Consider the following 72089-nt stretch of genomic DNA (forward strand, 5'->3'; position numbering starts at 1 on the left):
TGTCTGCCAGTGCAAAAAATGTAGATTTAATCCCTGGTCCAGCAAGATACCCTGGAGAAGAGAATGGCAACCCCTCTCCAGTATTCTTGGCTAGGAGATCCCATGGACAGAGGGAGCCTGGCAAGCTATATAGTTCATGGGGTTACAAAAGAGTTGGATACAGATTAGTGACTAAACAACAACTATAGTTCCTTTAACAAGTAGGTTACATGAGAATCAATCTGTGGTTAATATGGTCAAAAGTTAAAACTAAATGCAGTTCAGTGAAAAATGATGAAAATTAATACTTCTAAACTATATTTCTGACCTTTTTATTATACTTTTCAATATTCATTCTTTATAAATGCTTGTAGTTAAAAAAAAAGATCATTCTCAAATTATGTTGACTAGAGTAATTCAAATAAATACAAACAAAAATTAGACTTTGATTCACTACCTCTTTTCAGGTGTGTGTTAGGAGACAGAAGAAATCATCTCTATTGTCAGTTCTCCATGAATGGGAAGTCAAACTAGAAAGAAAAACATTAATTAAGCATTGGTATTTCTAAGACCACAATTTTAGTTACTTCTCTCCTTTCTTAAATAAAAGAAAATATACATGGAAAAATTAATCCCTGTGTAACAGCCTTTTTCTCTATAAATATTAATATATATATATTATAAATATAGCCCAAAATCTTCCCAAATAAAATATTTTCCTGGAATTTTTTCTTCCTTGGTATCATTTCAGTATGTAATATTTTGGTTATTTATACATAAAGTATGAAAACATATTCAGTATACTAAAACCTACTTTCATTATTTCCATGATACTTTTATTTGAATAGCTCACCTTTATTTTTCTAGTCATTTTTAAAAACACTGAAATTAATCATTTTTTCCCAAAATAAAATAATATAGCCTGGCTTCTCAGAGCAGGAAATACTTTTCTTTTGTATATCTCTTGTTCTTCAATCATGAAAAAAGTTATGAATTTCAAAATAGCAATATTAATAATAGACCAATGAGTGATTTTCTTAGAAGTCTATCAACTTTATAAAATGATATGTGGGTATGCTTTTATAAGAACTCACTATTGGTTTTCTCCTGATTTGTTTATGATTATAGAAAAGCTATACCTAGGATCTAAAATTTAAAAGGTTAAAATTTTAAGCATTGTGTGTAGATTAATTTATAAACATTTTATTTTTATTTACATAGATACTTAATTTATAAAAAATACAAATTTCCCTAGTGTGTTTCATTTACAGTGTTTTTGCAAATGCAGAAATATATGTCTATATCCATAACCATGTCTTCAAGAAATCATTTCAGATAGATAAAAACAAAGTTTTACTTATAAGTGTTAAAGTAGAAAACAAATCTTTCAGTGTTACATTTTCTATATAAATCTAAAAGTGTCTAGAACTGAAATATACTCACTCTTATTGCAAAGATAGCAATATTCTCTCCCTAATTAATAGTATCCTCTTAAAAGGTAGAAATAAAAATGAAATATATATATGTGGTTATTCCTTGCTTAGAAAAGCTCCCTTTAAAATTTCTTGTTTGAACAATGGTTTAAGAAAACTATCCTGCTGTCTAATAAATTACTGAAATATAAATATTTGAAAAATAAAAAATTAAATTATTGAAAAATAGACACTTTAAATATAAAATAGAAATATATAATACTTGTTCATCAAAAAAATCAATATTCAGATGTTGACATTTCTGCCATTTCCTACTATTTTGATTTTATTTCTGAGCCTCCATGACTTAGAATGTCTCAGTTTAGATGGTGGTGGAAATGTATCAGTTTCTTCAATTAACTGTTGGACGTCTGGAAGGTGAGGAACATTACCATATATCCAGATACCCAGTGACTAAAAAAATCACTAGCTGCTCTTTCAAGAATTTCCTAAACTACATTAAAATAAAATAATTTAAAGATTTGTGATGACATAATCCTTTCTAAGTTTTGGTCTTTTCTTTGAGAAGAAAGCTTTGTCCTGTTGCTTAAATAATGATGAGGTTCAGAGCAGTCCACCCCCAAAATATGTCACTTTGGCATATTATTTTGAATAAAGTTACTTAAGAAACAACTGATTTAGAAAGGACATTCTGACCCTCATTTGTCCCCCTGAAAGCAGAAAATAAAACTCCCATATAAAAAGTACCCTTCCTGTACCAGGAGATAGAGAGACAGCTTTATCACCTGAGATAGGGAATTCAAGGCCAAGAACAGTCTATAAACAAACCTGTTACTCCTTTACTCATTCACTTCCCTGTACCCAGAAGCTTTCGTTTCTCAGTTCTGTAGGAATTTATTATTTGTTTATAAAAAGGTATACAAATAGCCTGCTTTGTTCCTTTCCTTAAATCTCCTCTTTCTATGCACTCCTGTATATAGAAATTAAATTTGGTTTTCTCCTGTTATTTTGTCTGATGTCAGTTAAATTATTAGATCAGCCAAGGAACCTAGAAGGGAAGAAAGGAAAAGTTTTCTTCTCTACAACAGCATGTCAGAGTTGACTCCATGTCAAGAATTGTAACTTGAGCATTAGGATTTATTTATCTACTTAAAATATTTTCTTTCTTAGGTCCAAGTTTTCCCACTGTAATGCCAATGTCAATGGTTTGTTGATTATGTTCCCCCAAATCAGTGGATTTAGAGTTAAGCAGTAACATCAATCGTAGCAGTGCATGATTTGAGATTATTTAATTTTATCAGGAAATAAACCAAGTTTTAGGAAATCCTGCTGGCTCATTTAGGTGACCTGACCTGAAGATTAAAATGAAGCCCTTTAGTAACAGACATATTTGTGAATATCTTCCTAAGAACATGTTTTTAGGAGGATTACTATTCAAGAATGAAGTTGGCTCTTCTCAGGTTTTATTGCAGTAAAATGTTTTTCCACAATTGAACAAGATTTTGAAGACTCAGTTTGCATAAAAACAAAGGATGTCTGAAGTCTCAATGTCATTAAGTGATGTCAACCAAGAAATTACATTTCCCATTCTATTTTCCTAATAATAGCTACATTTATTGAGAAGTTAACATGCTTCAGTTAGAAAAGAGAACATGAGAAAATTAATATCATTCATAAAAATTGAGAACAAATCAGAAAAGAGGAATTCATTAAATATGTCTATATTTATCAGCATTTCTATTTATATTAATTTCTATATATATTAAAGTTATTATTATATATTTAAAATATTTTTTTTAAGTACTGACTTGAGAATGAAAAGACCTGAAATTTCTTGATTAACCTAAAAACCATGTTTTTCACAAAGGACAATTAATTCTATGGATTTTTTATGTACTTTTTAAGGACAATAGATATATAGTGTGAACCCCAATAGAAGTATTCAAAGAGAACTTCTGTAAACACTTCTAAGAGCACATCTACTTACTTCTTTTTTTATTATGGACAAAATACTCATATTTCTATAGAATAAATTTCATTCTCTCTTTTCTATTCAATTTCTCCTCCCTCTGCTACATTATCATTTTTTATCTCTTATGGATTATTTCAATTAGGATAAAAACCTGACATAATATGTGCTGTATTAAAATATGTGTTTGTAGGGGACTTCTCTGGTGGCCCAGTGGTGAAGATTTTGCCTTCCAATGCAAGGAATGTGGGTTCAATTCTTGGTCAGGGAACTAAGATCCCACATGACTCACAGCCCCCCCCCCCAAAAAAAAAGAACATAAACAAAAGGCAGAAAATATTGTAACAAATTCAGTAAAGACACACAAAAAATAAAATAAGTGTTTGTACTCACATTCTGCTCCAATTCATGCCCTATTTCTTTGCAACATTATATAAAAGAACTCCTCTAAAATAGTGCTTTCATCTGTTATCCTTCATTTATTCTTCAAACCAGTATAATTAGACCTTCTTCCATACCAATTCCAACAGCTATTGTTAAGGTCAACAATTACTAGCTAACTGCTAAATCCAGTGATTTTAGTTCTCAAGACAGTTGATCATTTACTCTATCACCAACTCATTTTTTCACTTGGCTTTCAAGACATCAGTCTTACTTGATTTTCCTCCTGCTTTCATTGCTGCTACTTCTTTGGCTTGTTTTTCCTTTCCCTTTTAACCTGTTGAAAAGTCCAGGGGCTAAGGTCTCAGACTTCTCTTCTTTACCTACACTTACTCTGTGGGAGACCCCATTCAATCTTATAGGAGGAGTAAATATTATTTGTCTTCTTAGGAGTTCCCACTTTATATCTCTACATCTGACTATTCTTCTGAATTCTAAACTTTCATATCTACCATTAGATATCTAATACTCACTTCAGACTTAACACTTTGATTTCTTAGTACTCGCAAATCCTTTCCTCCTCATCCACCCTGTTTCACTTGTTGGAGTATTCTATATTTCCTCTATTTCTTTCATGTACCATACCTAATTTATCAGTAAACGCTTTTGGCTTAAGTTTAAAAATAGATGTCTTTTTTTAACCAATCTCAGATTTTCTACCTCTACAGCTAAATTCCAAGCCATTATTGTCTCATGTCTAGATTGTTGCAATAGTTTATAACTGGAATTTTCTTTGTGCTCTTGCTCTCTACTCCTATAATGAATCTTTCAGAATGTGAGTGAAATTATGTCACTCATATAAAAATCCTTTAATGAATTCTCACAGTAATTAGCAAAATTCAAGCGATGCCTTATAAGACTCTACATGTTCTGGGCTCCTCCAAGCTACCACCCTAATACTCATCTGCTTTCTCTCTCGCCTCTTGCAAACTTAACTCTGTCATATATTCCAGGTATACTTGGAAGGCTAAAACACTCTGAGCACATTTTTGGCTAACTTATGTACATTGACTCTTCCTTTTGCCTGAAATGCTGACTTTCAGATAAGCTTGTAGCTCACTTCTATCAGAGTTTTTATTATTTTCTTATCTGTTTGCCTATTGATTGTATTACTTTTTCTGAAATAAAAGGTCACCAAGGGCCAGGACTTCCTTCACCTGTTTGTAACCTCAGAGCCTGTAGGATTTCTGTCATGTCGTATTTCATAAATCTGAAAGACTTAGAAAAAGCCTCCATGTTTCCATGTCACCTCAAAATGTATTCTATAGTTTCTTAATATGTTTTACCACAAACCTTGACTTTTCGGTAAGTATATTCTACCTAACTTTTTCTAATTTTTTTAGCCAAGAAAATTACAGCCCATCTTTAGTCCAACTCCATTACTAGCTTATAGCCCATGCTCCTTCTGTATCCCATTCAGTTCAGTTCAGTCACTCAGTCATGTCCAACTCTTTGCAACCCCATGAATCGCAGCACGCCAGGCCTCCCTGTCCATCACCATCTCCTAGAGTTCACTCAGACTCACGTCCATCGAGTCCGTGATGCCATGCAGCCATCTCATCCTCGGTTGTCCCCTTCTCCTCCTGCCCCCAATCCCTCCCAGCATCAGAGTCTTTTCCAATGAGTCAACTCTTTACATCAGGTGGCCAAAGTACTGGAGTTTCAGCTTTAGCATCATTCCTTCCAAAGAAATCCCAGGGCTGATCTCCTTCAGAATGGACTGGTTGGATCTCCTTGCAGTCCAAGGGACTCTCAAGAGTCTCCTCCAACACCACAGTTCAAAAGCATCAATTCTTCGGGACTCAGCCTTCTTCACAATCCAACTCTCACATCCGTACATGAACACAGGAAAAACCATAGCCTTGACTAGACGGACCGTAGTTGGCCAAGTAATATCTCTGCTTTTGAATATGCTATCTAGGTTGGTCATAACTTTTCTTCCAAGGAGTAAGTGTCTTTTAATTTCATGGCTGCAGTCACCATCTGCAGTGATTTTGGAGCCCCCCCAAAATAAAGTCTGACACTGTTTCCACAGTTTCCCCATCTATTTCCCATGAAGTGATGGGACCAGATGCCATGATCTTTGTTTTCTGAATGTTGAGCTTTAAGCAAACTTTTTCACTCTCCTCTTTCACGTTCATCAAGAAGCTTTTTAGTTCCTCTTCACTTTCTGCCATAAAGGTGGTGTCATCTGCATATCTGAGGTTATTGATATTTTTCCCGGCAATCTTGATTCTAGTTTGTGCTTCTTCCAGTCCAGCTTTTCACATGATGTACTCTGCATATAAATTAAATAAGCAGGGTGACAATACACAGCCTTGACATCCTCCTTTTCCTATTTGGAACCAGTCTGTTGTTCCATGTCCAGTTCTAACTGTTGCTTCCTGACCTGCATACAGATTTCTCAAGAGGCAGGTCAGGTGGTCTGGTATTCCCATCTCTTTCAGAATTTTCCATAGTTTATTGTGATTCACACAAAGGCTTTGGCATAGTCAATAAAGCACAAATAGATGTTTTTCTGGAACTCTCTTGCTTTTTCCATGATCCAGCAGATGTTGGCAATTTGATGTCTGGTTCCTCTGTCTTTTCTAAAACCAGCTTGAACATCAGGGAGTTCACGGTTCACGTATTGCTGAAGCCTGGCTTGGAGAATTTTGAGCATTACTTTACTAGCGTGTGAGATGAGTGCAATTGTGTGGTAGTTTGAGCAATCTTTGGCATTGTTTTTCTTTGGAATTGGAATGAAAACTGACCTTTTCCAGTCCTGTGGCCACTGCTGACTTTTCCAAATGTGCTGGCATATTGAGTGCAGCACTTTCACAGCATCATCTTTCAGGATTTGAAATAGCTCCACTGGAATTCCATCACCTCCACTAGCTTTGTTCATAGTGATGCTTTCTAAGGCCCACTTGACTTCACATTCTAAGATGTCTGGCTCTAGATTAGTGATCACATCATCATGATTATCTGGGTCATGAAGATCTTTTTTGTACAGTTCTTCCATGTATTCTTGCCTCCTCTTCTTAATATCTTCTGCTTCTGTTAGGTCCATACCATTTCTGTCCTTTATCAAGCCCATCTTTGCATGAAATATTCCCTTGGTATCTCTAATTTTCTTGAAGAGATTTCTAGTCTTTCCCATTCTGTTGTTTTTTCTTTGCATTGATCGCTGAAGAAGGCTTTCTTATCTCTTCTTGCTATTCTTTGGAACTCTGCATTCAAATGCTTATATCTTTCCTTTTCTCCTTTGCTTTTTGCCTCTCTTCTTTTCACAGCTATTTGTAAGGCCTCCTCAGACAGCCATTTTGCTTTTTTGCATTTCTTTTCCATGGGGATGGTCTTGATCCCTGTCTCCTGTACAATGTCACGAACCTCATTCCATAGTTCATCAGGCACTCTATCAGATCTAGACTCTTAAATCTATTTCTCACTTCCACTGTATAATCACAAGGGATTTGATTTAAGTCATACCTAAATGGTCTAGCGATTTTCCCTACTTTCTTCAATTTAAGTCTGAATTTGGTAATAAGGGGTTCATGATCTGAGCCACACAGTCAGCTTCCGGTCTTGTTTTTGTTGACTGTATAGAACTTCTCCATCTTTGGCTGCAAAGAATGTAATCAATCTGATTTCGGTGTTGACCATCTTGTGATGTCCATGTGTAGAGTCTTCTCTTGTGTTGTTGGAAGAGGGTATTTGCTATGACCAGTGCATTTTCTTGGCAAAACTCTATTAGTCTTTGCCCTGCTTCATTCCACATTCCAAGGCCAAATTTACCTGTTACTCCAGGTGTTTCTTGACTTCCTACTTTTGCATTCCAGTCCCCTATAATGAAAAGGACATATTTTTTTGGGTGTTAGTTCTAAAAGGTCTTGTAGGTCTTCATAAAACTGTCAGCTTCAGTTTCTTCAGCGTTACTGGTTGGGGCATAGACTTGGATAACTGTGATATTGAATGGTTTGCCTTGGAAACGAACAGAGATCATTCTGTTGTTTTTGAGATTGCATCCAAGTACTGTATTTTGGACTCTTTTGTTGACCATGATGGCTACCCCATATCTTCTGAGGGATTCCTCCCCGCAGTAGTAGATGTAATGGTTATCTGAGTTAAATTCACCCATTCCAGTCCATTTTAGTTCGCTGATTCCTAGAATGTTGACGTTGACCCTTGCCATCTCTTGTTTGACCACTTCCAATTTGCCTTGATTCTTGGACCTGACATTCCAGGTTCCTATGCAATATTACTCTTTACAACACCAGATCTTACTTGCATCACCAGTCACATCCACAACTGGGTATTGTTTTTGCTTTGGCTCCATCCCTTCATTCTTTCTGGAGTTATTTCTCCACTGATCTCCAGTAGCATATTGGGCACCTAATGACCTGGGGAGTTCCTCTTTTGGTATCCTATCATTTTGCCTTTTCATACTGTTCATGGGGTTCTCAAGGCAAGAATACTGAAGTGGCTTGCCATTCCCTTCTCCAGTGGACCATATTCTGTCAGAATTCTCCACCATGACCCACCCATCTTGGGTTGCCCCATAGGCATGGCTTGGTTTCATTGAGTTAGAAAAGGCTGTGGTCCTAGTGTGATTAGATTGACTAGTTTTCTATGAGTATGATTTCAGTGTGTCTGCCTTCTGATGCCCTATTGCAACATCTACCATCTTACTTGGGTTTCTCTTACCTTGGGCGTGGGGTATCTCTTCATAGCTGCTCCAGCAAAGCACCCCCGCTGCTCCTTACCTTGAACGAGGGGTATCTCCTTACCGCTGCTGTTCCTGACCTTTAACGTGGGATATCCCATTACCCACACATATTTATAATACTTCACATTTCATTGTTGATTTGCTCATATGTTACTATCAGGTATAGGAATTTTTGGAGTCATGAATATAAGTTGGTATAATGGTAAGTTTCTCTAAATTTCCCAGGTAAACTTTCAGTTCAGTTCAGTCTTTCAGTCATATCTGACTCATTGCAACCCCATGGATCGCAGCACGCCAGGCCTCCCTGTCTATCACCAACTCCTGTAGTTCACTCAGATTCACGTCCATCAAGTCAGTGATGCCATCCAGCCATCTTATCCTCTGTCGTCCCCTTCTCCTTCTGCTCCCAATCCCTCCCAGCATCAGAGTCTTTTCCAGTGAGTCAACTCTTCGCATGAGGTGGCCAAAGTACTGGAGTTTCAACTTTAGCATCATTCCTTCCAAAGAAATCCCAGGGCTGATCTCCTTCCGAATGGACTGGTTGGACCTTCTTGCAGTCCAAGGGACTCTCAAGAGTCTTCTCCAACACCACAGTTCAAAAGCATCAATTCTTCGGGTCTCAGCCTTCTTCACAGTCCAACTCTCACATTCATACATGAACACTGGAAAAACCATAGCTTGACTATGTTTTGCCGACTATTACTATGTTGTCAAAGTAATGTCTCTGCTTTTGAATATACTATCTAGGTAAACTTTAAGTAAGTATTTTCTCCATATACTACAGGTAATAGGATCTAAAACTTATAACCTGTGTGGCTTTGGGCTAAGCAACATCACTTATCCACAGTTTGCTCAGTTGTAAAATGAATCATCTACTCTTATCATTTTATAAAAAATAGAAGATGCCTAATAAAGTACCTGAAACAAGTAGATACGGAGAAATGCATGCATATTCTCTTTCTCAAGCCTATTATCATTCAATCCTATCACCTGTGTATACCACAGCTCTATATTTATCACTCAACTTCTAGTTTCTCTGTTTTCATTGATTTAATTATTTTTCTTGACGTTTATTTTTCCCCCCATTACTTACTATATTATTATAGCTATAATCAAGACATATACTCTTTCTAGGCACCAATCTACTACTGTTTTCAATTTTAAACATGTGATTTGAAGCTTTAAAATGTGTACATTCATAATAAATTGAAGAGGATAAGATAGCTTCCTATGAACCTCATCCATCAAAAGATGCATTTATATGAAATCTTTTAAATATATGAGTTAGGGTGTCAGGAGGAAAAATTTTTCTTTTATCCTTTTAAGTTCTTATGGCTGATCAAAGAATTAACTTAACATGAGGTGGATTAAGAGGAGAGAAAACAAATGTTCAATAACTTGTATACATGGAAGAGACCCAGGAAAACAGAGTAAATCTCAGGGAAGGTGGGATATCTCATGCTGTCCCTCTTGACTTCTTGTGGCTGGACTAAAATTGATATAAGATAGATTAACCAAAAAGAAATAAATTTTAGTTCATCTGTATGAAGTTCTCATAAAAATGAGACCGAAGAAGTGATCAAAATAGATAGCTTCTATATATTTTGGATGAAGGAACAATAAAGTTGTGAGGTATTGACAGGATGAAGAAACTTAGACTTTGGGTGCTCAGTTAGTGAAGAATCTAAACAGAATTTGGTCTTGGGGTAGTAACTTACAGAAGTAACAAGTTTTGTTTATAAAAGACTTCTCATCGCAAACCCTGTCTCTAGTGATAAGGGGGTCTTTCTGCGTCCAGATGCAGGGAGCACACCTTTCACATGAGAAGCTTATTTCCTGTCTTCACAGAAACAGAAAGGAGAATCTGAGCATCCCTCTTGTGTTGGCCATTTCTTTAGTAAGTTTAATTCAAAATAATCAATATATTATCTAAACACATTTAGGGGTAGCCTACCATGGGACCTGACATTGAGGAAATGCACAAAGCCCTCACCTTAAGTACCATCTTCAGCAAGACAAAAGAGGTTGATTGGATTAGTGGTCTGGGCTTGAAAGAGGAGGAAGGCAATTGACAAGGAGATGGAAAAGCAAATATTTGTGGAGTCATGAAGAGAAGCATTAAATGGTTTGAGGAAAGATTCTTTTCTTTAATCAGTATGCTTTAAAATAATGTAATCCTACTTCAAAATTACTGTACCTTTTCTGTAAATCAGAGATGCTTGAACTTTTTCATTAAACTAGATAAATAATTTATAAGTGAAGATAAAGTGAGAGCTCTGTATTGAAATTAGAATATTTTCTCTGAGGAAGCAAAAAACAAACAATTGATTAGATAAAAAAGAAGTTCTTCCAAGTAATGCTATTTCTGTCACATTATCCAAAACAGCAGATTTTCTTCTGGCTTTTAGATTGTGTTTTTAGTCCCTGTTGGGTCATTTTGTCCATTAAGCACTTTCCTTTAAGGTACTGAGTAATTGTTCCTTTTAAGCATAGTATAAAAACTAATTTGTTGTCAAATGTCCTGATGGTTTTCTATTTTTTTCTAAGTACTAGATTTTTTTATATCAATTGAATTTGCAATCACAACCATTCATTTAGGAGAAAAAGCCTTCAGACTGTAAAATAGACCAATTTAAAGGAAAGTTCATTTTGACATTTAAACCTCATGTAAAGGTTTGCCTCATGTTAAGCTTTGCTGGTAGTGCTGAACAAGGAAAAAGAAATTTTGGAGGAAATAAAAAGTAATGTTGGTAGGCTACATTAATTGTAAATCAGATAAAACTTGTTATTTTAAAAATTTTATCCTTATTTTCTATAAGATTATTTTAAATATATATTCTTGCAATTTATGTGTGTTACGAGACAAACTAAATTATGTCTCAAGTTTGAAAGAAATGTTTTGAATACATTGAATATTCTGAAGAAATTATTACCCATTTTATTTCATTACAGTTATTATTGTGCCATAATTCTTTTCCATAGATTTCAATTCCCTTGAGAACTTCCCATACATTTGAAAATACTATCAAATCTATTCTAGTAATAAAGAAACCCTTGAGAAATCTTAGAAAAATGCTAAAATGATACATATACTGATATTCTCAGCATTAGTCTATAATGCTAAGTCTAGAAGTATATTTTAAGGCTAAAAATACCTTTACATGATAGATAGAGTTAAACATACAAATGTAGATACATCTACAAATTATCAATATACTTATCTTTTATCTATATGATCTATCATTTATCTCTTACAATGATTACAGATATCTAGTAGTAAATATCTTTACAATAAAAAGCAATATTTTAAAAAATAAAAATTAATCATATAGGAAGTTGCAAATTATTTTGATTTAACCACATCAGTTTGAGCATAAAGACTTCTTAATATTAGGTCTATAAACACTTTCCTTAAGCAAGAAATATTTTGTGGTAGGAAACATGCTTAAAAGTCTATTCTCCTTTCAATAAATTCTATTTTAGAAAACAATGTTGTCCTTTTTATGAAAGAAGTTGAGAAAGTCTCTTTTGAGGTATAAAACTGAGGGAAACATACTTCCTTCTGAAGATCCTGCCTCTGAACTTTTCTCTACTGCACAGTTATTTATTACCAGAAAATATTTAACAAAATGCTTTTCCTGTTTTACAACTGAGATTTATCTGTAAGATAAAATTCTAAATTAAGAGTATGTCCCAAGGCACTTGAGGGAACTTTTTATCCCATAATTCTATTTCATGTGACATTTCTTTGCCAGGGATCTCCATTTTTAAAGGAAGTTTATAGTAACTGAAAAGTCTGTATGCTATGGTTTTAAATTTAGAACTAAATTCTCTAGAAATAATGAATATAATCATTCCACAATATGTATAAATAAATTTTTTGTATTTTCCCATCAAATATTCAAATATGACTGGAAATTTTATATATACTTAAAACTGAGTTTTTAAAATATATTACTGATGCTGAAAACTCAGCCTCTGTACACTGGTGCTGAATAGAATCTGAGATAGATCTCTGGGTGAAGTAGAAAAGAATAGCTTTATTGCTTTACCAGTCAATCCTAAAGGAAATCAGTCCTGAATATTCATTGAAAGGAGTGATGCTGAAGCTGAAATTCCAAAACTTTGGCCACCTCATACAAAGAACTGACTCATTGGAAAAGACCCTGATGCTGGGAAAGATTGAAGGCAGGAGAAGGGGACGACAGAGGATGAGATGGCATCCCTGTCCATCACCACCTCCGAGAGCTTACTCAAACTCACATCCACAGGGTCAGTGAAGCTATCCAACCCTCTCATCCTCTGTCGTCCCCTTCTCCTCCTGCCTTCAATCTTTCCTAGCATCAGGGTCTTTTCCAATGAGTCAGTTCTTCACATGAGGTGGTCAGAGTATTGGAGTTTCAGCTTCAGCATCAGTCCTTCCAATGAATATTCAAAACTGATTTCCTTTAGAATGGACTGATTGGATCTCCTTGCAATCCAAGGGACTCTCAAGAGTCTTCTCCAACACCACAGTTCAAAAGCATCAATTCTTCTGTGCTCAGCTTTCTTTATAGTCCAACTCTCACATCCATACATGACTACTGAAAAAACCATAGCTTTCACCAGATGGACTTTGCTGGCAAAGTAATGTCTGCTTTTTAATATGCTGTCTAGGTTGGTCATAGCTTTTCTTCCAAGGAGCAAGTATCTTTTAATTTCATGGCTGCAGTCACCATCTGCAGTGATTTTGGAGCCCTCACAATAAAGTCTCTCACTGTTTCCACTGTTTCCTCCCATGAAGTGATGGGACCGGATGCCATGATCTTAGTTTTCTGAATGTTGAGCTTTAAGCCAACTTTTTCACTCTCCACTTTCACTTTCATCAAGAGGCTCTTTAGTTCCTCTTCACTTTCTGCCATAAGGGTGGTGTCATCTGCATATCTGAGGTTATTGATATTTCTCCCAGCAATCGTGATTCTAGCTCGTGCTTCTTCCAGCCCAGCATTTCTCATGATGCACTCTGCATAGAAGTTAAATAAGTAGGGTGACAATATACAGCCTTGACACACTCCTTTTCCTATTTGGAACCAGTCTGTTGTTCCATGTCCAGTTCTAACTGTTGCTTCCTGACCTGCATACAGATTTCTCAAGAAGCAGGTCAGGTGGTCTTGTATTCCCATCTCTTTCAGAATTTTCAATAGTTTATTGTGCTCCACACAATCAAAGGCTTTGGCAGTCAATAAAGCACAAATAGATGTTTTTCTGGAACTCTCTTGCCTTTTCCATGATCCAGCAGATGTTGGCAATTTGATCTCTGGTTCCCTTGCCTTTTCTAAAACCAGCTTAAATTTCTGGAAATTCACAGTTCATGTATTGCTGAAGCCTGGCTTGGAGAATTTTGAGCATTACTTTACTAACGTGTGAGATGAGTGCAATTGTGCGGTAGTTTGAGCATTCTTTGGCATTGCCTTTCTTAGGGACTGGAATGAAAACAGACCTTTTCTAGTCTGGTGACCACTGCTGAGTTTTCCAGATTTGCTGGCATACTGAGTACAGCACTTTCACAGCATCATCTTTTAGGATTTGAAATAGCTCAACTGGAATTCCATCACCTGAACTTGCTTTGTTCAATGTGATGCTTCCTAAGGCCCACTTGACTTCATGTTCCAGGATGTCTGGCTCTAGGTGAGAATGCACTGATCATAGCAAACACCTTCTTCCAACAACACAAGAGATGACTCTACACATGGACATCACCAGAGGGTCAAATCAGAAATCAGATTTTTTAGATTCTTTTTTGTAGTCCATTGGGTTGTAAATAGACTGAGCCACTGAACTGATTGCTTTACCAGGCAAAGAGATAGACAGCAGGTTTCTGCTGTCAAAAACTGTTCATGTTGATGTATGGCAAAACCAATACAGTTTTGTAAAGTAAAAAAAAAAAAAAAAAAGTTTTTAAAAAAAAAAAAAAAAAAAAACCTGTTGTCCCAACCTGGGAGGAATCACTGAGGAGTTTTGATAACAGTGGTTCAAGGTGGGTTTGCTTAGATCAGGGCACGTGCAAAGCTTGCAGCCCTTTAATCTGGTTTCAGGTAATCTTTTGATAGCTGCAGTCTGTGCAACATGACTGAGCAACTAAAAGGAAAGGAAAAAAAGGAAAGTGAAGTCTGACTCTGCTACACCATGGACTGTAGCCTACCAGGCTCCTCTGTCCATGGGATTTTTCAGGCAATAGTACTGGAGTGGATTGCCATTTCCTTCTCCAGCAGATCTTCCTGACCCAGGGATGGAACCCAGGTCTCCTGTATTGTAGACAGACGCTTTACTGTATGAGCCACCACGAAAGTCCAATCTTTTGATGAGCTTTATCTGGCCTCAGGTGGGCTTCTCTGGAATGGAGAATGCTGACATTTCCATTAATTGGCGAGTTTGGTTCTATAAAGAGCTCAAAAGATATTATGTGTATCCTTTGAGGCAGAATCAGGACTGTGCCCCAAGACTACACTATCGTTGGCTGCTCTTCCTTTTTCTCTGCATCCCCTCCCTTCCCTGATTAGCAATTGTTTTAATTTATCCTTTGGGACTCAAGGAAGGTCATGAAGGCTAGAGTCTATTCCCTACAAACAAGTAATTGGACACAAGGAATGGTTTCCATGATCTGGAACCTAACAGGGCTTGCTTTCATAACCACTACTGTGGAGAGTTTCTACTGCACCCTACTGTAGGGGCAAGATTGGAGAATCAGTAAAATAGTATATCTTCAACTTCCTAAAACCTTCTAGAAACTATGTATCCAAATAAAAATCCACTCTTGATTTCTTAAGACTTTTTGTCTTATGGGAAGGATTTCACTTCCTGACTCAGAACTTATCCAATGTTCTTTTTAACATAGTTCAATTTCTCATTTCTTTACCTATTAAGAGTCTTGCTTATTTGGGGATGAAAATCTTAATTGAAGAGTCTTTTTTTTTTTTTAACAAAAGGATGCCAATATGATTTAAAATAATTAGTTTTATTATTGATTCTTTTCTGTAATTAAGAAAATAGTTTATGCAGATGTCTATGCTAATCTATTTCAAAGAACTATATTCTCTTAAGAGATTGCTATTCATTGAGAGAACCTAATGTTCCTAAAAGAAAATATAGCTTGATAAAATAAAAAAGACTTAGCCTGAAACCCCCAGTCTTCTTTATATTTAATTTGTAACATAAATGAGAAATAAAAGAGTACCAAAAACTATGATGGCACATATTTTCCCTAGACTTATAGTTTATATGTATTAATTGATAAAACAGATTAGAATTTGGAAAATATATATAAATTCATTGGAGATTTATTAGAAAAGCAGAGAATCTGATGGTATTATAATCTATTGTTGAGTAACAAGTACCATAAATTTAGCAGCTTAAAGCAACACACACTTCTTATTTCAGTCTCTGTGGATAATGAATTGGAGCGTTTATCTGGGCGCCACTGGCTCAAAGTGTCAAATTATGCTGTATTCAAGGTGTTAGCCAGGGTATCACAAGGTTTAACTATGAGCCATTGATATGTTCTGAACCTCACTTACAAGTCTTTGACATGTCTTCACTGACAATTGGCTAGAAACATCGGTTCCTTGCCATGTGGATCTTTCCATAGGACTGCTCACAACATGCCACTTGGCTTCTCATAGAGCTGCTGCTGCTGCTAAGTTGCTTCAATCGTGTCTGACTCTGTGTGACCCCATAGACAACAGCCCACTAGGCTCCTCTGTCCCTGGGATTCTTCAGGCAAGAATACTGGAGTGGGATGCCATTTCCTTCTCCAATGCATGAAAGTGAAAAGTTAAAGTGAAGTCGCTCAGTCATGCTCAACTCTTAGCGACCCCATGGACTGCAGCCTACCAGGCTCCTTCTTCCATGGGATTTTCCAAGCAAGAGTATTAGAGTGGGGTGCCATTGCCTTCTCCAGTCTCATAAAGCAAGTGAGCCAAAGTGTGAGAGATGAAAGTCCAAAAGAAAAAAAAAAACCCAAACAACTACAACATACTAAGTTTGTAACCTAATTACAAAAATGTTTGTTCGAAGCCAGCCATTAGGTAAAGCCTCCCAGGTGGTGCTAGTGGTAAAGAACCTGCCTGCCAATGGAGGAGACATAAGAGATGCAGTTCGATCCCTGGGTCAGGAAGACCCCCTGGAGGAGGACAAGACAACCCACTCCAGTATTCGTGGCTGGAGAATCTCGTGGACAGAGGAACCTGGTGGGCCTCAGTCCATAGGGTCACAAAGAGTAGGACACAACTGAAGCGACTTAGCACAGCACACAGCACAGCACACTCAGGAGAAAGCATCAGTACCAAGAGGCAGAGTTCACTGGAGACCATCTTGGAGCTGTCTCCCACCCTGTCTGAGTAAATATAGAGGTAAATGTTGACTGGACACTAAAAGTGTTACAGAGGCTTAATTGTCCCAAAGTTAAAGTTGCTGTAAGGTAACATGAGTATTTCAACAGTGCTATCTTTACTTCTTTCCTATTCTCCAAGAAAGAAAATCTGATGAATGGATTAGGAAAAAAAAAAAAAAATATATATATATATATATATATATATATATAGCCAGCTGTTATTGATAAATTTAGTCAGAATAAAAGTTGAAAATTAAATAAATAACTGAATTGAATTCCTCAAAATTTGGTACCAATCTATACCAATTAGCACTTTTACAGAGAAAATATAAGATATTTTTTTTATGGTACTTGAAGTCCAGTTGGAGTCATTGAATCTTCTTTCAAAATAATTTTTAGTCATGATTAGTGATTAATAACTTACCTAGCTACTAAGAAAAAAAAAGAAAGAGAGAGACCCTTTGGTGCAGTTACCATCAGACATGAGCACTCTAATGTTAAATTCCATGAAGAGAATGTCTACGCATACACACACCCCACAGATACGCACTCATCTTGAGAGTGGATGATATTGATGGCTGAAATGATCTCCAACACAACCTGTTTCCAAAGCAAATAATAAAAAATAAAGGAAACAATAAAGGAGCTAGCTATGTGTTTCTAATATAAAAAGACTGAGAGTGCCATTCCTGATAACCTTTGTTCAGATGAGAAGGTTGGATGGAAATACTTGATGAATGGGAAGGAGATCTTAGCCATCTATATTTGGAAATTTAACAATTTAATTATTTTTAATATAAATTTATTTATTTTAATTGGAGGCTAATTACTTTACAATATTGTATTGGTTTTTGCCATACATCAACATGAATCTGCCACAGGTATACATGACTATAAAAATACTACAAACAAGAAATGAACACCAGAATCTAAAATTTAAACAGTTTATTCTGAAACATTAACAAATTGTATTTTAATAACAAATGTAATGGTCATTTTAAAGAAATATTGTTTTAATAACCAGTTCTTTTTTGTTTTTTCATAATTAAAATAAAATCAGTGATAAAGTGAAACTTTGAGCAGAGGAAAATAAAGCAATAATGTTTTAATATAAAAAAAATAAATAAATCCAGCTTGTAAAAAAATAAAAAAAAAAAATAAAAAGTTTATTCTGCATTAATAAGCTTTCTCTTGCCTTTACTTATTTTAAATTCAGCTATTGAAATGGGGGCTGCTGTGAAATTTCTGAACTTTTAGGACCCTGAGACATGCATATTAGAAGGAAGCTCAGTTTCTAACACCTCTGTATTCTCTTTGCCAAATCTCTTATGTTTCATTTTTAATATCATAAAACCACTACCTCTTTAATAGCGAAATCAGAAAATAGCCAGTTTCCTAAGAGTAGTAGTTGGTAATGGTAGCAAACTGGCTTGCTGCAGCTGCTGCTAAGTCACTTCAGTCGTGTCTGACTCTGTGTGACCCCATAGACGGCAGCCCACCAGGCTCCCCGGTCCCTGGGATTCTCCAGGCAAGAACACTGGAGTGGGTTGCCATTTCCTTCTCCAATGCATGAAAGTGAAAAGTGAAAGTAAAGTCGCTCAGTTGTGTCTGACTCTTCACGACCCCATGGACTGCAGCCCACCAGGCTCCTCCGTCCATGGGATTTTTCCAGGCAAGAGTACTGGCATGGGGTGCCATTGCCTTCTCTGAACTGGCTTGCTAATCACACACAAAAAGTAAGATATCTCAAGTTCATGATTCTACTGATTTTAAGCGTGTGTTTATGTTGACTAAAAAGACGCATAACTTGAGAGTTGCAAGTTAACTTTTATTGGGGGCAAAATAAGCCTGGAAGCACCTTAAGGAGTTCTGAGAGACTGCTCCAAAGAGGCAGTGGGGGAAAGTCAATACATAAGATTTTAGTGAAGGGGGAGTTCAATACTCAAGTGCTTACTTTACAAAAGGTTTTCTGCTAGTCACAAAGCAATATGAAGAGATAAAAGGATTGGGATGACCACTATATCTACTTCTGTGGGCAAGAATCCCTTAGAAGAAATGGAGTAGCCCTCATAGTCAACAAAGAGTCTGACATGCAGATTGCATGTGGTCTCAAAAACAAAATGATCTCTGTTTGTCTCTGAGGCAAACCGTTCAATATCACAGTAATCCAAGTTAAGCTCCAACTACTAATGCCAAAGAAGCTGAAGTTGAATGGTTCTATGAAGACTTACTAGTCCTTCTAGAACTAACATCGAAAAAAGATGTAATTTTCATCATAGGGGACTGAAATGCAAAAGTAGGAAGTCAAGAGATACCTGGATAACAGGTAAGTTTGGCCTTGGAGTACAAAGTGAAGCAGGGCAAAGGTTTACAGAGTTTTGCCAAGAGAACACACTGGTCATAACAAACACGCTCTTCCAACAACATAAGAGATGACTCTACACGTGGATATCACCAGATGGTCAATAACGAAATCAGATTGATTATCTTCTTTGCAGCTGAAGACGGAGAAGTTCTATACCGTCAACAAAAACAAGACAGGGAGCTGACTGTGGCTCAGACTCCTTACAATTATACAGTGGAAGTGACAAATAGATCCAAGGGATTAGATCTGATAGAGTGTCTGAAAAACTATGGACAGAGCTTTGTAACATTGTACATGACATAGTGATCAAAATCATCCCCAAGAAAAAGAAATGCAAAAGGGCAAAATGTTTGTCTGAGGAGGCCTTACAAATAGCTGAGAAAAAAAGAGAAGTGAAAGACAAAGGAGAAATGGAAAAATATACCATCTGAATGCAGAGTTCCAGAGAATAGCAAGAAAGCCTTCCTAAGCGAATAATGAAAGAGATAGAGGACAACAATAGAATGGGAAAGACTAGAGATCTCTTCAAGAAAATTAGAGATAACAAGGGAACATTTCATGCAAAGATGGACACAATAAAGGACAAAAATGGTATGGGTCTAACACAAGCAGAAGATATTAAGAAGATGTAGCAAGAATACTCAAAAGAACTATACAAAAAAAGATCTTAATGACCCAGATACCAGGACGGTGTGATTACTCACATAGAGCCAGACATCTTGGAGTGCAAAGTCAAGTGGGCCTTAGGAAACATCACTACAAACAAAGCTAATGGAGGTGATGGAATTCCAGGTGAGCTATTTCAAGTCCTAAAAGCTGATGCTGTTAAAGTGCTATACTCAATATGCCAGCAAATTTGGAAAACTCAGCAGGACTGGAAAAGGTCTGTTTTCATTCCATTCCCAAAGAAAGGCAGTGTAAAAGAATGTTCAAACTACCACACAATTGCACTCATCTCACACGCTAGCAAAGTAATGCTCAAAGTTCTTCAAGCCAGGCTTCAACAGTACTTGAACCAAGAACTTCCAGACATTCAAGCTGGATTTAGAAAAGGCAGAGGAACCAGAGATCAAATTGCCAACATCTGTTGAATCATAGAAAAAGCAAGAGAATTCAGAAGAACACCTACTTCTGCTTCATTGACTATGCCAAAGCCTTTGGTTCTGTGGATCATAACAAGCTATGGAAATTTCTTAAAGAGATGGGAATATCAGACCACCTGACCTGTCTCCTGCCATACCTGTATGCAGATCAAGAAGCAATATTAGAACCCGACATGGAACAATGGACTGTTTCAAAATTGAGAAAGGAGTACGTCAAGACTATATATATTGTCACTCTGCTTATTTAACTTATTTGCCAAGTACATCATGAGAAATGCCAGACTGGATGAAGCACAAGCTGGAATCAAGATGGCTGGGAGAAATAGCCACAACCTCAGACATGCAGATGATACCACCACCCTTATGGCAGAAAGTGAAGACTACCTAAAGAACCTCTTGATGAAGGTGAAAGAGGAGAGTGAAAAAGCTGGCTTAACTGATCCCGCCACTTCATGGCAAACAGATGGGGAGACAATGGAAACAGTGAGAGACTTTATTTTCTTGAGCTCCAAAATCACTGCAGATGGTGACTGTAGCCATGAAATTAAAAGATTCTTGCTCCTTGGAAGAAAAGTTATGACCAACCTAGACAGCACATTAAAAAGCAGACACATTTCTTTGCCAACAAAGATCCACCTAGTCAGAGCTATGGTTTTTCCAGTAGTCATGTATGAATGTGAGAGTTGGACCATAAAGAAGGCTGAGTGCCTAAGAATTGGAGCTTTTGAACTGTGGTGTTGAAGACTCTTGGGAGTCCCTCAGAGTGCAAGGAGATCAAACCAGTGAATCCTAAAGGAAATCAGTCTTGAATATTCTTTGGAAGGACAGATACTGAAGCTGAAGCTCCAATATTTTGGCTGCCTGATGTGAATAGCTGTCTCATTGGGAAAACCCCTAATGCTGGGAAAGATTGAAGGCAGGAGGAGAAGTGGATGACAAAGGATGAAATGGTTGGATGGCCATCACCGATTCAATGGACTTGACTTTCAGCAAGCTCTGGAAGATGGTGAAGGACAGGGAAGCCTGGCGTGCTGCAGTCCATGGTGTCACGAGACATGACTGAGCGACTGAACAACAATAAGGATTGGGATCATGAAATCAGTTCCTGAAAATATCGAACTATCTAAAGCCTTGTTCCACAAGAATCCCTGGAGCACAAAGTGCCTCTCTCTACATTTAAATCCCTCAGACTGTGCTGAAAGTCAACAGCCGCAGCATCACAGGGTTAAATCTCTGCAGAGACAGATGGAAAATGCCCTTGTTGTTGTTCAGGCTCTGGCAAGTGTTCTTGGCAAGTCCCAATTTGTAGTTGAGAAGAAGATGGAAGAATCTGGGTCATTGAAATTCTTTGCTAAATAAGCTTCTAAACAATCTAGGGGTCCATATATGTCAAAGTATGGAATGCTTTGTCCAATATTTTTTCCTTTTTTTTTTTTTTTTTGTGCCATCCTGAATTATCTCATATGTGTTGTCATTGAGCAACTGCAGTAGGTTGCAACTTAATCCTTGTAGAGCTGGAATGGTGAGTAGCATTCTCTGTTTAAACCCAAAGTGCAGCTGATAGCACTTCCCTCTATTTAGGTTTTCCAGTGAAGTGCTAGAGCCAGAATGTACTTGCCCTCTAGAACCATTCAGTTTCCACTGATTTTGTAAGGAAATTCTTAAACGCAAACATTATTTAAAATGAAATCATAAAAATTTACAGTTAAATTATAAATACTCAAAAATGTCACTTCCTAATTGTTTTTCCTACATTTTATCTGTATCTATGCTCTTGAGCTGAGAAAAGAAGAGAAGCGAAAAGCAAAGGAGAAAAGGAAAGATATAAGCATCTGAATGCAGAGTTCCAAAGAATAGCAAGGGGAGATAAGAAAGCCTTCCTCAGTGATCAATGCAAAGAAATAGAGGAAAACAAAAGTATGGGAAAGAATAGAGATCTCTTCAAGAAACGAGGGAACATTTCATGCAAAGATGGGCTCAATAAAGGACAGAAATGGTATGGACCTAACAGAAGGAGAAGATATTAAGAAGAGGGGGCAAGAATACACAGAAGAACTGTACACAAAAGATCTTCACAACCAAGATAATCACGATGGTGTAATCACCCACCTAGAGCCAGACATCCTGGAATGTGAAGCCAAGTCGGCCTTAGAAAGCATCACATGAACAAAGCTAGTGGAGGTGATGGAATTCCAGTGGAGCTATTTCAAATCCTGAAAGATGATGCTGTGAAAGTGCTGCCCTCAGTATGCCAGCACATTTGGAAAACTCAGCAGTGGCCACAGGACTGGAAAAGGTCAGTTTTCATTCAAATCCCAAAGAAAAACAATGCAAAAGATTGCTCAAACTACCACACAATTGCACTCATCTCACACGCTAGTAAAGTAATGCTCAAAATTCTCCAAGCCAGGCTTCAGCAATATGTGAACCATGAACTTCCAGATGTTCAAGCTGGTTTTAGAAAAGGCAGAGGAACCAGAGATCAAATTGCCAACATCTGCTGGATCATCAAAAAAGCAAGAGAGTTCCAGAAAAACATCTATTTGTGCTTTATTGACTATGCCAAAGCCTTTGACTGTGTGGGTCACAATAAACTGTGAAAAATTCTTCAAGAGATGGGAATACCAGACCACCTGACCTGCCTCTTGAGAAACCTATATGCAGGTCAGGAAGCAACAGTTAGAACTGGACATGGAACAACAGACTGGTTCCAAATAGGAAAAGGAGTACATCAAGGCTGTATATTGTCACCCTGTTTATTTAACTTCTATGCAGAGTACATCATGAGAAATGCTGGGCTGGAAGAAGCACAAGCTGGAATCAAGATTGCTGGGAGAAATATCAATAACCTCAGATATGCAGATGACACCACCCTTATGGCAGAAAGTGAAGAAGAACTAAAAAGCCTCTTGATGAAAGTGAAAGAGGAGAGTGAAAAAGTTGGCTTAAAGCTCAACATTCAGAAAACGAAGATCATGGCATCTGGTCCCATCACTTCATGGGAAATAGATGGGGAAACAGTGTCAGACTTTATTTTTCTGGGCTCCAAAATCACTGCAGAGGGTGACTCCAGCCATGAAATTAAAAGACGCTTACTCCTTGGAGGAAAAGTTATGACAAACCTAGATAGCATATTCAAAAGCAGAGACATTACTTTGCCGACTAAAGTCCATCTAGTCAAGGCTATGGTTTTTCCAGTAGTCATATATGGATGTGAGATTTGGACTGTGAAGAAAGCTGAGTGCCGAAGAATTGATGCTTTTGAATCGTGCTGTTGGAGAAGACTTTTGAGAGCCCCTTGGACAGCAAGGAGATCCAACCAGCCCATTCTGAAGGAGATCAGCCCTGGGTGTTCTTTGGAAGGAATGATGCTAAAGCTGAAGCTCCAGTACTTTGGCCACCTCATGCGAAGAGTTTACTCATTGGAAAAGACTCTGATGCGGGGAAGGATTGGGGGCAGGAGAAGAAGTGGACAACAGAGGATGAGATGGCTGGAAGGCATCAGTGACTTGATGGACGTGAGTTTGAGTGAACTGCAGGAGTTGCTGATGTACAGGGCGGCTTGGCGTGCTCCGGTTCATGGGATCACAAAGAGTCGGACACAACTGATCAACTGAACTGAATGCTATTGAAATGATTTACATTCTTGCGTCATGTAAGTGAATGGTGGAAATACAGTTGACCCAACATGGGTTTGAACTGAGTAGTTTTAGTTTTATGTGGATATTTCTCAATAAATACATACTGCTTTGTGACAGAGTCTACAGTTGTCTGAATTCTTGGATTCAGAGCCAAGGGTACAGAGGGCTGACTATAAAGTTCTATATGGATATTCTACTGTGCACTGCTAACCCCTGTTATTCAAAGATCCACTGTACTGAAATATGATGTGCTACCACGTATATCTTCCCATCTTCTCGTTCAGTGACATCACATTGATATATAGGAACTGACCAAGGCAGAATTATTCACACCATGGAAATCAGTGAAGGGAGCAAAATTTGCCACTCCAAAATGTGTATCTGGCATGAGGGTTAATTTAAGCTCATAATTTTTAAGAAATCGAACACTCGGGAATTCTTTATTTTTAATCTCCACCTTAGCTGCCTCAACTTCCCTCTTGTCTCAGATGATAAAGAATCTGCCTGTAATGCAGGAGACCCAGGTTTGATCCTTGGATCAGGAAATCTCCTGGAGAAGGAAATGGCAACCCATTCCAGTATTCTTGTCTGGGAAATCCCTATGGACAAAGGAGCCTGGTGTGCTGCAGACTATGGGGTTGCAAAGAGTTGGGCACAACTGAGCAACTAACACTTAACTGCCCGAAGAATGTAAATAAAGGGCCTGTCTCTGTAATAGAGCTATCACTGGAGATCTCTGCAAAGAACTTGAGCTAGGTTTGGTGGGGGTAACTAGACAGAACCTAGAGATCAGAGTCCACACTATGTCCCATTGTCTTTGCAGGGCCTGGCAAACATTTGTTTATCCAACATTTGTTTTTCCATCTCCATGTCAATTACCTTCCTCCCCTTTTGAGTTCAAAACTACTGTCTCCAACATCTTCTTTAGTCCTTAGCTGAAAATGGTATTTAAAGTAAGGATTTGGGATATTTTGGCAAGTTTCTCTGTTTTTATGGGTTTTTCTCATGTTATTAAACTTTTCTATGTTTTTTTATAATTTCCTTTTAATCTGTTTCATGTCAATTTGATTCTTAAACTATCCAGAAGAAACGCGGAGGGTAGAGAAAAAGACCTTCCTCCCCACATGAGCAGATAGTACAAATCAGTGATTTTTTTTTTTTTTTTTGCTTTGTTTTACTTTCAGCTTGTTAAACATTTGCCAGCACATCACAGACAGAAGTTCCTGAAGGTAAATGTCTATGCCTATATAAATATATGCATAAATGTATTTTTAAATAGACTTTAATTTGTAGAGGAGTTTTAGATTCACAGAAAAATTGAGATGAAAATACAGAGATTTTTCACACATTCACTGTCCCCCCCACACACATTATCTTCTCACATTATCAACATCCTGACCATAGTGGTACATTTATTACAGCTGTTTACCTATATTGACATATCATTATCACACAAAGTCCATACTTTACATTCATTGCATGATATGTTTTATAGATGTGGAAAAAAATTTATAAGAACATGTATTCCCCATTATTGTACCACACAATGATTTCACCATCATAAAAATCCTCTGTGTCCCACCTATTGATTTCTTCCTTCTCTGTAACTCCTGGCAACCATTGATCTTTTTAGTGTCTCCATAGCTTTGCCTTTTCTAGGATGTCATATAACTGGAATTAAACAGTATGTAGCCTTTTCAGACTGACTTCTTTTACTTAGTAATATGCACTTAAATTTCTCCCAGGTCTTTATGTAGCTTGTTGTGTATATTTCTTTTTGTTGCAAAATATTCCTTTGTCTGGATATGCTATACTTTAGCCATTCACATACTGGAGGATATCTTGGTTGCTTCCAAGTTTGGACAATTATAACTAAAGCTACTATAAATATCTATGTGCAGGTGTTTGTGTAGACATAAGTTTTCAAGTAATTTGCTTCTTTGGGTAAATGCCAAAGATTGAAATCACTTGATGGCATGGTAAGACTATATTTAGGTTTTCAAGAAACTGCCAAACTTTGTTCCAGTGTAGCTGTATCATTTTGCATTCCCACCAGCAATGAATGAGAGTTCCTGTTGCTCTACTTCCTCATCAGCATTTGATGTTGTCAGTGTTTTAAATTTGTTCGTTCTAAATGGTTCATAGTGGCCTCATTATTGTTTCAATTTTCATTTCCTTTATAACAAATGATGTGGAGCATCTTTCCATATACTTACTTGCCACCTATATATTCTCTTTGGTAGGGTATTTATTAAGGTTTTCAGCATATTTTTAATCAAGTTGTTTATATTCTTATTTTTGAGTTTTAAAAGTTCTTTCTGTATTTTAGATAGCAGTACTTTATTACAGATCTCTTTCATAAATGTTTCTCTCATATACATTTTATTCTTAATGAAAAAGTTCAGCAAAGATGTGCACTAATTTTAAATCATCTATTTTAAACTTAAAAGCAACCAACAAAGGAACTGTGAGGTATTGTTAGCAGCAGTCTGTGGGGAACTGGTCCAAACTCGTTATTATGTAGGGGCCGTGTTTCAGTGGAAGAGAGAGAAGAGAAATGGTGGGAAAATGCAGAGTATTTAGGTTTCATACATTGATTTGATTAGATGCTGCTTAAGGAAATGAAAAGTCATTGAATTCATACAGTCTAAATCTGTTTCCCTTCAGTTGAAATCCTTTAATCTTAAATGTAATGGCCCAAAATTAAATTGCACTTGTAAAACACATGACTTGGAAGAAGATTAAATTTTATATTTGTGTAATCAGTTCCAGCATGCCATCAGAGGAGGGTAGGAATTAAAACTCTGAAGACTAATCATTTCAGGAAAGTACCAATAACTATATAAAATAATCAACAATATACATTCTGCACGTGCAGCTTCAAGTAAGGTTGTTTTTTAAATGTTATAATAAGCTTTTTTTTAAGCCTCCAGGTGCATCTACTCAAATTAACATTCTCACAAATGTAACTTTTTCCATGGGAAATTATTTTGAATCAATGGCATATGATGTTTTCTAGGGAGGAAATCTTCAGACTATATGGAGTATAAACCATAATCTAAACATATAAGCATATGAAACTCTTTTATGGACACTAGAAACTGCACTGAGTATAAAAAGAGATATAGGTATTATTATACTAAATAGGAGATAAAGTAATTTTCCCTCTATTCACCAGAGTTCTTAGCTGAGACCCTTGTAATAAAAGACATATTAACAAGAGAAGAAATAAACAGTTCATTAACACGTTTACCTCATGTATACATGGGAGAAACCCAAGGAAAAATGAGTCACTTCTGAAGTGTCTTGGGGTTCAGATTTAAGTATTTTCATAATATGGAATGGGGAGAGAAAATGTAGGTCTCTAAGGATAGTAAATGATTTTTAGGGAGGATGAATGTGTCCGTAGAAGAACAGATGGGAGGTGCGATAGTATGGGAATGAAAAAATAATTTTCCCTCTACTCTTTTAGGTTCTTGACTGAGATACTCCTGTAATAAAACAACCACCATATTAATAGGAGAAAAACAAACAAAAGCTTAATAACGTGTATACCTTCTAATATGTGGAAGCTACCCAGGAAAATTGAGTAACTCTCCAAAATGGATCAGGCCATTACCTTGCTGCTGCTAAGTCGCTTCAGTCATGTCCGACTCTCTGCGACCCCATAGACGGCAGCCCACTAGGCTCCTCTATCTCTGGGATTCTCCAGGCAACAATACTGGAGTGGGGTGCCATTGCCTTCTCCAATGCATGAAAGTGAAAAGCGAAAGTGAAGTCACTCAGTCGTGCCGACTCTTAGCGACCTCATGGACTGCAGCCCACCAGGCTCCTCCGTCCATGGGACTTTCCAGGCAAGAGTACTGGAGTGGGGTGCCATTGCAGCTACCATCTTTAGCCCAAGACAAAAGAAAGATGTTGTAGGTTGGGGAGCCAGTTATGAGAGGTTACCAGGAAAACATAGTAAAGAAGGATATAGTTGTTATGTAGGTTTGTTAGTACTTTCTCCATGGATAGGTTTTAGAGAGTTGGTCATCCATCTCTTCCTCTTCCTGGGTTTCCCTGGTGGCTCAGCTAGTGAAAAATCCACCTGTGGCCACAAGTGCCGTCTGCAATGACCCACACTCAGTCTGTGGAGTGTACTTCTCTCTGTATCTGAATAAATCCACTTCTTACCTGAAAACCAACACCACCATCATCAACAAATCCACCTGCATTGCAGGAGTCCTGAGTTGGATCTCTGGGTTGGGAAGATTGCCTGGAGAAGGGAATGGCTACCCGCTCCAATATTCTGTCCTGGAGATTAGTCCATTGGGTCGCAAAGAGTCAGACACAACTGAGAGACTTTCATTTTCACTCTTCTCATTCAGGGAGGGGGATACTCTCATAAATAGAGATGTCCCTTACAAACATAAATACCTCTTTCAATGTGTTAACTTTTATTTGGTTTTCAGAACCTCTCCTGCGTCTCCTGTTTAAACAAAATAATGAGCCTAAAATAATCATTGTGCTAAAGAAGAATATTTTAGGGTGACAAAATCTGCTCCCCATCAACAGTTTGTGATAAGTTTATCTGAGTGGGGTATTTGTTTCTAACCTCCTCTGCTTTGAAAAGAGTCAAAATTCCCTGGTTGACGAATCTCTCAGGGAAAAGATCTATGACAACTGAGTTCCTTTGGAGAGTCTGTTTTTAAGGAAAGTTCAAAGAAAGCTTCTTTCTGTTTTCTAGCATCTATTGTTTTTCAAGTATCTACAGCTCAAATTAATCAATATACCAAAGTGGAATGTTTTGGGGCAACATAGTCTGAACTCCTACAGTCATACTTTGAGATGACATATTCTGCTGCTCTTCAGTATCATTATCATTTACCACCCCAAATCAATTGTCCGGTCACTGCTCTCTACTTGTTAATTCAAGAAGACCTCTAGGTATGCTTGTACCAGCTTTCTAAGAGGAAGAAAAAAAAAAACTTTAATTTTAATTTTACAGGTAATATATATTTTTTAAACCCAGAAAGATTAGGGGGGGAAAAAGTTCATTTGTGTTTCTGTATCCAATTATTGGTAAGTTAGACTTTAAATATTAAGGCTCCAATCTTACAGCTTTGTTTTTCCTTTTAATACATTCGGTCAGTACTGAGTGAAAAATAAAAAGCACACTTTCCTGGAAATGGTAACAGCAAGTGAATAAAATTAAGTGTCTAGAACAATCCTTTAGACAAAAAATATTCACAGCCTAAAAGTTGAGAATTATATTTTATTCAGCAGAAGTGTTTAGGACTTCAGACTAGGAGACAGCATCTCAAGTAACCCTGAAAGGAGGAGGTGAGAGAGAAGTTAGGATATATAGGAGTTTTGTAACAAAGGGCAGGGAGTAGGAACAAAAGATTACTGTGGAAAACTAGAAGTCTCAAGTTCAGGAACTTAGTGCTTTTCTGTGTATGGGAAGATGCAAGAGTCTGGGCTTGCTGAAATTATGCCTTTGATATGCATCTCAGGTATCTAGGTCCAGTACTCTGTGTTTTCACATCCTGAGTTTCTGCAGGGCTCACCATCAGGGTGGCTGCAGTCTGATGGCTGCTAGATGGCAAGTATTCTTTGTTTCCTTCCTGAATTTTCTAACACAGCTTACCATTGGATGTAGCTGCAATGATGACAATGACATGCTTTGTTAATTGATATGGTGGGCAATATTCCATTTCTCAATACAAAAAAATGTTTTCTTAAAATCTTACAAGATTATAGGCTTTGTACAGTTTAATATATCACCTCCTCTTCCCTTGTGGCTCAGATAGTAAAGAATCCACCTGCAATACGGGAGACGTGGGTTCAATCCCTGGGTTGGAAAGATCCCCTGAGGAGGACATGGCAACCCACTCTAGTATTCTTGCCTGGAGAATTTCCGTGGACAGAGGAGCCTGGTGGGCTACAGTCCATGGGGTCACAAAGAGTCAGACATGACTGAGCGACTAAGCATAACACAGCGTGTGTCACTTTTGGATAGGAAACCATTTAAAAGTTCTGTAAAGTAATAACCTACTCAAAAATATTTTGCATTGTAATCGGTCCCTAGAAAATATGCTGAATACAATCACTCATATAATATTCCTTAAAAGAGAACCCAAATCTTTCCTTCAGAAAGTGAAGTTTTCCAGGTTGTAATCCATAATGTATAAATTTAGCAAATCAACCTCTGAGCTCCCTCCTTCTCCCCAGTCCCCACCCATCCACACATATACACATTGGATCAAAAACAGACACCTAGTAGCTGAAGTCTCCCGTTATATAGTTAATCTTTTAAAGTCTGTAACTACTTGGCAGAGGTAATCAGATTAATGAGATAGTGTCATGTAAATAAATTATAAAATTTTCCTTAGAAGAGACATTAATCAAGAATGATGACAAGCACTAAGCCACCACACAAAAATAAAATGGTTCAAAAGAGGGAATTGGATGGTGACAAAAATAAACCCCTCATTTCTTAGTTTTGACAAAAGATGCTTTCAAGCCATATCTTCTAAAGATCCCAATTTGTTTTGGAATTAGTTCTTTGAAGAGTGATACTAATTTTGAGTACCTGCTGTATGCCTGTCTTGTTTTTTTATGTGTTTTGATCTAGTTTGCATAAATCTTTAAGATATAGGCAGTATACTTATACCAGTGACCAAAATGAAAGCTCCAAAATATTCAATAATTTTTGTTCAGTTTTTCTTTTAAAAAGTTGCAACAATATAACCAAAACTAGGTTTTCCTTGTCAAAAACAAAAAAACAAAACACCCCACAACTTAGCAATCCTCAAATAGTTAGATAAATGCGAATTATTTTGAGGAACAAAAGATGAGTTTCACTATCACTTTTGATGCTTTCTGGCAATAAACTTAAAGAACATACTATGGAATAGAGTTACAAGATCTCAGAAGTGTTGTGCTGAGTTTGTCTGTCTGAATTTCCTATAGTCTAAATAATCTTGAAACCATTATCATCACCATTCTTTTGGTTTAGGCTTTTATTTCTTCTCCCAGGAAGTGGTAGCACATAGATATGCTTTCCTATTCACTGGGCATGAAGCCAGCACTCTGTGGATCCCTCCTTCTCCAGGCCTGGGCAGTCATTTGCACCATAGAACTTATGACTATAATGATCTCCTATCCTGAAAAATCAACTACAGGATTCATGAATTATGTATGGATCAGGTGGGGTGTGGTAATGAATGAATAATTACCAAATATTCATGGGATTATTCATATACATATGACTTTTCAATCCAAGTACAATTAATCACATCATAAATAAATTGAATCATATATAAGTGTTAAAAACTTTTAAAAGTACTTCCATAGACCTGTTGTTTAAATGTCATTTGTTAGAATCGATTTGGTAGTTTTCATTCCATTTTATGAATTTCCAAGTTACATAAAATGTAGATTTTTAAGATCTGTGATAGGTTGGCGTTCCCATTACTGCCATAAGTGCTTTTCATTAATGATCTGTTAGAAATCTCACTTGGTCTTTATAAAATCTTAGCATTACAGAAAAGAAAAAAAAAAAGTGTGGTAAACCACAGGTGAGCAAAATGCAATTTAACAGTGTGTGTTAAGCTTTTATGTTCTTTGTGGGCCAGAACTGATTTTAGTAATTATCCCAACTTTCTAAGAGCCCTGGTCTGTGGACTATTTCTGCTTTCACAACTGCCTTTTCTTTTGGTGTTCTTAGAACCCCAGTTGTGAAATATCAATAATCTGCCCCCTTCTTCAAAGTGACATTGCCTGAATACAGCAGTTTATGTCCATAATCATCATATGTTCCTTAAGATATTCCCTTTAAAAAGAAAAACAAAAGTGTGAATTCCATTGTGCCTTTGAAAAAAAATGTCAGAAAGATATTTTGAGAGGGAGCATCATTCACACATTTTAATATATTACTCTATTAGTTCAGTTCAGTTTAGTCGCTCAGTCATGTCTGACTCTTTGTGACACCATGAATCACAGCATGCCAAGCCTCCCTGTCCATCACCAGGTACCTGCTGTTGCTGCTGCTGCTAAGTCGCTTTAGTCATGTCCGACTCTGTGTGACCCCATGGATGGCAGCCCACCAGGTTTCCCCGTCTTCAAGGTATCAAACATTATTTTAGGTATGCAGTATCTACCTGTTTTCTCAAAGTTTATATTTTACTGAAAATCCACAGAGAATAAACAAATATTCAAATATATATGTGGTAGGTGGCATTGCAGTGGAGCAGGGTATGTAGGAAACAAGGAGGGAAAAATGATTGGAGAAATGGCTATCTTCTGTGGTGTGGTCAGGGAAGGATAGGGTGGCCTTTGAGTAGGGAACTGAGTGAAGGAAGTACTAAATCTAAGTACTAAATCTCCAGGTTTAATGTTAAAACCTGAAGTCTTGAAAACCAAAATAAAACTTTGAGAGTTTCAGTGACTTGATGGTGGTCTAAAGACCTGAGATTAGAGTTGATCCAAAGGACCATATGAAGAGAGAGAGGAGTTCTAAGGCCCAAACTCTGCAAGCCAGCACGTTGCATTCAGGTATATAAGGAGGATCCAGTGCAGAGACAAAAATAAAAGGCTGGAAAATTCAGAGGAAAACTGAAGAGAATGTTCTTCCTAACAGAAGAATGTTAAGGGTGTGTTTGAAAAATGATGAACTGTTCAAGAGTTTGAAAATCTCCTGTTAGATCAGCCAATAGGAGGATTGAAAGATAATCATGGTATTGACAGCTGGAGGAGATTAGTGATTGTGAGAAGAGTTTTGGTAGAGTGGTGGATGAATGTCTGGTTGGTATGTGTTTAAAATAGAGCGAGAGTAGAAAACGGAAAGAAGAAAATGCAAATTAATTATTTGAGAAAAATTGTGGGAAAGGAAATTGGACAGATTGTGTATTATCTGGAGGGAAAAGTGAGGCTTGCTTTAAAATAGGAGATATGAAAGCTATAGCAGCTATGGAGGTCCCCCTTTTCAAGAAAGCAGAGGCTTTTGGAGGAAAATTTTCACTATGCCTCTTTAGTCAGACTGTTTCTGATATGGCCACTCATATCAGCAAGGGAGGCTGTAAAAATGACTGTTTATCTGAAAACATTGCTTCTTTGAATAGTACTAAAATTCTAAATATTAACAAGAAAGAAAAGGTGAATATCTATTGGGAGGCAGCTAATAGTACCTGTTATTGACTCCTATGAAGAGTCAATGCTCAGCTTTCTTTATGGTTCAACTCTTCATGACCCCAGAAACTGCAGTATTCCAGGCCTCCCTGTCCTTTACTATCTCCTGGAGTTTGCTTAAACTCATGTCCATTGTGTCAATGATGCTATCCAACCATCTCTCTTCTGCTGTCTTCTTCTTCTCCTGCCCTAATCTTTCCCAGCATCATGGTCTTTTCCAATGAGTCGGCTTTTTGCATCAGATGGTCAGAGTATTGGAGTTTCAGCTTTGGAATCAGTCCTCCCAATGTATATTCAGGTTTGATTTCTTTTAGGATTGACCAGTTTGATCTCCTTGATGTCCCAGGACCCTCAAGAGTCTTCTCCAGAACCACAATTCAAAAGCATCAATTCTTTGGTGCTCAGCCTTCTTTATGGTCCAACTCTCACATCCATACATGACTACTGGGAAGACCATAGTTTTGACTGTATGAACTTTTGTAGGCAAAGAATCTCTGCTTTGTGATATGCTGTCTAGGTTTGTCAGCTTTCCTTCCAAGGATCAAGCATCTTTTAATATCATGGCTGCAGTCACCATCTGCAGTGATTTTGGAGTCCAAGAAAATAAAATCTGTCACATTGTTTTATTAGTAAATAAACTATGTTTCCACTTTATCCCCATCTATTTGCCATGAAGTGATGGGACTTACTGACATGATCTTTGTTTTCTAAATGTTGAGTTTTAAGCCAGCTTTTTCACTCTCCTGTTTCACCTTCATCAAGAGGCTGTTTAGTTTCTCTTTGCTTTCTGCCATTAGGGTGGTGTCATCTGTATATCTGAGGTTGTTAATATTTCTCTCTCTCTCTCTTTTTTTTTTTTTCTGGTTTCTCCTGGCAGTCTTGATTCCAGCTTGTGATTCATCCAGCCGGGCATATCCCATGATGTAGTCTGCTTATAAATTAAATAAACAAGACAACAGACAGCTTTGACATACTCTTTTCTCAATTTTGAACCAGTCTGTTTTTCCATGTCTGGTTCTAACTGTTGCTTCTTGACCTGCATACACATTTCTCAGGAGACAGTGAAAGGCTGTTGCTGAGCCATGAAAGACACCAGAATTCTTGGCCTCCAGACGACAAGAATTCAATCTGGGGCCAGTGGCGAGGCTTGATCACTCAGAGCTTTTGTGTAGTAAAGTTTTATTAAAGTATAAAAGAGATAGAGAAAACTTTTGACATAGACTTCAGAAGGGGGCAGAAAGAGTGTCCTCCTGCTAGTCTTTGACAGGAAGTTATATACCTATTAGCAGGCTGCTACTTTGACTGTGTGGATCACAATAAACTGTGGAAAATTCTGAAAGAGATGGGAATACCAGACCACCTGACCTGCATCTTGAGAAACCTGTATGTGGGTCAGGAAGCAACTGTTAGAACTGGACATGGAACAACAGACTGGTTCCAAATAGGAAAAGGAGTACATCAAGGCTGTATATTATCACCCTGCTTATTTAATTTATATGCAGAGTACATCATGAGAAATGCTGGGCTGGAAGAAGCACAAGCTGGAATCAAGATTGTCGGGAGAAATATCAATAATCTCAGATATGCAGATGACACCACCCTTATGGCAGAAAGTGAAGAGGAACTAAAAAGCCTCTTGATGAAAGTGAAAGAGGAGAGTGAAAAAGTTGGCTTAAAGCTCAACATTTAGAAAACAAAGATCATGGCATCTGGTCCCATCACTTCATGGGAAATAGACGGGGAAACAGTGTCAGACTTTATCTTTTAGGGCTCCAAAATCACTGCAGATGGTGACTGTAGCCATGAAATTAAAAGACACTTACTCCTTGGAAGGAAAGTTATGACCATCCTAGATAGCATATTCAAAAGCAGAGACATTACTTTGTCAACAAAGGTCCATCTAGTCAAGGCTATGATCTTTCCAGTGGTCATGTATGGATGTGAGAGTTGGACTGTGAAGAAAGCTGAGCACTGAAGAATTGATGCTTTTGAACTATAGTGTTGCAGAAGACTCTTGAGAGACCCTTGGACCTCAGGGAGACCCAACCAGTCCATTCTAAAGAAGATCAGCCCTGATCAGGGTGTTATTTGGAAGGAATGACGCTAAAACTGAAACTCCAGTACTTTGGCCACCTCATGGGAAGAGTTGACTCATTGGAAAAGACTCTGATGCTGGGGGGGATTGGGGGCAGGAGGAAAAGGGGACGACAGAGGATAAGATGGCTGGATGGCATCACCGACTTGATGGATGTGAGTTTGAGTGAACTCTGGGAGTTGGTGATGGACAGGGAGGCGTGGTGTGCTGAGATTCATGGGGTTACAAAGAGTCGGACACGACTGAGTGACTGAACTGAACTGAACTGAACTGAATTAGAGAAAGAAAATGTCTCAAAACTCAGAGAGTGGCACCAGGCCTCTCACCTACAACATGCATTTTGAGATAACATTGGCAGAAGGTGAGTCATTCTGGCCATAAAATGATTGACATGAATCTTGAAGAAAGTCAGGTTTCTAAGCAAATACATAGTCTCATTAAATAGCTTAAGAGAACACTTGCATGAGTAAACTGTCAAGTCAGTTCTGAGTTTTAGATGGAACCAACTTGAAGAAAGATAGAGTCTAAGGTAAATACATAGTCCATTAACACAGCTTAAGAAAAACATCTCCATTTAAAAAGCATTGGTTAGCTCAAGGTTTGAGAAAAGTTAGGTTCAGGTGCAACCAGGTGTCCTCATGACAACACAGAATTTTAAAAGAAACCTCCTTTTAATTTTGTATAGAGAAGGGAAAAAATCTGACACTTGTAGTTTGTTTCTTCCTGCTAAAGAGAGGGATGAAAAATCGTCTGGCACTTGCAGCCTATTTCCTCCATTTGGAGACCCCTGGCATTCCTGCCTGTTACCCTCTCAACAGGTAAGGTGCTCTGGTATTCCCATTTCTTTAAGAATGTTCCACAGTTTGTTGTGAACCACACAGTCAAAGGCTTTAGCATTGTCAATGAAGCAGAAGTAGATGTTTTTCTGGAATTCCCTTGCTTTCTCTATTAACCAATGAATGTTAGAAATTTGATCTCTGATTTGTCTGCCTTTTCTAAATCTAGGTTGTACATCTAGAAGTTCTTGGTTCATGTATTGCTGAAGCCTAGCTTGAAGGATTTTGAGCATTATGTTGCTAGCATGTCAAATAAGTGCAATTGTAGTGTAGTTTGAGCATTCTTTGGCACTTCCCTTCTTTGGGATTGGAATGAAAACTGACATTTTCCAGTCCTGTGGACACTGCTGAGTTTTCCAAATTTGCTGACATATTGAATGCAGCACTTCTACACCATCGTCTTTTAGGATTTGAAATAGCTTCTCTAGAATTCCATCACCTCCACTAACTGACAAATGTGGTCCACTAGAGAAGGAACGGCAAACCACTTCTTGCCTCAAGAACCCCATGAACAGTATGAAAAGATTCTCTATAATGTTATTTAAGCATATGCTGAATTGTATTGGAGAAGGAAATGATAACACACTCTAGTATTCTTGCCTGGGGAATCCCATGGACAGAGGAGCCTGGCAGGCTACAAACCATGAGGATGCCAAGAGTGAAATTCAACTGAATGACTAATACTCTCACTTTCTTTTGATTGCATGGCTCTTCCTTGGTGGCTCAGATGGTAAAGAATCCACCTGCAATGAAGGTGACCCAGGTTTGACCCCTGGGTCAAGGAGATCCCCTAGAGAAGAGGTAGAGCTACACACCAGTATTCTTGCCTGGAGAATTCCATCGAAAGAACAACATGGTGGGCCACAGTCCATGGGCTCACAAAGAATTGGACATGACTAAGCTACTAACACTTTGACTTCCACTTTTCCTAGGGTGTCAGGACAGAGACATGCCCTGAAACTCTAGCTAACAGGGTGTGAGACAGATGACAACTCTGTAAACCTAGCTCCCTAACTACCTGTAAAGTTTCATCCAGGATAAGTGATTCTGTCCCTAATGTTATAGAAACCATGTGCTTAGGTTATGTTTCACAGGGGCAAAATAGAGGAAAAGGATTTTCCTAGTGAGATTCTACTTAAAGAGGAAATCATTTTACTAAACACTTGCTTATGTATAGTTCTCAAATCTGTAAACTTACTCTGAGCAAGCAATAAATAACATACTGCTAAAGAGGAATTTGCATTAATACTCATGTTTCTCAATTTACATACATCATTTCAGAGGATGTGTGGCATTTTTAGTGAGCAAGAGGGGCTATGTTCAAATGCTCTTCAAAAGACAGAAATATTTTCCTGAAAATTACTCACTGCTTCAGTGACTGTTTCTCTACTCAATCTCAGAATATTTCCACATATAATGTCCCCCTGAGGAGTAAAGGCAGTCTTCAGCCTCGTGCAGGGCTTGCTCTGGGATTTCATTTTCTCTATTTCAACCAATTTTTGTAGACTGCCTACATTGTTTTATGGTTATAATAACCTGGGAGTCCAAAAGTGAAGAAGACAGCTGCTCTGTCTAAAAGAGCTTAAATTTTGAAGGCGATGACAAAATAGGATATATGCTGAGGGTAAAGAACTGTGGAGACATCTATCGGTAACAATTTAGGTAGGCAGTGGATATGTTAGGGGAAGCACACTGATTGAAACCGCCCACCCTGACAAGGCACCATAGTAACTATTTGCATGAGTTGTTTTACAACAGGAGGTCCTGGTAAGGAACACAGAACTAATAAGCCTCCATCAACTGGAAGAGTTCGGGAAAGGTCAAAAGGAGATACCACATGTCCGACCACCTCCCAGAATCCTCCTCTCTGGCGTCCATCTTGGCTGAACAAGGCTTGCACCACCAGGAAGGACTCTGAGTCAGAATGATTGGCCAAAGACAACCAGGAAACTAATCTCATCACCATAAAACCTGAGACTGCGAGCCACGTGGCAGAGCTGTTCTCCTGGGTTCCCTTACCCTACTGCTCTCCACCCGGGTGCCCTTTCCCAATAAAATCTCTTGCTTTGTCAGCAGATATGTCTCCTCAGACAATTCATTTCTGAGTGTTAGACAAGAGCCCAGTTTGGGGCCTTGAAAGGGGTCCCCTTCCTGCCACAGATAGGTAATACAGGAAGTAGTGTATGAGTTAAAAAAAAAAAAAAGAAAGAAAGAAAAGCAATTAGGACCTTATCATAAACCACAAACACATAGTATGATTTTGCCCTCCTTATTCCAGTATCTACTCCAATATAAATTTATAGTTTTAAGGTTTAACTCAAGAGCTAAATAACACATTTATGAAACTATTCTCCAACTTAACTGTAAACATGAGTTATTTTGCTTTAAACTTTATTATTTTCTTGTGATCTAGTCTTCCGCTGGAGTTAGAACAATGTCTTATATATTTGTGTACCCCATGGTGTCTAAACATCGGTATCCAATATCAATTATCTTTCACAGACCCCTTGTGGTTTCATTTTCCACCTTCTAGTCTCCAGAATGATCGACAGTACCTCCCAGTTATTTACATGGGCTGCATATTGTCCTTTGCGAACTGTACTTCTCTGTAGCCCCTTCCAAGGCTACTACTGTTATTTCTATTGATTAGCATTTCAGAGATTTGCATATTTTGACTTGTTGACACCTTATGCAGTTATGAAATCAATTACTTCAACCTAAGAGTACCAGTACTAAAAAATATCTATGTTATAATAAGCAGGATTCTTTTCTTTAATTATATGGTTATTCTGCATCCAAGAGTTAACAATGCAATAGTAAAGTCTTGCTTGGAGACATTCCAAATTTGAAGCTGTGTTTGGATTTTAAATTCTCTTCATGACATGTTTTACATTTCTTATTTATGATGAGAATTGATAGCCCTAATGTCTCTGAAGCTTTCCATGAACAATTGATTTGGGTATGTTGATTTCCTCTTCTAGATGTGAGTTGTGGATTTTATTGTGGATGGCTTCAGAGTTATGTACCTCATGAAAAGTTTGATACTGCAAATTTGGAATTTGTTTCATGTGGGGAGAATTCTCAAAATGATTGCAAGGGCTTCAGATAAATCAATAAATCTTTGGGGAAAGAGTTGAGTCCACTTTGTGAACAATATGTTTAGAAAATAAATTATGTATGTGTTAGTAAATATGTGTGTATGTAATATATATTCTTATATATGTATCTCTTATATTCTTATATATGTATCTCATATATGTATATATATGTGTCTTAGTATGCGTGTAAATTTTGGTTCTGTATAAGTTGAAGTTAACTAATTTTCATTGATTTTATTGGCATTCTTATCCTGTAATAATTTTATTACCTTCAGAAAAATCGGTGAGAAGTCACATAATAATGGTGAAATATTGCAACATTTTTCCAACATTTCCCCTGGAGTGTAGGAACAGCAATATATATTTTCTACTTTCACATGTAGTTAAGTGGCCCATTCTGTTCCCGCTAGGATTCCTTCTTGAAATTGCAACTCATTGAAATCAAATGTCAGGTTCATGAATCAAGGCAAATTGGAAGTGGTCAAACAGGAGATAGCAAGAGTGAACATCGACATTTTAGGAATCAGTGAATTAAAATGGACTGTAATGGGTGAATTCAACTCAGATGACCATTATATCTACTACTGTGGGCAGGAATCTCTTAGAAGATATGGAGTAGCCATCATAGTCAACAAAAGAATCTGAAATGCAGTTCAGTTCAGTTCAGTTCAGTCGCTCAGTCGTGTCCAACCCTTTGTGACCCCATGAATCGCAGCACTCCAGGCCTCCCTGTCCATCACGAACTCCAGAGTTCACTCAGACTCACGTCCATCGAGTCAGTGATGCCATCCAGCCATCTCATCCCTCTGTCGTCCCCTTCTCCTCCTGCCCCCAATCCCTCCCAGCATCAGAGTCTTTTCCAATGAGTCAACTCTTCTCATGAGGTGGCCAAAGTACTGGAGTTTCAGCTTTAGCATCATTCCTTCCAAAGAAACCCCAGGGCTGATCTCCTTCAGAATGGACTGGTGGGATCTCCTTGCAGTCCAAGGGACTCTCAAGAGTCTTCTCCAACACCACAGTTCAAAAGCATCAGTTCTTCTTGATGCAATCTCAAAAATGACAGAATGATCTCTGTTCATTTCCAAGGCAAATCATTCAATGTCATGGTAATCCAAGTCTATGTCCCAACCAGTATTGCTGAAGAAGCTGAAGTTGAACTGTTCTATGAAGACCTGCAAGACCTTCTAGAACTAATACCCCAAAAATGTCCTTTTCATTATAGGGGACTGGAATGCAAAAGTAGGAAGTCAAGAAACACCTGGAGTAACTGGCAAATTTGGCCTTGGAGTACAGAATGAAGCAGGGCAAAGGCTAATAGAGTTTTGCCAAGAGAATGCACTGGTCATAGCAAACACCCTCTTCCAACAACACAAGAGAAGACTGTACACATGGACACCACCAGAGGGTTAACACTGAAATCAGATTGATTATATTCTTTGTAGCCAAAGATGGAGAAGCCCTATATAGTCAGCAAAAACAAGACTGAGAGCTGACTGTGGCTCAGATCATGAACTTCTTATTACCAAATTTAGACTTAAATTGAAGAAAGTATGGAAAACCACTAGACCATTCAGGTATGACCTAAATTAAATCCCTAACAGTTATACAGTGAAAGTGAGAAATAGATTTAAGGGACTAGATCTGATAGACAGATTGCCTGATGAACAATAGACGGAGGTTCGTGACTTTGTACAGGAGACAGGAAGCAAGACCATCCCAAGGAAAAGAAATGCAAAAAAGCAAAATGGTTGTCTGAAAAGGCCTTACAAATAGCTGTGAAAAGAAGAGAAGTGAAAAGCAAAGGAGAAAAGGAAAGATATACCCATTTGAATGCAGAGTTCCAAAGAATAGCAGGGAGAGATAAGAAAGCCTTTTTCAGTGATCAGAGCAAAAAAATAGGGGAAAACAATAGAATAGAAAAGACTAGAGATCACTTCAAGAAAATTAGAGATACCAAGGGAATATTTCATGCAAAGATAGGCACAATAAAGGACAGAAATTTTATGGCCCTAACAGAAGCAGAACATATTAAGAAGAGGTGGCAAGAATTCACAGAAGAACTATACCAAAAAGATCTTCATGACCCAGATTATCATGATGGTGTGATCACTCAGCTAGAGGCAGACATCCTGGAATGCTTCGGAAGCATCACTACAAACAAAGCTAGTGGAGGTGATGGAATTCCAGTTGAGCAATTTCAAATCCTAAAAGATGATGCTGTGAAAGTGCTGCACTCAATATGCCAGCAAATCTGGAAAACTCAGCAGTAGCCAAAGGACTGGAAATGTGTTTCTTTCCAATCTCAACGAAGGGCAATGCCAGAGAGTGCTCAAACTATTGCACAGTTGCACTTATCTCACATGCTAGTAAAGTAATGCTCAATATTCTCCAAGACAGTCTTCAACAGTATGTGAACTGTGAATTTCCAGATGTTCAAGCTGGTTTTAGAAAAGGCAGAGGAACCAGAGATCAAATTGCTAACATCTGCTGGATCATCAAAAAAGCAAAAGAGTTCCAGAAAAACATCTACTTTTGCTTTATTGACTGTGCCAAAGGCTTGGCTGTGTAGATCACGATAAACTGTGGAAAATTCTGAAAAAGATGGGAATACCAGACCACCTGACCTGCCTCTTGACAAACCTGTATGCAGGTCAGGAAGCAACAGTTAGAACTGGATGTGGAACAGACTGGTTCCAAACAGGAAAATTAGTACGGCAAGGCTGCATATTGGCACTGTGCTTATCTAACTTACATGCAGAGTATATCTTGAGAAATGCTGGGCTGGATGAAGCCCAAGCTGGAATCAAGATTGCTGGGAGAAATATCAATAACTTCAGATATGCAGATGACACCACCCTTATGGCAGAAAGTGAAGAACTGAAGAGTCTCTTGATGAAAGTGAAAGAGGAGAGTGAAAAAGTTGGCTTAAAGCTCAACATTCAGAAAACAAGGATCATGGCATCCAGTCCCATACTTCATGGCAGACAGATAGAGAAACAGTGGAAACAGTGGCAGACTTTGTTCTTTGCGGGCTCCACAATCACTGCAGATGGTAACTGCTGCCATGAAATTAAAATATGCTTACTCCTTGGAAGAAAATTTATGACCAACCTAGACAGCATTTTAAAAAACTGAGACGTTACTTTGCCAGCAAAGGTCCGTCTAGTCAAGACTATGGTTTTTCTAGTAGTCACAACTGAGCGACTTCATTTTCACTTTTCACTTTCATGAATTGGAGAAGGAAATGGCAACCCACTCCAGTATTCTTGCCTGGAGAATCCCAGGAACGTGGGAACCTGGTGGTCTGCCGTCTGTGCAGTCGCACAGAGTCAGACACAACTGAGGCGACTTAGCAGCTGCAGCAGCAGCATGTATAAACATGAGAGTTGGACTATAAAGAAAGCTGAGCACCGAAGAATTGATGCTTTTGAACTGTGGTGTTCGGGAAGACTCTTGAGAGTCCCTTGGACTGCAAGGAGATCCAACCAATCCATCCTAAAGGAAATCAGTCCTGAATATTCATTGGAAGGACTGATGTTGAAGTTGAAACTCCAATACTTTGGCCATCTGATGTGAAGAGCTGACTCATTTGAAATACCCTGATGCTGGGAAAGATTGAAGGTGGGAGGAGAAGGGGACAACAGAGGATGAGATGATTGTATGGCATCACCGACTTAATGGACATGAGTTTGTGTAAACTCTGGGGGTTGGTGATGATAGGGAGGCCTGGTATCCTGCAGTCCATGGGGTTGCAAAGAGTCAGACATGACTAAGTAACTGAATGGATTGACTGACTGAGATCAACTAATTGATCTAATTACCTACAATTTTTTTTTCCTGTTTTTCACTGTACTACACAGCATGCAGGATCTTAGTTCTCAAACCAAGGATCAATCCTATGCCCTCTGCTGTGAAGGTGTGATGTCTTAACCAGTGGGCAACCAGGGAAGCTCCCCTACAAATTTTGATCTAGATTGACATAGCCTAAATCCAAAGTCCTAGCATTTTGACATTTGGGGCTGGATAAATTTTGTTGTGCACATTAGTGTGGTGTGGGATTTTTCTGTGCATTTAAGGATGTTTAACAGCATCCCTGGTTCCAACTGGATGTTGGTAGTACTACATTCTGTCTGAGACAATCCAAAATATCTCCAGACATTGGCACACATCCCCAAGGGGGCAAAAATCACCTTGGTTCTATTTCTTGCTGTGAACGATCAGATTTTTGCTTGGTCAGGTCTATACTGTTAAAGATAAAAAAGACCCTCAGCAAGTCATTAAAACTCTTAATTGTTTATTTTCTTATCTTTAAAAATAAGCATAGTATCCTATTGCCTACATCTTAATGTGGAATTGAGAAGTAAAAATAAATGCCACAATAGAGTTGGAGGTAGCTATAATAAGTTTTACTCATTTTTTTCTTTTTTCCCTTCCCCTAGTTTAAATATTAAAACAGACATTAAATACTATTCAAATCATATCCCAAGGGGCTAATTTTGCTTAAAGTATATATGTATTTGGAATATTGTTTCCTTGAGTCTTCCAGCCCCATAATGTTAAGTAAGCTACCCTAACATTGCTAGTGTCCTGCCGTTCCATAATGAATGGATGCCCCAGCACAGGATCCAACTGCTGCAGGGACCCTCATTTCACTGAAGGGAAAGGCCATGCAATGCATGTCCTGAGGTTGTTCAGACAACACGTGCAAAGAGCCACACCCATTGCAGCAGGGAGAATTCCAATTTGCCAGCCTATCATGTAGGATGCTGAGATTCCCCACACCCTTGCCTTTACCTCCTACTCCATCTTGCTTAGCAGTCACTGAATTAAGGTAACAAATCAATTCTAAGCTACAAATTTTCTTGGTAAACAGATCAAACTGCTGCCAGCTGACTGGCTCAGTGACGCATCACAACATGACAGGCATGGAAATATCCCCATCGGTGAGACAGGACAGAGTTCATCCTATTGAAATGCTGGGCAGATTGACCCTCAACTGTGGAAGATTTCTGTATTAATTGTTCTCGTAGCTATGCTGACTAGCATACCCTAGTCCCCAACGTAAACAAACCAACAAAATAAAACTTTCAAATCTTTCCAGAAAACTTTTGAAGTTTCTTCAAGTTCTTTTTGAAGAAAATGATTAAATTAAATTATCCCAAGTTTAAATGAATAATCTTCATTATTAAGTCCCACTGTCACCTTATAAGTTCCTTATGATGTCAGCATCATCACCATCATCCTGGTTGCTCCAATAAGACATCCAAACATGTTCTTCAATCTATCAGTTTCTCTCAGTCTTGTCATCAATCAGCCCAATAGCCATCAGGAACTTCTTATTCGAGTATTTAAATATCTACTGAATTCACCCCCCTTCTCTGCATCTCACTGCCATTTCATTCCCCATTACTCAATCACAGGAGACTAACCAAACTGATCACGTGGAGCACAACCTTGCCTAGCTGAATGAAACTATGAGCCATGCCGTGTAAGGCCACCCAAGACGGACGGGTCATGGTGGAGAGTTCTGACAAAACATGGTCCATGGAGAAGGAAATGGCAAACCACTTCAGCATTCTTGCCTTGAGAACCCCATGAAGAGTATAAAAAAGTAAAAAGATACAACACTGAAAGATGAACCCCCACTCGCCACCCCCAGGTTAATAGGTATTCAATATGTCACTAGAGAAGAGTAGAGAAATAGCTGCAGAAGGAATGAAGAGGCTGAGCCAAAGTGGGAAGAACTCCCAGTTGTGTCTGGTGGTAAAAGTAAAGTCTGATGCTGTAAAGAACAATAGTACATAGGAACCTGGAATGTTAGGTCCATGAGTCAAGGTAAATTGGAAGTGGTCAAACAGGAGATGGCAAGAGTGAACTTGCCATTTTATGAGTCAGTGAACTAAAGTGGAAATCAGTGAACTAAAATGGACAGGAATGGGCAAATTTAATTCAGATGGTCATATCTACTACTGTGGGCAAGAATGCCTTAGAAGAAATGGAGTAGCCCTCATAGTCAACAAGAAAGTCTGAAATGCAGTACTTGGGTGCAATCTCAAAAATGACAGAATGATCTCTGTTCATTTCCAAGGCAAACCATTTAATATCACAGTAATCAAAGTCTATCACAGTAATCAAAGTCTATGCCCCAACCACTTGCTACTTGGATTATTACACTATTATCCTAATTGATTACTCAGTCTACATTGAGAACCAATCTATTTTCTAAATACAGGTGTGAATAATTTTCTGTAATGCAAATATGGTAATATATTCACATGCTCAAGACCCTTCTCAAGTGAGACAGCTGAAAGAGTTCAGTTTCTCTTTTCCCCTGTACTTAATACAATGCCACGTATAAGGTGCAAGCTCAAAAAATAGCTACTGAATGAATGTCTTCTTGAAACATTCTCCACATAGGATTACATTCCAGTAGAGGGCAGATTTTCATCCAGAAACTTCTTCCAAATGAGTGCAGGCTACTTGAATTTGAATGCTTCCTCTGCTTACTTGGCCTGTTATTCAAATGAGACATGAGAAAAGAAGGGGATGATGACAAAGAACATTAAAATCCATATATGAATACATTGTAGAGAACTGAGGATTTCTCTGTTGCTTTGAAATTTCACAAAACATAGATTCAAATCTACTTTCTGTTCCATGGTTTTGTCCTGTACAGTGAAGTGACAAGAGTGTTGGTATCAAGGAAACTGTGTCCTGAATCCCAGAGTCCTGTTCAAATAAATTTATTGTCTGCTCTTAGTATCTTTATCTATAAACTTTGAAAGATGAAGTTCTTTTACTAAGAGAGGCACTGAGGCACAAAAAAGAACTGCTCAAATGTGACACATTACAAGTGCACATCCATCAGCTTCTCACATAATTCTAGTTATTCTCAATTTCTTGAAATTTATCAATGGACCCTGACAGCTTTGATAATTGACAATATGTCCTTAGGTAGCAAGTTAAGAACATTTTTGTTATAATTCACACTTTATAATTTCTCACTCAGTATATTAATTCTCTGAAAAATCCTGCAGTGTCATATATTTTTATTCTCTGTAATTGAAAAGAAGGATTTAAACTTAAAAATTATTATATTTGTTTTACTCATCTTCTATTCTTTAAAAAGGAAAGATGGTTAAGAACAAACTATATGTGGAAAACATTTTTATCCCCACAAACACATTTGAAAAATAGGATTGAAACGCAGCTTACCATGAACAGAAGAAAAAAAAATTTTCCTGATTTTTACAGATGCAGTTACCTCAAATTACCAATGCATTGCAGAAAGTCTTTGTGGAATCAGTGAGCATATTTAAACAGAACAGAGAAGTCCCAGTCCAGAGTTAAATGCAAAATGTGCAGTATCTATAACTGGGTGTGCAAGTCATGCCAGCAAAAATGTTTAATCTATAGAGTAGAAAAATCTCTCAAGTCAGTTCTCTAAAGCTCAATACAGTTTTACATTTCAATTGATTGTTCTGACATTAGATCTCTTGTATCCTACATTGCAGGGCATGTAATGAGGGACTATCAGAATAATCATTACCTTTCCTTGAAAACATGGTTAGTATTCTAAGATCATGCTTTCTTTTAGGAATCATGAACCTAAACCAACTGGGGTCAGTAATTCCATTACGCAAGTTATTAAAAGAGCAGGACAATGCCTACCCAGGAGCATTATGTTAAAGTTATCTCAGTACTTTCAGCATATATTCCAGCTTGTTTCTGAATATCTTTGTTGCTCTATATTTGCAAATACTATGTATATGATATATTTATGTACATGCTTCTTGGTTGGGGATGAGTATTAAAGAGTTGAAAGTCAGGGAGCTGAAATCTAGAATCATTCTGAACTTAATGACTTGTAGTTTTTTCTGTCTTTATTTTTTCTTATTAAGAAATGTGAATAACATTAAGCTACCCTCTAAAACTGTTTAAAGCATTAGATACCAGGAAAGAATTTAAAGTGTTTCGTAAATTGTAAAATACCATAGTTATTTAAGGTATTTTTATTATTGTCACAAAGAAAGTGCAGGCATATTTGTTTTTTATGATTTGACTTGTTGCACTTCACAGGTTTTATAGATTGAAGGTTTGTGGCAAAGCTGCAGGGAGCAAGTCTATGGGTACCATTCTTCCAACAGCTTTTGCTCACATTTCAATTTGCTCTGTCAGATTTTGTTAATTCTTGCAATATTTCAAATGTTTTAATTATTATTACATTAGTAATGGTAATCTATAATCAATGAATGATCTTTGATGTTACTATCATAATGGTTCTGGTAAGCCATGAACCACACCCATATATAGCAGCAAACAGTTGATAAATATATGTGTTCTGACTACTTTGCCAACTGGCAAGTTCCCCTTCTTGCTCACTTTCCTAGGGCCTCCTTACTCTCTGGGACATAGCAATATTAAAATTAGACCAATTAATAATCCTGCAATGGCCTCTAAGTTTTCAAGTGAAAGGAAGACTTGTATGTATCTCTTTTGAAATAAAAAGCTAGAAATGATTAAACTTAGTGAGGAAGGCATATCAAAATCCTAGAAAGGTCAAAAGTTAGGCCTCATGTACCAGTTAGCCAAGTTATGAATGCAAAGGAAAAGTCATTGAAGGAAATTAAAAAGTGCTACTCCAGTGAACACATGAATCATAAAAAAAGCAAAATAGTCTCATGGCTGATACAGAGAAAGTTTTAGTCATCTGGGCAGAAGATCAAACAACCAGCCACAACATTCCCTTAAAACAAAACCTAATCCAGAGGAATGGGGTGAATGCTAAGTTGCTCAGTCATGTCCAACTCTTTGCAACCCCACGGACAGCTATGTAACCCACGAGGCTCCTCTGTCTATGGGAGTCTCCAGGCAAGAATACTGGCTGGGTTGCCATGCCCTCCTCCAGGGGATCTTTCCAACCAAGAAATCAAACCACCATCTCCTGCATTGCCGATGGATTCTTTACTGCTGAGCCACCAGGAAAGCCCTAATCCAAAGAAAGGCCCTATTCAATTCTATGAAGGGTGAGAGAGGTAAAAAAAAAAAAAAAAAGGCTGCAGAAGAAGTCTGAAACTAGCAAAAACTGGTTCATGAGTTTTATGGAAAGAAACCATCTCTATAACATAGAAGTGCAAGGTGAATCAGCAAGTGCTGGTGTAGAGGCTACCGCAAGCTACCCAGAAGATCTAGCTAAGATCATTAATGAAGGTGGCTACACTATTCAACAGATTTTCATTGCAATGCAACAGTCTTCTATTGAAAGAAGATGCCACCTAGGACGTCGATAGCTAGAAAGGCAAAGTCAATGCCTCACTTCAAAGCTTCAGGTGTTCTTGGCTCAGTCGTGTCCAACTCTTTGTGACCTCATAGACTGTAGCCTGCCAGGCTCCTCCGTCCATGGGATTCTCCAGGCAAGAATACTGGAGTGGATTGCCATTCCTTTCTTCAGGGGATCTTCCCAACTTGGGGATCAAACATGGGTCTCTTGCATTGCAGGCAGATTTTTTTACCATCTGAACCACCAGGGAAGCCATCAAAGCTTTAAAGGACAGGCTCACTCTTTTGTTAGGGTCTCATGCAGCTGGTGACTTTGTGTTGAAGCCAAAGTTTATTTACCATTCCAAAAAATCCTAGGACACTTAAGAATTATATTCAATTTACTCTTTCTCTACAGAGTATATTCTATCAATGGAGCAACAAAGCCTGAATGACAACACATCTGTTCACAACATGGTTTACTGAATATTTTAAGCCCACTGCTAAGACATACTGCTCAGAAAAAATATATATATTCCTTTCAGAATGCTCATTGATCATGCATCTGGTCATCCAAGCACTCTGATAGAGATGCATGACAAGATTAATGTTGTTTCCGTGCCTGCTAATGCAACATCCATTCTGCAGCCCATGGATCAAGAAGTAATTTCAACTATGAAGTCTTATTATTTAAGAAAGACATTATGTGAGGCTATGGCTGCCATAGATAATGATTCCTCTTATGGATCTGGGCAAAGTAAACTGAAAACCTTCTGGAAAGAATTCACCATTCTAAATGCCCTTAAGAACATATGTGATTCATGGGGAGGGGTCAAAATATCAACATTAGCAGGAATTTGGAAGAAATAGATTCCAACTCTCCCAGATGACTTTGAGAGGTTCAAGACTTCAGGGGTGTAAGTAATTGCAGGTGGAATTACTTATGGTATCGTGGAAATAACAAGACAACTAGAATTAGAAGTGGAGCCTGAACTGTGACAGAATTGCTGCAATCTAATGATAAAAGCTTAACTGATAAGGAGTAGTTATGGATGAGCAAAGAAACTGGTTTCTGGAGATGAAATCTATTCCTGGTAAAGATGCTATGAAGACCATTGAAATTACAACAAGAGTTTAAAATATTACATAAATTTAGTTGATCAAGCAATAACAGGGCTTAAGAGGATTGAATCTAATTTTGAAAAAAGAAAGATTCTGTTGTCAGTAAAATGTTATGAAACAGCATTGCAAGTAGAGAGAAATAGTGAGAGGAAGATTTAATCAACGTGGAAAACTTTTTTGTTGTCTTATTTTAAGAAATTATCCAGTCCTCAGCAAGCATCACCTTGATCAGTCAGGAGCCATCAACATTGATACAAGTTCCTCTACAACAAAAATATAAAAGCCTTATTGAAGGCTCAGATGGTTAGCATTTTTCAGCAGTATTTTCCGATTAAGATATGTACATTGTTTTTAGACATGATACTATTATACACTTAATAGACTACTAAAGTATAAATATAACTTTTAATGCACTGGGAAAGCACAAAATCCATATGACTCACTTTATTTCTATATTAGCTTTATTGCAGTGGTCTGGAATAATATCTCCAAAGTATGTCTGTAGAGCTAAGATAGAACTAAAGAAAGCTTCTTGGATGAGAAGATAGAGGGGTTCAGGGGAATGAATAAGCTATTTGCTTATAAAAGATACCTCTGAGTGATGCAGCTATTATAACAAGAGAATTCCAGGGAGATCTTAACCCCAACCGGACAAGGCTTGACACTACATCTTGGTACTACCTAGCATCTATCAGAGTATACCTATGTATATTGTCTATCCTGAAATCCTCTCTTGTTTTTTACATTTAAAATGCTTAATCTACAATTGTTTGGCTCTTATATATGGGCTTCCCTGGTGGCTCAGATGGTAAAGCATCTGCCTGCAAAGCGGGAGACCTGGGTTCAATCCCTGGGTCAGGAAGATCCCCTGGAGAAGGAAATGGCAAACCCACTCCAGTACTCTTGCCTGGAAAATTCCATGGATGGAGGAGCCTGGTGGGCTACAGTCCATGGGGTCACAAAAAGTTGGACACGACTGAGCGACTTCACTTTAGTGGTATATATAGCTAGGGGCAAGCCCAGAAAAAAATCAAGAAAAGGGGAGGGCTCTTTTCCTAAAGCTGTCTTCACAGAGTGGAATTTTTCTTGCTTCCCTGGTGGTTAGCTGGTAAAGAGTCTGCCTGCAATGCGGGAGAACTGGGTTTGATCCCTGGGTTGGGAAGATCCCCTGGAAAAGGGAATGGCTACCCACTTTAGCATTCTGGCCTGGAGAATTCCATGGACTGTATAGTTCAAGGGATGGCAAAGAGGGACATGACTGAGCAACTTTCACTTCACAGTCAAGGAATGTTACAAAAGTGTTTTTTGGTTTTTTTGGGGGGTACCACTTTCCCATCCTAAGCTCATTTAATGACACTTTCATGAAGCCCAGTCAAAGATTATGACTCCTTCTCATCATTGTAATTCAGGCAGCCACCTTGAGCATTTGGGAGTTGGCATGTAAACAGAAATCCATTTGTCACTCTTGTCTTAGGCTGAAGGTGAAAGCTTTCCATTAGATAAGAAATACTATCATCATCTCTACCTTTTGAATTATATATATTATAAAACATTTAAGTTCAACTTCTGATTGCTAACTTTGCAATGAGAATTTCTTGTAATGCTTATTCACTGTACATCACTGATTTGAGAATTCAAATGACATAGATTGCAGCTATCATTCTTATATATTAGTCTTTAGACTGTTTTTTGTTTTAGTTCTTCATACGTATGCATGCACTTCAGATCCCTCCCCTGGGTGGAAGCTGTTGTACAATTTCATTTTTTGTTTACAATATAACATTCTCATTGTCTTAACATTTTGTTCCTCTTTGAAAATAGGCAGATAAGGATGACTGAGAGATGGGCAAGACAGACTAGAGACAAGTCTGCTGTAGAAGCACAATTGCATATAGTTTAGTAGTGGAATAAATTCAGGATATGGTCTGTGGTAGCCATAGTTATAAATAACAGGTATATAAAACATAACATATTAGCAGAGTTTTAGAGTTAGAAGCTAAGTACTCAAGTTCTGTTCTGCCAGTTAATAATTTTTTGGTCTTGGAGAAATTTTTCAACTTTTTAAGAATAAAATAAACACATTGATACTTCAGAGAGATATTAATGATTAGATGAGAAAATAACTATAAATGATTTGTAAAGCACAAAGTATAATAAACATACCCATAAGTTTCTGTTCCATCACCCAAATGTAAATGACACAAAAGAACATTTAAGGATGTAAAATATGTAGATTAATGTCAGAGTTAGCAAGTGACTGGTTTTAAACTCTGATAACATACACAGTACAGTGATTGCCTAAGTCAAATGTGTGTGGGGCAATTTATGTGATTAGTTTTTGTTAACATTTTCTTTTCTGTTTTACTTTAAAAAAGAGATTTATGATTTACATGTCATGAAATCATTTTTTAGTTTCAATTTGATGAGTTTTGATAACTGTATACACATCTGTACTATCACTCAAAGTGAGTTAGAATGTTGTCACTACTTGTGAATGTCCCTTTCTCTACCATATACTTAGCAGAGGCAATCATTTTTCATTTCTATCACCACCGATTTTGTTTTTGTCCTATAATTTGGATTTTATAATATTCCTTTGTCTCTAAATGTTCACCTATGTTGAGTATATCAGTAACTTGTATATTCCTTTAAATTACTAAGTAGTAAACCATTGAATATGTCTAAAATGAACATGTCAAAATGTTATTGCCTTTATTTTTTTTTTGGTGAATGATACTTGGCCTGTTTCCAGCTATTGCCTACATTAATGAGTTTGCTGTACCCATTATTGAACAAGTCTTTTTGTGAACATGTTTTTTTTCTCTTTAGACTGGGTGATCTCTCTTAGGAATGTGGTTCCCCTGAGGGTCTTATTTCTTTTTATTTTTCTTATTTCTTTTGTTTTGTTTTGCCATATATCAATGGCAAAACCAATACAGTATTGTAAAGTAAAATAAAGTACAATTTAAAAATAAAAATAAATAAATAAAGGGGAATGAAATTGCTAAGTCATAGAATAGTTGCTGGCATGAGTGTAAAGTGGGACATCTTCTTTGGAAAATTAACAGTATTTTATAAAAGTCAATGTATAGCTTATTTAACATCTACACTATTTATCTAGACTCTAGATAAAATTGCCAAATTGTCTTTTAAAATGTTTGTACAAATTTTATACTCTCACTGGGAATGCATTACAATTGCAGTCATTTTGTTTATCCTAACTCGCTGTGCTTATGTTGGTAACATATTCATCTTCATTTGGCATTGTCACTGGGTTTGTGTGTGTTATTTCCTCCATGCTAATTGCACATACTAGTGTTTCATTCGGAGAAGGCAGTGGCACCCCACTCCAGTACTTTTGCCTGGAAAATCCCATGGATGGAGGAGCCTGGTGGGCTGCAGTCCATGGGGTCGCTAAGAGTCGGACACGACTGAGCGACTTCACTTTCACTTTTCACTTTCATGCATTGGAGAAGGAAATGGCAACCCACTCCAGTGTTCTTGCCTGGAGAATCCCAGGGACAGGGGAACCTGGTGGGCTGCCGTCTATGGGGTCACACAGAGTCGGACACGACTGAAGCGACTTAGCAGCAGCAGCAGCAGTGTTTCATTCTTTTTAATTGCTGAATGATATTTTGTTATACATATAACTGAATTTATTTATTCATTTCTCTTGTTAATAGACATTTGGGTTGTTCCCAGATTTTGTCTGTGGTAGATAAAGCTGTTATAGACACTAGAACACAAATCTTTTAACAGGCTAATATTTTCATTTTTTATGAGTATTGGATTTCAGTTAATAATTTAGATTAGCAATTAACAAATTGCTACTTTCTGTGGGACAAATCTGGCCCACCACCTGTCTTTGTAAAGATAATTTTATTAACACAAGGTCATGTTCACCTGTTTACATATTTCCTATGACTGCATTTGTCTTGCAGTGGACAAATTGAGTATTTGTAGTAGAAACCATCTAACATACAAAGCTTAAACTATTTACTATTTGACCAGTTACAAAATAATTTTGCCAAAACTTTTAGTTTAAATATACACTTATCTTTATAAGAACCAGCTACAATTCACCAAAGCAATTATACAATTTTAAATTCGTACCGACATTATATAACAATTTCAGTTGCTCCATATCTCTACCATCCTTTGATATTATTGTTCTTTGTTATTTTACACATTCTAAATTGTGGAAATGATCTTACATTGTGGGCTTTAATTTACATTTTTCTGAAAATCAAAAATTCTGATCACCTTTTCATGGAAGATTATTGATCATCTGTGTATCTTCTTTTGTGAAATATCTGTTGAAATCTTTTGTGAGTTTTATAATTATGTTGTCTATCTTTTTCTTGTTCATTTGTAGTAGTTTCTTATATACTCAAGATATAAGTTCTTTTTATATGTGTTTCAATTTTATCCCAGTTTTTCGCTTTCCTTTTCATTCTCTTCAGGGAATCTTTTGATAAATAGGAAATGTACATTCTTATGAGTTCTAATTTGTCACTTTTCATTTGTGATTAGTGGTCGTCATGTCTTGTCTGGAAAAAGATCTTTGCCTATTTCAAGGTAACAAAAATACTGTACTAAATTTTCTTACAAGTTTAGGAGTATGGTTCTCTCTATATTACTTGTGTTTGGAGTTGGGTATAAGACAAAGTTCACTTCTTTCCATGTGGATATCGAAATGTCAAAAATATTTGTTAAAAATATTTTTAAAGCATTTGTTAAAAATATTTTCTTTCCCCAATGAATTGATTTAGAACCTTGGCCAAGAATCAATCATACATGTTTGAGTTTACTCCTGGATTCTATATTCCTCTTATCTATTTCTCTATCCTTATGTCAATACTGTCTTTATTGCTACAGATTTATATGACTTTGAAATCAGTTAATATAAATCCTCCAGCTTTTATTAATTTTTTTTATTTTAGTTCAAATTTTAGAAAAAGAGATGTCAATATCTTTCAAAAAAAATATGGGATTTTAACTAAGATTATATTGAATCCATGTCAGACTTGAGGATAGTGGAAATCTCAACAATATTGAGTCTTAATAATCCATATACAATCCATATAGCTAAGTCTTCTTTATCTCATCATATTTTCCTATTTTTTGTATTATATTTCCATTAGGGATATTTTGCATATATTTCATATTTTGTGTTAGGTATTTGATGTTTTAGATTATTTCTAATTGTTTACTTCTGGTATATAGAAATATGATTAGTTTTATACCCTGTGACCTGTGTTGAACTGGTAAATATAATAGTCAGTTCTTTGAGTAAAAAAAAGAGCTCAAGTTTGCAGTTTGCTAACTTCATGGAATAAAAGTTTTGGCATAAGATACCAAGCTACCAATGTATATGATTGAAAATGAATTAGCTGATGTGTGCAGTAGCATGTTAATCTATGATATTACCATTATACAGATGCAATAGATGTAAAATCCTCAAACCATAGATATTAAAAGGTATTAAAATATATTAGGAGGTGGTCATTTCTGAGTATACTTTAGATTTTAATATAACTTATTTCATAAGTTTAATTTAAATTTATTTCTGTTGCTTTAAAACCTGTACATAAAATACCTGAAAATTGGGGAAAAAAAAAATCAGCTCTTGTGAACCAGTATCACTCAGGTTCAGCAAGTTATTGCCTTTGACTTTTATAATTCTATTACTAGTTCTGTCATTAGTTATTGTTTATTAGTTGTTTTTAGTTTTCATAGTGTTCAATCAGGTTCCTTGCAAATAAGAACATGTTTACTTCTTTCTTTTTAGATTTCATGCCTTTTATTGCTTCTTAGTTAGGATTTCCAGTAACATTTTAATAGAAGTGGGAGCAAGCACACTTTTCAGTCCCTTATCCTCAAGACTCCACTGATCTTTTTATAAAAGCTTAGTTATCAGCTTATAAGAATCAGACCCACTTTATTGTCTGCTGTCCAGCTGAAGAGTACATGGGTGATCTCTGTGCTCTCCGATTGCAATGGCAGTTTCCTGTGCCTTTCTCTTCCCTGGTGCCCTAACCCCAGCCTTTGGGTTGCAGTGCACTTGAACTAGGTCTGGGGTACCCTGGGAGCTTTTTGCCAGTGCCCGATATTCATACCCAGTGTTTGGCATGTCAGCTTTCTACTTGGTGAATCCTTAGAGTTCCTCAGAGAGAATTATGTCAGTTACATCTGTCCTTCTCAAAGCCACCAGAGGGAAATTATCCATTCTTCTGTCATAATTTCATCTTAAGCAGCGTGTCTTGCGATGAATGACAGGTTCATGAACCTCAGTGGGATTATCTCTCTGCTGTCTTGATCTATTCCATCTTTAGGCACTCTACCTCGCGCTCTTGGACGGCCCAGGGGAAAGAATTGGCAAGTGGATGCAAACTTGCTCTGTGTTTAAGACTCCTCAGGATTCTAATCCATCATATGTGTCCACACATAGCCACCAAAAATTTTACTGATTCTTCTTTACAGCCATCTGTGGTAGATTTTTCATTTTCTCACTATTTACATAGAGAAAAGCAGATCTAGACCTCTTCTTTCTCAAGAAATGCTCATTACTTTCTGTAATTTAGTTCATTTAGTTTTCTTTGTTTCTGCTCAGTTTAAAAATACCACGAGCTTTTGGCTTATCTGTCTTATTCTCATTGTTATGGTGGGTTCTGTGACTTTTTAATTTGTTCATTCAGATCTTGAGCACACTCAAAACATCTTTATAAAGTCTTACCATTACTTATGAAGTTTTTAAGAAATCAGAAGCAAGAAAATTGGAAATTAATTAAAATCACACCATTTGTTACTCTCTGTATGCTATATTGAGCTATATTCAGTTAATAAGTTATCTTTCTCTCTATCTAGACCTAAAATTTACTGAGTTCCAGTGGCTTGCAAGCAATATTAAGTTCAATGTTTAAACACAGCCATGAGTTTTGTACTTTGTTGTAACTGAGGAGATTGAGACTCAGTGAAGTTGTCTGTCTAAGATCACACAATCAAGTACAGAGACAGAATTCAACTTTAATTTGTCTAATTTGAGACCTTCTATTTAATCATCATACCCCTCTAATTCTATATCTGTCCAGATTTCTGAAAGGTGGCTACTTTGTAAGTTATCAGTCTCATGAATCACTGCATCATGGTTGCCTCAATGGATTGGCATAGTCTATATACAAATATATGTGTCAGACTTGCCAAAATTTGCTTTTAGGAAGAAAGGAATTCTCTACTTGTGAGGCAGGCCTATCACTAAAAATCAAAAGAAAAAATTGCATGGTTGTAATTATTAATACAGTTAATTAATTTTCCTTTTCAGATGTATGTTTCTGAGCTGGATAGGTGTTAATCTCAGAAAGCCTCCTCTGAGAGCCTGTACCCTTGATCGTCAATCCCCATTTAACCTTAAAGCTATTGTTAAAGGAGGTCTGCAGTGCTCAATATCTGCTTCATTTTGGAAGAATGGCTGGAATCAACAACTTGAAGCTATTTTTTTTTTCTTCCTGAATTACTTCTGTAATTATTGCTATATACTGTGGGCTGCACAGGAGAATTTGTACAAGGTCGCCATGAACCTAATTGAAGAAGTAATTACCTAACTTCATTTTCTCCTTTTGTCCATATACCTTAAGAAAATATGTCAAATGAATAACACGATTGGTTTTTTTTTTTTAACCAGAATCAATCCTGTTTCTAAGCCATATTTTATGTTCAGATTTTTTTACACTGTGAATTATTTTAAATTTCATGCATAGGCAATGATTAGAGGAAAAGGAGATGTGAAGTATTTAAGCAATCCAGTCCCATCCTAATACTCACAAACAACTAAGATATTTTAACTGCAAAAAAGTCCTTTCTGCAATAGGTCCATGTATTCAAGTATGAGAAAAACTGGCTCGTGTGAAAATATTTGGCTACTGTGTCATCACTTTAACTTTCTCACTGAGCAGAAACAGACATTATTAAATAATGCTCCTCAAATTTACTGTTATACTTTGGAGTATGAACAATCCCTCGAACCCTAGTCATTTTCCCTGACTTAGTCCTGGGATATATAGTTCAGAAAAACTAAACATTCCTGCTCTGGTGCACTATATGTGTTTCTGAAAAGCCTCAGTTCAGAAAATCAGAAGTTGTGGGGAAAAATAGGATTGAGGGAGACCGTTCAAAACCTATGGCACTTTGTAACCAGAAAACTGAAAAAAAAAATTATAATAAGTGTATTAAAAGTGCTAACATGATAATATGCCAATTTTTTAATATTTGAGTTTAGATTTTTCTTAAGATAACACACAGCAAAATAGCTTTATTTTTTTATTTTTATTTTTTTATTTTTTTATTTTACTAGGAAACAGGTGGAACAGTCTCCTTCTAGCTTAGCCATGTCAGGCCTGAGTGACAGAGATGCTCCTTGCAATAGTCACATTTATATCACCATCCTTTTAGGGATAATATTTTTAAAAGAACAGAGTTTGTTTGGAGAAATGTCCATTTAGTTCTTTGGCCCATTTTTTGATTAGGTCATTTATTTTTTTGGAATTGAGCTGCATAAGTTGCTTGTATATTTTTGAGATTAGTTGTTTGTCACTTGCTTCATTTGCTATTATTTTCTCCCATTTTGAAGGCTGTCTTTCCACCTTGCTTATAGTTTCCTTTGTTGTGCAGATGCTTTTAATTTTAATTAGATCCCATTTGTTTATTTTTGCTTTTATTTCTAGGGAACCCTCTTACACTGTTGGTGGGAATGCAAACTAGTACAGCCACTATGGAAAACAGTGTGGAGATTCCTTAAAAAGTTGCAAATAGAACTGCTTTATGACCCAGCAATCCCACTGCTGGGCATACACACCGAGGAAACCAGAATTGAAAGAGACACATGTACCCCAACGTTCATCGCAGCACTGTTTATAACAGCCAGGACATGGAAGCAACCTAGATGTCCATCAGCAGATGAATGGATAAGAAAGCCATGGTACATATACACAATGGAGTATTACTCAGCCATTAAAAAGAATACATTTGAATCAGTTCTAATGAGGTGGATGAAACTGGAGCCGATTATACAGAGTGAAGTAAGCCAGAAAGAAAAACACCAATACAGTATGCTGCTACTGCTACTGCTAAGTCACTTCAGTCGCATCTGACTCTGTGCGACCCCATAGACGGCAGCCCACCAGGCTCCCCCATCCCTGGGATTCTCCAGGCAAGAACACTGGAGTGGGTTGCCATTTCCTTCTCCAATGCAGAAAAGTGAAAGTGAAGTCGCTCAGTCATGTCCGACGTCGCGACCCCATGGACTGCAGCCTACCAGGCTCCTCCATCCATGGGATTTTCCAGGCAAGAGTACTGGAGTGGTCTGCTGTTGCCTTCTCCGCCAATACAGTATACCAACACATATATATAGAATTTAGAAAGATGGTAAGGATAACCCTGTATGCGAGACAGCAAAAGAGACACAGATATATAGAACGGACTTTTGGACTCTTGAGGGAGAGGGAGAGGGTGGGATGATTTGGGAGAATGGCACTGAAACATGTATAATATCATGTAAGAAACAAATTACAGTCTATGTTTGATACAGGATACACAATGCTTGGGGCTGGTGCACCGGGATGATCCAGAGAGATGATATGGGGTGGGAGGTGGGAGGGGGTTTCAGGGTTGGGAACTCATGTACACCCGTGGCGGATTCATGTCAATGTATGGCAAAACCAATACAGTATTGTAAAGTAAAAAAAAAAAAAAAAGAACAGAGTTTGGAGAGCAACTGCTACTAGACATACTCCTTTCTACAGAAACTTTAGTTGCTTTTTTTTTTTTAATGTTATTTGAGTCAAGACACATTTGAGCAAAGAGACAGTGATGATGAATTATTTCAAATTATTTCTAATTCATTATCACCATAGGAAAAGGGTAAAAGGGTAAAATAAGAAAGGGTAAAGGAAAAGGGTAAAATAGCAATTAAATGGATATTTGGGACAATCACCTACAAATAAGGGCATCCAAACAATTTCGTGTTAAAATATATCAGCACTTTACTTTATCTGCTTTGTGGGATTTACCTATATGGGATAGGATGAGGGATGGAAATTAGATACTTCTGAGATTTTGATTGTGATTTCCAGCTCTCCTGAATCCAGTTACTTGTTGAATTGTATACAGTTCTCATTTTGCAAACTTTAAATTAATACTTATTAAAATCATCAGGATGTTTATTTTTCCTTATTTAGCTTGTTTTAATGTATATAAAAAGAAAATGGGGCTGATGATGTTTTAATTTACAGCACTTTTCATCACTCTGTAAAGTTACATAAAATAGAAATCTATCAAGAGAATAAGTGTCAAGCGGAGCACACTTCCTTGTGTATCAGTGAGGGATTTAATGGAATGATTCTTGTAGATCCAGGCAGGAGACCATGAAGGTGTCTATCCTGTGGAACACATGAAATGAGACAGAACAATGCTCACTCAGCAAACAGAAGAGAGATTGTATACAGGGTAGTAAGGAGGTCTGAGGAAGTGCTGGGCAGAGTCACAGTCATGGAGCGTCTTCCTGCTCTGAGAAAAAGCATGGATATGAGCAACGCTGCCAACAATAGGACAGGGTGAGCCACGGAGTTCCAATGTGGTGGTCGTTGGCAGTGAGCAAGCCTGGCCTGCTGAGTGTGTCCTGAGATTCCAGAGGTAGCAAGTACCAAACATAATAAATGGTGACTATGGTGAAAAGTTACTGAAAGAACTCAACCTTTCGTTCATTTATGAACAGCCAACCATCGTACCCAATGTTGAGGTCAACTGCTTGTCCTTACCAGACACACAAAACAGGCTGTGCATTGGCCCCATGACAGTTTAGAACCTCTGCCTGGGTGCCCTTCACTTTAGGGTAGGGTGAGTTAGCTGTCATTCCTGCAGCCCTGCCCTCTGGTCACTGGTATCTGAGCAGTTATCGCTTGTGGCAGAGAGCAGATACCTCTGATCTCAGATTCAATCTCTCTTTCCAGTCCCTAAGACCTGGCTTGCCATATGGCCCAGTTTTTCCATTCTTCTTCTGCAAACCTGCATTTCTCAACTGAGACCTTGAAGTCTGCCACTCCTAGAAGTTAAACTTTGCATGCCCACTCATGACTACATGACTTTTTTCCTTTAAGGAAATGCCATTTCACCCTTCTTTCCCTCCAAAGTGGTAGGAATTCACTTTTCCAGCCTTAGAAGCAAGCACCAATAAACCCTCTAGTTTCCCATCAAACCACTAACCCCACTCCTGAATTATTCTGTTTCACATTCCTGCTCCTGAGTTTGACAGTTGTTTGGAGATGAACTCTTCCCAGACTCCTGAGGCCAAGATATTAGGACTTACAGGTTAGTCTATGCCAATGTTATCTTCTGAAATGATTACTTATTTCCCTGAGAAACTGGTCAGATAGAAATTTCCCAACTGATACTCCACCTATGATTAAAGATAATAATCAGTTCAGTTTAGATCAGTCACTCAGTCATGTCAGACTCTTTGAGACACAGACTGCAGCACGCCAGGCCTCACTGTCCATCACCAACTCCAGGAGTTTACTCAGACTCATGTCCATTGAGTCACTGATGCCATCCAATCATCTCATCCTCTGTCATCTCCTTCTCCTCCTGCCTTCAAACTTTCCCAACATCAGGATCTTTTCAAATGAGTCATTTCTTCTCATCCAGGTGTCCAAAGCATTGGAGTTTGAGCTTCAGCATCAGTCCCTCCAATGAATATTCAGGACTGCTTTCCTTTAGGATGGACTGGTTGGATTTCCTTGTAGTCCAAGGGACTCTCAAGAGTCTTCTCCAACACCACAGTTCAAAAGCATCAATTCTTTGATGCTCAGCTTTCTTTATAGTCCAACTCTCACATCCATACATGACAACTGGAAAAAACATCGCTTTGACTAGGCAGAACTTTGTTGACAAAATAACGTCTCTTCTTTTTATGGCTGTCTAGGTTGGTCATAACTTTTCTTGCAAGGGGCAAGCGTCTTTTAATTTCATGGCTGCAATGACCATCTGCAGAGATTTTGGAGCCCACAAAATAAAGTCTGTCACTTTTCCCACTGTTTCCCCATCTATTTGCCATGAAGTGATGGGACCGGATGCCATGATCTTAGTTTTCTGAATGTTGAGCTTTAAGCCAATGTTTTCACTCTCCTCTTTCACTTTCATCAAGAGGCTCTTTAGTTCTTCTTCACTTTCTGCCATAAATGTGGTGTCATCTTCTTATCTGAAATTATTGATATTTCTCCCAGCAATCTTGATTCCAGCTTGTGCTTCATCCAGCCCAGCATTTCTTATGATGTTCTCTGCATATAACTTAAATAAGCAGGGTGACAATATTACTTCTTTCTTGATTTGGAACCAGTCTATTGTTTTATGTCTAGTTCTAATTGTTGCTTCCTGACCTGCATACAGATTTCTCAGGAGGCAGGTCAGGTAGTCTGGTAGTCCCATCTCTTTAAGAATTTTCCACAGTTTGTTGTAATAATAATAGATAATAATAATAGAGTATTATTTTGTGTCAGGCACTCTGACCCTTAACATGTATTGAACAATTTAATCTGTACAGAAATCCCGAGAAAGCTGATGCATAGGATGGCTAAATATGTTTTCTGAAGTTTCACAGTTAGTAATTGGCAGATGAAGAATTCAAACCCAAGTTTTCTAATTATAATAAGAGTTTATGATCTTAACCACCACATTAATATAAGAGTCTGCTGAGAAAACCATCTACTGATTAAAATAAAAGAAACTGTAGAAAGAGGCACACTTTGTAGGTAGAGGTGTAAATGTGACTTATATATCAATCCTTAGAAACATAAACTGACATTTTAAGGGAAAAGACACTAGACACTCAAATCTTTGATTTGTAGTGTTAAATAAAGTAACAAAAATCCAATGATACTATTTTGATCTGAGATTCTGATTCCTCTAGAAATGAAACTGAAAATTGGAGAACTGTGAAAAAGATGTTTCTCCTTAAGTGAAAATAAGAACAGTCTGAGGAAATGGTATAGTCTGATAAGTTTATATAACTGGTGGCGAATACAATGGTAAATCTACAACTGTTTCCCCCATGCAATTCAAAGATATATATGTGTAGATACTTCCTACCCTCAAGAATCCTACAACTTAAATGCTAAGATCTCAGATAATTTTGGACTATACATTAATTCAAGTTTTAGAGTTATAGTCAAGATCAAATGATCAGATCACTGGATTGTTGTTTCTGTTGTTAGTGACTGAGAATGAGAATCAAAGTACCTAGGATAATTGCATGACCATCTTTTTGTTGCTGGGAAAGACCAGAGAAAGCTTTCTCTTGGACTACGTAAAAAAAAACACATATAAGTCCAGAGTGTAATGTAGTGTTCTATGACCTGCTGTGATGCACACTACTTGCTTTTGTTCTATTGACCGAATGTGATGACCTATAAATAAGCTAATGTTTCATGACTTTAAGTAACATTTCTGCTGGATGTTCCAAGTGGATTGTATATATTTGCAAATTTCAAATCAGCACTTGGAAATAAGTCAGACTAAGAAGGCAAATATTTGTGAATTCATTCTTACGTGGAATATAAAAAACAAGCAAACAAAGAGAAAAACCTAATAAATGAACAAACCAAACAAAGCATACATGCAGGTACAGAGAACAGAGTTGTGGTTATCAGAGGGAAAAGGAAAAGGGAGAAAGGTGAAATGGGTAAGGGGATCAGCTGTATGGTAACAGGTTGAAATTAAACTTTTGGTGGTGATCACTAGTGTATACAGAAGTAAAACTGAAAAGCCACCAGGGAAGCCTGAATGCTGTACACATGAAGCTTAATATTATAAAGCAATGCTATCTCTAATAAAAAATAAATCAACATTTGGATACCAAATTATAAAAGGATACTATAGAACTAGAAAATTGAATAAAACCAATGTTTTAGCTTTTTTGGTTTATACACCAATTTTTGTTTTATTTACTTTAATGTCTGTGTAGAATCCTATGCTAAGATTACCATTCTTCTCCAGACAATTAGTCCCCCTGATTACAGCCACTGACAGGAGAATGGCCCTGAAAACTGACCTCCATTCTACAGGATCCATCTAATAATCACTGCACTGGCGACTGAGGAATTGAGACCCATCATGTGACCACAGAAGCTAGAAGAAATGTGCAGTCTAAACCTTGTTCATTTTGCTTATTAGTTATAACAGATGATTTTTTTTAAATAGCTGTATTGATAATGTTCATTGAAATCCATGCCATATAATCATTTCTACTGCTGATGGTTTTAGAGGCTATAAATTCTAGACCACTTAGAAAAATCAGGTTTGAAGCACTTCACTCTGTTTTCCTGGAACTAATCACAGATTATATTGAGCTTATAAAGTCTGGCTATGAATGTACCTAGAACATTCTAGGAATATCTCCAATATAGAAGTTAGTGATTTCACTAACATTGCAATCAAATGTTTTATAATAGCACAATGTGCAAAGAAATTGGGTATTTTAATTAAAAAATTCTTCCAAGTTTCTTCCATTAAAAAAGCTTTCATCCTGAAATGGATGGAAAAAAGTGAAGTAGGCATATCAAGTGTAGTATTACTAAGGAATCAAGTAACAAAACAGACACTCAAATAATACAGAATTTGGTCAAATGCCAAGAGTATACTGAATTGATTTTAGTTTCAAATGATCTTGAATTTGTGTTTTTAAATACGATTTTAAAATTACAATATCATCCTCGTTTTCTCTCTCTCTTAAAAAAAGTTTACATGAGAGGTAGATTTTATTTATTCCTTAAGTTAGAGAATCACACAAGGCTTCATTCTACTTAGATGTGTACCATTCCTAATGAGAGAGATAATATACATTTGTATTTCCTTTTGAAATGTTTTTCAAAAATTTTAGAACATACCTTCTCTAATTAAGCTTTGCACAAAGTTTGTGGGGGGAAAAAAAAGAGCTAACATAGCCAACAGTAATAAAATAAATAACATTTTAAAGTAGAAAACTTGATTTAAAATTCAGATTTAAACAATTCATGTATATATATATATGAGAGATTGAACAAGGTTCATATATTTAAATGTAAGGTGAGTGCTGTATTAGTATCTTACTCTTAAAATAACACAGCTTATTATTTAAGTAAATACTTTAATAACATTTACAGATCAGTTTAAACATTTTGGAACATATATACAAACCTCTGATGTAATCATTGAAATTATGTTATCTCCATTTAATCACATGAGAAAAATTAGAATGCAATTTAATGATTTTTCTCAAATGCAAGACGTTCTGTAATGTCTCAGTACTTATATTTTTCCTTCTGTTTTTTGTTAACCAAAAGTATTTTTAAGGTGTTTCAGAGACCAGAGACCAGTTTTTTTTTCCTTTTTACCAAAGATTCTAGTGTCTAATTAGGTCAAAGGGCTAATGAAACTTCCTTGGGAGATTTTTCACTCAGAAAATGAAATGTAGAATGCTCCCAGGAGCTGTGAATGAACAAAGGAATGTGGTTATATTCAAGACAGCAGCTTAAAATAAAAAGAGCAGCTTAATCTTCATTGTTGGAAAATCTAGGCTACGTGACCCCAGTTCAAAGATGCTTCCATTATCCAGAGACTAGATCGTTTTCCAAACCTTAATTGACAGATCTTAAAAGGGTGTTTTGACATTATAGAATGTCCACATTGCTAGAGACGTCATATAAATACAGAAAAATTTACACTTGTCTAAACAGCTAAATAAAGATGGATAAATGAGAAAGAAGCCTATGGATCTTAATACCTTGGTAGAGAGAACAGGTTCAAATAAATGGTTGAAAACTACAAACTACTCCTCCATGTGTGGTTTTCTCCATGCATGAACCATTACCAAAGTTTGTTACAGAATTTCTCTTGCAATCTATTCTGTATAGCATAGTTAGAATAATGTCCCTAAGTGCCATATTGCTTGAGTACCACTTTTCTTCCTAAGAGTCAACAGAAGAGAGACATCGTAGTAAAGGGAAAATATATGGGTTTATATTTAAGGCAAACAATACCAAGACTAGCTGTTTATTTACTAACCGATCTTGCGAAATTATTTAACCAGGTTTCCTTGTATAAACTGAAACTTCCTAAATGTGTCTTGCATTCTACTGTCTTACTGCTTTGCTGGTGCATTCCTCTTTCTGAAATGCTCTCTCCTTTATTTTTGCTTATCTAAAGCCATCCAGTCTTCAAGACTCAACTCAAATGTTTACTTCCCTGGATCAAGTAAGATAAAAGATATTTCTTCCTATTTGATTTTCAATGCTTCTAAACTTGTTCCTGTCATATAACCTTTACTAGAAAAAAAAAAAAAAAAACTATTTCTCCTAGTGGTCTTCCCTGATAGCCCAGTTGGTATATGGTAAACACAATAGGAACTCAGTAATGCTATCATATCTATAAAATGTTCATGGAAATCAATGATCGTATACTTAGACATATTAATAATTTGTTGATTAAAAAGTTCAGCCAATGACAGATTTGATTGTAAACCTACAAGAAAATTTCATATGGAAATGCAAGAACCCTTTTCTAGTCAATATTGTATTACCTTGAAGAAGGACATCAATGCAATGTTCTTTAAATCTACCAGTAACATCAATTGGAAAATAATACGCATTACATTGAAAGACAAAATCAGCACACTATTCAGTTCCACAAGGAGTTAATTCAATTGACTCATTTTATTAGGAACATTTCCCATAAAACCATTCAACTCTTGATATAGTTGAATGTATTTTATTGCATCTATAATCGATTCTTAGAACACTGACAAATTTAAAAAAATATTGAACGGGAAACCCAAAGAAAGTCATTTTTTTAATATAAATTTATTTATTTTAATTGAAAGTCATTTTTTAACAGTCTTTTTTCTCTCTCAATGTGAGACCCCCTGCTTTTGTTTTCTTAAAATAATTATGTGACTCTTCATCATTGCCACTAAGTGCAAGCTGACAAGAATTTGTATTCTGCTTTTTTCTTTTTTCTGTGCATGCATGCAGTGTCTTATAGATATCAATTAAGTCTAACTGGTCTGTTGTATCATTTAGGAACTCTGTTGACTTACTGATTTTCTGTCTTGATAATTCACCCATTGATATCATGCAATATTAAAAATCTTTTTCTATTTTTATGTTATTTCCAATTTTTCAATTTTGTTTATTGGTATTTGTTTTATATATGTAGATACTCCTATATTGAATTGAATGTTTATATGTTAATAAGTGTAAGAACCTCTTCCCTTGTAGCAATCCCTTTATCATTGTATAATGATGATGTCTTCTTTGTCTTTCTTTATGGACTTTAAGTCTATTTTGTCTAATATTAGTATTGCTACTCATACTTTCCTGTTTTTTCCATTAGCCTGAGCTATCATTTTTCATTTCATTACTTTCAGTCTGTATTCTTTCACCCTGAAGTGAATCTCTTGTAGGCAGCATATTTCAGGTTCTTGTTTTCTTTTTTTAAATCCAATCTGTCACCCTGTGTCTTTTGATCAGAGCATACAGTCCATTGACATTTAAAGTAATTATTGATGAATGCATACTTATTGCCAATTTAATTCATGCATTTCACTTCTTTGTAGTTCTTTGTTCATTTCTTCTTTTTGTTTTTCCTTTTGTATTTTGATGATTTGTAGTATATTTGAGTTCCTTTTTGTTTTTTATTTTTTTTGTGAATCTTAGGTATTGTTTTGGTTTGTGGTTACCATGGAGTTCAAGTACATTGATCCAGAACTTTATACTTGCTTTAAACTGATAGTCATTCAAGTTCAAACACATACTAAAAGATCTACATTTTATAGTCCCCTCCCTCACAGTTTGTAATTTTGATGTCCTATTTTACATCTTCATGCTTATCTTTTTATGGTTAATTGTAGTTATAATTGGTTTTTTACAATTTTTTATTGTTTTCTTAACCTGTGTACCTGCTTATTTAAGTGAACTTCAGTGTTTTTATATATTTGCCTTTTGTATTATGATTTGCCCTTTTCTATAGATTTTGTTTCTTTTCTATTTAGAGAAAACCCCTGTCAATATTTCTTTTAGGATATGCTTAGTATTGTTGAATTCTTCTAGTTTTTGTTTGTCTGAGAAATTCTTTCTCCCTATTTTAAATGATAATCTTGCTGATAGGTTGCTGTATTTCCCTTTCAGGATTTTCAGTATAACATGCCATTCCCTTCTGGCCCACAAAGTTCCTGCAGAGAATTCGGTTGATAGCCTCATGTGGGTTCCCTTCTAATTCACTCTGTTTTTCTCTTGCTGCCTTTAGAAACTTTTCTTTATCTTTATCTTTTGCCATTTTGATTGCTGTATGTCTTTGTATGAGTCTGTTGGGGTTCATCTTCTTTGGGGCCCTCTGTGCATCCTGTAACTGAATATCTGTTTTCTTCTTTAGGTTTGGAAAGTTATCAGCCAAAATTTCTTCAAATACATTTTTGATCCAGTTATTTAAGTGAATGACAGCCCATTCCAGTATTCTTGCTGGAGAATCCCATGGATTCCTGGCAGGCTTTGGTTCATGGGGTTGCAAAAAGTCAGACACAACTAAAACGATTTATAATGCATCTCTCTCTCTTCCTCTTATGGTGCCCCTATTATGCATAAAGTGAAGTCGCTCAGTTCAGTTCAGTTCAGTCACTCAGTCGTGTCCGACTCTTTGCGTCCCCATGAATCGCAGCACGCCAGGCCTCCCTGTCCATCACCATCTCCCAGAGCTCACTCAGACTCATATCCATCGAGGCAGTGATGCCATCCAGCCATCTCATGCTCCGTCCTCCCCTTCTCCTCCTGCCCCCAATCCCTCCCAGCATCAGAGTCTTTTCCAATGAGTCAACTCTTCGCATGAGGTGGCCAAAGTACTGGAGCTTCAGCTTTAGCATCATTCCTTCCAAAGAAATCCCAGAGCTGATCTCCTTCAGAATGGACTGGTTGGATCTCCTTTCAGTCCAAGGGACTCTCAAGAGTCTTCTCCAACACCACAGTTCAAACGCATCAATTCTTTGGCACTCAGCCGTCTTCACAGTCCAACTCTCACATCCATACATGACCACAGGAAAAACCATAGCCTTGACTAGACAGACCTTAGTCGGCAAAGTAATGTCTCTGCTTTTGAATATACTATCTAGGTTGGTCATAACTTTTCTTCCAAGGAGTAAGTGTCTTTTAATTTCATGGCTGCAGTCACCATCTGCAGTGATTTTAGAGCCCCCCAAAATAAAGTCTGACACTGTTTCTACTGTTTCCCCATCTATTTCCCATGAAGTGATGGGACCAGATGCCATGATCTTCGTTTTCTGAATGTTGAGCTTTAAGCCAACTTTTTCACTCTCCTCTTTCACTTTCATCAAGAGGCTTTTTAGCTCCTCTTCACTTTCTGTCTTAAGGGTGGTGTCATCTGCATATCTGAGGTTATTGATATTTCTCCCAGAAATCTTGATTCCAGCTTGTGTTTCTTCCAGTCCAGCGTTTCTCATGATGTACTCTGCATAGAAGTTAAATAAGCAGGGTGACAATATACAGCCTTGATGTACTCCTTTTCCTATTTGGAACCAGTCTGTTGTTCCATGTCCAGTTCTAACTTGCTTCCTGACCTGCATACAGATTTCTCAAGAGGCAGGTTAGGTGGTCTGGTATTCCCATCTCTTTCAGAATTTTCCACAGTTTCTTGTGATCCACACAGTAAAAGGTTTTGGCATAGTCAATAAAGCAGAAATAGATGTTTTTCTGGAACTCTCTTGCTTTTTCCTGATCCAGCAGATGTCGGCAATTTGATCTCTGGTTCCTCTGCCTTTTCTAAAACCAGCTTGAACATCAGGAAGTTCACGGTTCACGTATTGCTGGAGCCTGGCCTGGAGAATTTTGAGCACTACTTTACTAGCATGTGAGATGAGTGCAGTTGTGTGGTAGTTTGAGCATTCTTTGGCATTGCCTTTCTTTGGGATTGGAATGAAAACTGACCTTTTCCAGTCCTGTGGCCACTGCTGAGTTTTCCAACATGCTGGCATACTGAGTGCAGCACTTTCACAGCATCATCTTTCAGGATATGAAACAGCTCAACTGGAATTCCATTACCTCCACTAACTTTGTTTGTAGTGATGCTTTCTAAGGCATCACATCTTCACATTCCAAGATGTCTGGCTCTAGATTAGTGATCGCATCATCATGATTATCTGGGTCATGAAGATCTTTTTTGTACAGTTCTTCCGTGTAATCTTGCCACCTCTTTGAGACCCCATAGACTGTAGCCCATCATATTCCTCCGTCCATGGGATTTTCCAGGCAAGAGTACTGGAGTGGGTTGCCATTTCCTTCTCCAGGGGATCTTCCCGACCCAGGGATTGAACCCAGGTCTCCCACATTATAGGCAGCTGCTTTACCGTCTGAGCCACCAGGGTTTTTTTCTGTTTTATATTATCCCAAAGATCTTGTGTGTTGCTTTTATTTTTATTTCATTTGTTTTTTGTCTGCTGTTCTAACTGGGTGGTTTCTATTATTCTATCTATGTTCCAGATCACTTGTTATTCTGTGTCATTTATTCTGATCTTTATTTTTTTCTAGATTGTCTGTTTTTGATTGGTTCATCTTTCTAGTTTCTAGTTCCTTGTTCTAGTTATCTGCATTTCTATCAGTAATATTTTTTAATTCATTTAGCATTTTTATTACCTCCATTTTGGACTCAGGGTCTAGTATACTGGTGAGGTCTGTTTTATTATTCCTTCAGGTGTTTCTCTTGTTATTTTAGTTGGGAATAGTTCTTCTACCTTTTCATTTTAACTTTGTCTGTATCAGTGTAGGAGAAACAATTGTCTACTCTGGTCTTTAAAGGGTATTTTTATGTGGGAGCTTCCTTCTATAGGCAACATGTTTCCAATGTTTTTGGTTAAGAGGGCTGGTTGTGTTATACAAGTCACGTCTTCCTCCCAGATGTGCTGGATGTTACCCCCTTAATAGGAGGTGTGATTTTTGTTGTAGAATCTAGAGCTTATTTTGGGTGTGACATAGGACTTCCTATCTATTCTATGGCTGTAATCACCTGTCAGAGATAGAGACTGCTCCCCAGTTGTTGGAATAGAAGCCATTAGGGTGGGGTTGAATCAGGTTCTTTTTCCTCAAGTGCATGCCCTGCCCCAAAGGAGGTACTTTCTAAAACAATTGAGACCCCTATGCTACAGTGGACCAGTGTGCCACCTGAATAGGCATCTGCAGTTTTGCTCAGAAGCATTGCCTTCCCTGGTGTGTAAATCTCAGACCTAGTGAAAGGCTATTATGTGGAGTAGATTAGGGCTGGGACTCAGGGTGCTGTGGTTGTAGGACCTGAGATGGTGATACTATCACCAGAGATCTATGCCACTTCTCTGGCAGACTTGTCTGAGGACCTGTTTGCCCTGGATCTAGAGCCAAGCTGTGGTGTGAAGTGAGTAAAGCTGAGACACTCCCACTGGGAAGTGAATTGTTGAATACTGCTAAGTGTGCAGATAAGGGCTGTTGCTGCCCGACCTGGGCCATGCCATAGGCCCCCTTGGTTGTCTCCACATAGCTTGGGGAGTCCTCTCACAGCCTGTCTTCCTGAGGTGCAGTGCTTAGCCATCTTGTGCTCCTGTGGCATTGCCCATGTGTGCTCTGATAGTGTCCTCTATTACTCTGCCTGGATCACACCCCAAATGTCCCAGTCTCTCTCTTGTCCGAGTACCTGCCCACGTCACATGCGAGGCTCTGATATGGAGTGAGCAGGGCTGGTGTATTCTCCACTTCACAGAGTGAATTGCTATTAGGTGGTAGCCTCCAGTGCATGACTCTCTCCACTCTGAATGTCATGAAAACAGCATGTGGATACTCTTCATAATTAGTCTAGGCTTCTCTAGTCCTTCTATCTGAGAGTGGATTTTCCATCAGGGCCTGTCTTCCCTGCGCAAAACCACAGGACTGTCCAGACTGTGGTTTAATTTGCTCACTCCCCTGAGTGAGGGCTGCCTGTGCAGACCTCCTTTTCCTTACAGATACCTCCTGGGGTGCAGGCTCCAACCCAGTGCTTTTCCCCCCTGTTCTATCTGGTTAAGTGGAGGTCTTTCTTAATGCTTTGGTTTTATGGGAGTTCTCCAGTTTCCAGTTTGTTTTCATGAGAATTGTTCCACATGTAAATATGTTTTAGATGTGATTGTTGGGGGTGGGGGAAGGCTAGCTTCATGTACTCCTACTCCAACATATTCCTCATCTCTTCTTTTGTATTGTTTAATTTATAATTATGTTGAATATATAATAGCATGTTTTTTTACATAGCATTGTCATATGAATTTTCAAAACAAAAATCTTACAAAGAACCCAAAATAACTGCAGTCAAGTGTTTTGCTTAGTTATGAATTTTGTATAAGAAAAAAAAAAAAAACCCAAACCAAGGAAACAAAAGCATCCTAGTGTGCTCTATTTTTGTCTTTCCCCAATAAA

Source organism: Oryx dammah, unplaced genomic scaffold (assembly GCF_014754425.2).
Source record: "Oryx dammah isolate SB20612 unplaced genomic scaffold, SCBI_Odam_1.1 HiC_scaffold_25, whole genome shotgun sequence".
Classification (NCBI taxonomy): Eukaryota; Metazoa; Chordata; class Mammalia; order Artiodactyla; family Bovidae; genus Oryx; species Oryx dammah.